Genomic DNA, 72,089 nt, shown 5'->3' on the forward strand with positions numbered 1-72,089 from the left:
TCAAATTTAAAATATCAATCCAAAAAACTAAACCAAATAAAAATTAATAAAATGGATTGGGGTAGGTCCACAAAATCCATTTGGAATAAATTCGAATTAAACCTGATAATATAACAGTAATATCATTTGGAATAAATTTATCAATACTTAACATATTATATATGCAACTGTTGAAGTCAAGAAACTATTTTATCAAGATTTTTAATCAAAATATGATGTATTTTTAACTGAAAAAATTAATTGTATTGAAAAGTAAATACTTTGATATCATTCATTCTAACTTGGTTGAAATGATATATCTTTAATTTTCTTTAGTCATATTAGGGTTTATCAAAAGTGCAACATGGTCTTTCTCATTAATTCAGAGGGTAAGATTTTTCTTCAAATTTATTGTTAAATTTTCCCTGGTCATATCAGGGTTATACCAAAAGTGATATCGTGTCTTCACTATTGGTTCGAAGGGTTGGATTTCGTTTAGCCGTATTATATAAGCCCTACGAAAAGTGTTAATGAGTTTCTCCCACTGGCTCAAAATCCGAGATTTTCCCTGGCACGGTCACACTCATATGCCCACGTGCCAGATAGGCCAACCGCCAATTGGGGAGTAAGGTTGCCTCCTAAACCACACACCCCCGCACTCATGTACTTACATACTTTGCTAGGTCAAGCGCCAACTGGGGAGTAAGGCTCCATCTTAAACAAGGAAGTAAGAAGCAAATTCCCCTTTGCTAGGTCTTTGGGTTAGAATTTCAAATAAGTCTGTGCTTTAATCTCTGATACCACTTGTTAAGGCATGTCAAAACTACTATTGAATCGCTTCCACTCAAAAAGTTAGCTTAAGAGATGGGATACTCAACAAGTCCTGAGTATACATAGTTCGCTAAGAAATCAACAAAAATTCATCAACTCTGCACTTGAAACTTTTTTTTGTGGCTGACTTTGATAATTTCGGACTTTATATAAAAACAAAATCAACAAAGTGCATCGTATATGTATAGATAAATTCTCTTAAATTCAGGTATAATATTTTCGCAAAACAAAACAGACAAAATAACAACTTTTGGAGGACCACATCAACCTTAATTATATTTCTCCTCCTTATTCATTTATTATAATGACTGGTTACTCATTAAGTTTAATCATTTCCAGCCTCTGCAACTATCAGGCTAGAGGCATCATTTATTCCATAATAATAACTCGAGCTTTAGCAATACAGGTTGTCTCCAGCATCCACATTGAACTCTCTGCAATAATCAAGATAATAGTTAACTCGAGCCTTGACAGCCGAAGGGTTTCCTCCATTACATTCGGCAGAGTTAAGGGCTTTAATGGTGGCACCAAACCCTTGCTGCAAGTAATACTGAATGTAGTTCACCCAGTACCAGCAGGCAGTTTTGAAGGAAATGAGAGGGTCGGTGGCAACGTATTCAGGATAGGTTAAGGCATCGAATCCGATGTCGTCTCCAGCCGGTCCGTAGTGGTAGTTCCATTGGAGCTGAATCGGCCCTCGCCCGTAGTAGAGCTTTCCGGGCACACAAGGGTACAATGTGTTCGACGAGTCGCAGTAGTCTTTTGATGCACCGTTTGCCTCTTCTATGTAACAAAAATCTACACAGAAAAAATGGTCTTTTAGTATTATCAGTGGGGGTAGACCCGAACCAAGCCCGCTTGGGTTTGAAAGTGGGTTTTGCTCAATTCAATTAAGTTCAAATTTGTTTAGTTTAAATTCAAACCGAATTCAAGTTAAGAGATTCAACTCATTCTGAAACCAAGCCAAACTCGAGCAAGCTGGATAGATAGCTCAATTCGTTTTGAATTTGGCTCGTGAATTAAAAGTTGACTTAGCTCAATTCAATTTGGTTTGAATTTGTTTAACTCAGATTCAAACCAAGGTTGAGTTAGAAAATTTAACTTGTTTTGAAATGAAACCGAACTCAAGTTAGATAGAGTTCAACACAATATGACTTGTGAGCTAAGTATATGACTCGATTCAGTTTGAATTTAATTTGTGACTCAACAATTATTAAAATAATCTTGTTTTATCTATTATTAGATAAGATAATGTCATTTTGTCAATAAATTATGAATTCAAAAACCATAAATCCAAGTTACAAATCCAATGATGGATTTGAATCATAAACTTGAGTTAAACTTAAACTATCATTAATTTTGGCTCAACCAACTTGAGCCAAAAAGTGTTTAGACTTGATTTGATTTGTATTCAACCCTATCCGTACATATTTATATTATTATAAACGTTTATTTTGGTTGAAAGTAGTTTAAAATTGTACTTTGAAAGGGTACTAGACAATGATAGTAAAGAGAAGAATATGTATATCTTACGTCCAGTTTCATAAGTGAAATGTGCGAAGGCAGCTGCAATCTCACGCAAAGAATCATTATACGACCCAACTCTACCGAACATATAATAAGAATCAGTAGCATTCAGAAACGCATCTCTCGTATAAAACTTCTTCCCAGGACACCCGGACCCTGCCTGACTAGTTATATAATCAAAAAACTCATCCGTCACAATGTCTTCTATAGAAAAATTGTTAGGGTGTTGTTTATCATAGCATGGACCTGCCCGGCACCCGGTGCCGCAATAATCCTCGCCAGAGCCGCAGTAACCGTACTGGCTACAGCACAGATCCGATGGACAATGACAGGTGTATGGCCTAGGTGGCGAAGGAGGCGAATACGAATGAGAAGACGGCGTCGTTTCGTTGTTGTAACAAGGCCCTTCTTGGCAGCCAGCGCCACAATAGGAAGAACCGGTGCCACAATAGCCAAATTCACTGCAACACTCGTGTGCTCCGCAGCCACAGTATTGGCTCAGTACACATGTTGGCACAACTCCAACAAGAATCACAACAAGAAAAATAATTTTTAGTAGCCTTTTTCTGATAGTATTCATACTAGAGGCAAACATATGGTGATGGTGAAAAGAAAATTGGAATATTTTGATGATATTTTGGCCCTGGAAAACACCCTAATATATACCTAGGTGGGATGTAACTTAATTAATTTAAACGTGCGAATAAAAAAATGAGTCAAAATCACTATGTAGCCCTATCTTTTTCAGACATTATCAGGACCACATGCAATGTTGGTCGTTAGTCAAAATTTATTCTTATAGACAGATTTCTCTAAGTAGCTAATAATGAAGTTTAAAATGTCTATTATATCCCTATTTCGAAAATTGAAATATATAAATAAATAAATAAATAAAATGATAGTTTGAAGTACGATTGAATAGTGGCGTTAGACACGTTTCGTATATACAAAATATAAGCATATGCCCCCAAAGCTAGTTGGGGTAAGAAAGGATGTAGAATAATTTAGTGAAAAAGTTTGGATTTGAGATTCAGTAACATTATATCAATTATTAGATTTGAAGTTTAACTTACTTGGTGTGATTAGAGTTTTTTGAATGGGCAATTTATTGTATTACTTAGTATAATTATTATGAGTCAATTACTGAAACTAAAATTTCATCTATTTAATATGGGTAGAATTGTTTAAAATGACGGTTTAATTCAAGTAAAGTTTTCTCATCTCTCAAATGAGATTTTTTTTTTTAAATTAGTTGCTGTACTTAAAAATCTAGTAACCTTAAAGTAACGTTTTTTTTTGTTATTAAAGGGGTGCTCTATAGGTTTAAGTAAGGTTGCCTTATCACTGAAGGGGTTGTCTATGATATAGGTTTACACACACACGTGTGTGTGTGTGTGTGTGTGTATATATATATGTATATATAAAATTTAGAATAAAATTTTAATTACTGTTGAAAATAAGATTTTTATAGATTCAAATACTTTACATGGCTAGCATCAATATAACGTAACAATATTGATTGAATAAAAAAGATATTTAGACAATATTTATAAACTAGAATATTCCATCGTGAATGAAAAATATACATGTTTGTTAGATTTCACATTTTCTTTAAATTTTTATTTAAAACAAAAAACTACATAATGAATGTGAAATAAAGATTTATATAAGGCTAATTGGGTACTAACGAAAAAAAAAAAGCAGGAAAATTGAATGATATTTTTCAAGTATTTTCTGGATGGAATGATTAATATGAGATGAGGGAGGTTTTGAATATTAGGAGGTGTTGAGAGAAATTCCATGGCAAGAGGACTGGGGTTCAGTGGTTGGTTGCAGTTGGAGGAAAATGATAGTTGAAGAGAGAAAACTTTGGCAGAAAAAGAAAGAATAAAACAATTAAAAAGTGTTTTATTTGTTTTCAAACGTTTGGTTGATAAGTTGAGAAAAATGGTATTTTGACTTGTCTCTTTTTTTATTGACAGGAAGATCTAAATTATCAAGGAAATATAATTAAGAACAAAGAAAAATCAATTTTGGGATGTGAAAATCACTTTTATATATAACTATTTTATTGGAAAAAAAAATCAAAGGTTATATGCCATTAAAAATTATGTTATATAATGTTATTGAATTGATATTCCGAAACCATATATATTCCTGAAAAGATAATTATAATTTCAAATTTAGTTCATTGTTAGATAATGAAATTATTAAATGTTAATATTAAAAATTACACCAATGATAAGTGTATCAATATTTTAAATGCAATTTAGTATAAGTGATTGAAAATAATAAAATTATGTTGAACACAACACTATTTTATAAGTGGTTTAGCTTGTTGTTTGAGAGTTTATATATACTATTATATTATTTATGTGTTTTAGAAATTCCAAGAACATATCAATATGAGTTAAAAAAAAAAGAACCCCTTTTTACATCCTTATACATTGAGCCTAAATTGTTAAGTATTTTCATTGATGACATTATCCCATTATTGTAAAAGATGATAATGGAGTGAAATATGATCTCATGAAAACAAAAAATGGTAATAATAGGTCGGAAAGACAATGAAAATGGCTAAAATTCATTATTTCCACTATTTTTAGATAAAAAGTGTTTTATCTATATTTTGAATTGATTCATTAATAGATAATGTGTCTAACGTCTTGTGTGTAAACAATATGTCTAGTTATAGATATCTCTTATATACCTAAATGCTTTCTTATTGTTTGTTTAACTAATTACTTACTCATACAAAGGATGCTCGTAATAACATATTCTGAATATTTAAATCGATGATTCGTGAGAAATCAAAATTAGGACTTTGATGATATATGAGTTTGAAATTGATTTGGATATTGCCTACACAGAATGTACAAACGGAGATATTAGGTTCGATGAAGTATTTCTTCATTGTGGTTTAAGGGTTATGACACATTGCTAGATGTTTGACATAGTTATTGAGTTTTCATATATACTTTCGGATTGTCTAAAAAGAAACTCATGACTACTCCACAGTTAACCTAAAGGGTCACACTAATAAATCAAACTTACAAAGAGGGAGAATTAATTATCCGGGGTTGGTAAACACCTTTTCAAGAATAATAAAAATTATATAAAATGTTATATGACAACAAAAATAATATCTTAACAGTTAAAATGTTGTGAGATGAAATTATGTGACTAAATAATAAATATATATATATTTAGTTAGTAAATATGGAAATAGGAAAAAAAGGGTGTTCGAATTATATTGGTATAATACAACAAATAATAAAAACTACGTTTGTAAAAAAATGCTTATAAAATTTTTATACGGGAAAAGTATAGATCATACATATATGAGTTTAATACGATATATCGTTAATAATACGTTTCTAAAAATATGACAATATCATAATAATTTTAGTACTTTTTACGAATCTCCTATTAAAAATCAATATAATAATTCAAATATAAAATATTTAATTAACTATAAACCTAATATAATATAATGCATAATCAAAATTTTTTGTACAATAAGCAATATATCAATCAATTGGAAAAAGCAAATAAATTAGTTAGTTTGGATTTCAGATTTTAGATTAAAGTGAATTTTTATAGAGGCCACAAGAGAAGAAAACACAAAATTACGGCTGAGAAATATGAAAAAAATTTTGTTGAGTTTTTTTTTTTTAAATGACAATGACATTTTCGTAAATAATTGAAAATAGAAGAGACGATTTTGTACTTTAAGTTTAGCCAAAAATTCAAAAATACAGTAAATATAAAATATGGCGTATAATTCACGTTTAATACAAGAAGGGCATAAAATATGTGTTTAATACGTTTTGGGTTTAAAAATTCTTTTGAACATGAATAATATGATAACGTAAATAATACGCGTATTTATTAACTAGGTATTTATGCATGACAAATTTTCAAATCAATATTTTGGTAGGCCAAAAGTAAAATTTTATAAAACTACAACTAAACACTATTATAAAAGAATGAAGTTAGTTTATTCAATAAAAAGTTAGTCCATTTTTAAAAGAAAAACTCTCTCACTAAAGTTGCAAACTCTCTCCCTTTTCTCTTCCATATTTGGCCAAGGTTAGGAAATGTTTGGTGGTGGACTTTCTTTGAAAGTCTTACAAATGGGAGACTCATTTTATTATCTTATACCTATATAAGAGATAAATCAAACGATGAAATGTTTATCATTTCTCTCTTTTATAAATGTGCACTTTGATTATTTCTCTGTTGACATTCGTGTTTGTTTCATGTCTACTCTTTTCATCCAATGTTTCAATTAATTGTTTTCTTATAAATGTAATTATGCTTGATAGTAATTATTATGACTCACATGGTTAAGAGTTATTGATAAATTTGTTGGTAGTCATGGGTTTGTAGTACCTAAAATATCTACACTTACGTTGATAAGACAAGAGGTTTGGTGGGTTAATTTGTATTGGGGACTGTGAGTTGAGTATTTTTGTCGTCCATGACTGGTGCTACAGTTGTGTTAGGCCGTGGAGGAGCGAGAAAGAGCAGAGAACAAGCTGTGACAATTCCAAAAACAAAGGACATGATACCGAAGGATATTTAGAGAACCGAAGAATTAGAGCTCTATTGCACATGATAATGGTGTATTATATTAGTATAATTTTTCATATAGTATATTCTGTATTATTTTATATTATATAATAAGGTTTTTTAAAAATAAAATAATAAAAAATTTTAATTAATACATCATCATTTTAAAAAATATTATAAACACTTTTTAAAATTTAAAATTTTTCACTTATATTTTAATTATATTATTATTTTTTTTAAAAAGATATATCGTAAGATATATATTGTATCATATATTATATCTATTGTATCATATTAAATCAATATACTTTATAATACATATAATTTTTTATCTATATTATATTATATCATATTATAAGATATATATCACATATTATAAGATATTTGTAGTTATGCTATTATACCCATAAGATAAAATAGATGCAATTGCAATTCTGTTTTAAGAAAAATCTTGGTAATAGGAAATTGAAAACAATCAGATCTTTGTAACGGGAAACTGAATACAACCGACAAACTAATTGGCTTTACATAGGGAAGGCACAAGAATGTAACTGGAATACCCTAGTTTAGGAAATTCCCTTATCTTAACAATATTTTGAGTTTATATTTGTATTACACGTTCCCATATGAATAAAAATCGAGTAATATTATATATATAAATAAATTATAAAAAATAATTCATAGAATCTGATGTGATATTTATCTGATTAAATAATATTGAAATATATAAAAAATAAATAACTATATCACTTAATCATAAATTATCATATTAATTTATATAGATAAATTTGTACAGTTAATTTTTATATATAATTTAATTCATAGAAATTATGTTCCTGCTTTAGTGTGCCTAGATGTACAAGTTGAAGTACAAACTAGATGGATCAATTCAAAAACACAAAGAGTGGCTGGTTGCATGAGGTTATATACAACAAGAATGTATCGGTTTCGAATAAACTTTCTTTCTTATATCTAGATTTGATATTATTCATATTGCTTAGTCAGTTCTTGCTCACTACAAATGACAAGATTCTCATTTTGATGTATAATCAACATTTTTAAATGTTTTTTTTAAAAGGAAAAATGTGTGTACAAAACCCTGAGAGGTCGTTTGGTTATAGTTTTTAAAGATTACCTTGGTAATCTATCTTTTATTTTCTTGTTTGGTTTGTCAGTACTAAAAGATTATAGTAATATTCTATTACCAATGCTGACGTGATAGGTAATATAAGTGGTAATCTGATTACCACATTCACTTTAGGTATTTAAAGATTACCAAGGTAATCTTAATTTTATTATAATTTATTAATTTTTTGAGACAAAAATAAATTTATTTTTAATTAATATGACAAATAATATAAAAAATATTTAAAAATAATTATATTCAAGGGCATTTAAGTAAAATAATTTATTAGTAATTTTTTATTACTTTTAACCAAACACAATAATTATTTATACATACCAAATTTTATCAAATATAGTAATAATTTATACCCAATAATCTTTTAAATAATCTATCTTCAATGTAATCTTTCTATTTTGATAATGAAATATTACTTAAATCAAACGCCTTCTTAGGGTTATAAAAGGGGAGAAATGAAGGTCTCGATTGACAAAGTTACTTTATAGTCTCAAGTAAGCCCCAAAGGCTTGGTATGAGAGGATTGATAGGCAGTTCAACAAAAGTAGTTTTTAAAGAGTGCAAGTGAGCCTACTTTATACGTCAAAACAAAAGGATTTTTTAAGTGGATTGATGATTTAATTTATACTCGAAATAGTATTTCTTTGATTTATGATTTCATGAAAATTGTGGTTTTTGAATTTGATATGCCTAACTGGGGATTGATGAGTTATTTTTTGGGTTAGAATTACAACCAAATGAAACTAGAATTTTTATTTCTCAATAAATGTATTTGAAGGATCTTGTCACAATTGATGCATAATCCAATAAGAACAGCTTTTTGGTGTAGAAAATCAGGTGCTGAGATATTTAGCTGGAAATTGTTCCTGTAGTCTTTGGTACTTTAACAATTTTCAATTGGATGGTTTTACGGATAATGATTAGATAAGTTCTCTTAATGATCGAAAGAACACTATGAGATATTTGTTCAAGTTTGGTGCACATCTATTGCTTTAACATTTTTCAAGGCTTAATGCGCGGTTGAAACTTTAACAGTAGGTAAAACAATTTGGTTCAAAAGAATTTTTAAAGATATGCGACAAGAACACAATGAGATTATAACTAGAGGTGTCAATTAGGTTAGGCTGGTCAGTGGCCTAGCCTAAGGTACGAAAAAATAACTTGATTCATAAGTTTTTTTGGGTTGGGCTTTGAGCCTAAACACAAGGCCTTCAAGGCTTGTGGATTGGCTTGAATTGGTACTGTTTGTATGATTAATACAAAAATAAAAAAATTAATTAATTAATAATTATAATATAAAATTTTATTTTTTATTAAATTAATAGACCAATCTGTGTAGAGCCTAATCCTATATATATTAAGCTGGACTATAGACCTTCTAAATTTTGTGGGTTGACCCATTACTATGCGAGTCTTAAGCTTGGTTCAGCCTATGGGCTTGGTTAGCCGTGCCAGAGCCAGTCCGGCCACCAACACCTCCTGCAACATTTTTTATTTTTCCTGATCTATCCACCATTGCAATGGCGAAAATTCATGTTCACCGCAACCAAACAAGACACCATGTTATTTATAAAGTTTAACATGTTTGTAGAATGCAATGAATTAATATGGTTGAATTAAGTTGAAGAATTTTAACCAAATCTAGCCAGTTTTGTCATCACAGAAGTGATGAAACGACCATTCCGAAGATAAAAACTGTCATTCCTTATACTAGGGCTTCAATATAGCAAATCGATTGTTTGTCCCAAGGACAAGTACGACATTCAACATCACCTCATAGGAGAGCATTAAGTACCACTCAATTCCTTCGGAAAATTTTGCCTTTTTTTTGAGAAAAATTAGTGTTATATATTTTGGCATTAAGGGAGACTATGTTGGTAATTAAAGTAAAAATCTATAACAAATAAATATTTAAAGATAATTTTTATACACAATTATTAATTTTCCTCTTTATTTATTATATATATGAACTGGTTTACGCAAGGGGTTTAACCCTTATGTTACCCCTTATGTTTAGTTCAATTTAAAGACATTTATATTGTAATTATATAATTAGTTATTATTTTATTTTTAATTTAAATTTATTAATTATATAATGATGTATAATTTGCATACTTAAAAGTGTATACACATTATTAAAAGCTAGCAATAGAGATCTTCTTTAGGATCTACGCGAAGTTTGTCACAATAATCAAGGTAATAATCAACACGAGCTTGAACATTATCAGGGTTTCCTCCATCACATTCTTTAGGATTAACAGCCCGAATGGTTGCACCAAATCCCTGCTCTAAGTAAGACTGTGCTCGATAGATCCAAAACCAGCATGCTGTTTTAAAGGAAATAAGAGGGTCTGTGGCAACCATGTCTGGATAGGTTAAGCCGTCGAATCCAACATCGTCTCCGGCAGGTCCGTAGTTGTAATTCCATGAAAGCTGAATTGGTCCTCGGCCATAGTAGAGCTTTCCTGGTTCACACGGGTACACGGTATTTGATTCATCGCAGTAATCCTTCGAAGATCCATTTAACTGTTCTATGTAACAAAAATCTGTATAAAATGAGAAGAAAACGTTTTGCTTGTTAGCTTTGAATTGTTAATAAGAGTCTAATAATATTCTATTATTACATTAATTTGCTTTGATTGTGTGATACAAAGAGGTTGGCACTCTATGACACTCACAATTGTCAGAAGCAATCAAATCATTTCCCCACAACATGCATATACATATAATTAAGTATTTGAATTAAATAGACAAATAAATTATACAAACTGAGATGGTAATATGAGATTGAGTGATGTAATTATTTAATTTTTATCACACTTTAATATCATCTAATTAGATTTTTATATAATTTGTTTATATATATAATATTACTCGTTTGAATTAAAGGTGAATTTGATTCAAATCGAACCCAAAAAAGCCAATCTAAGCTCATGTCAAATCTCAAGATCAAATTTGGCTCTCTTAATTGGTAAACAATATTATAAAAAAAAAAAAAAAAATTACAAGAGAAGAAAATGAACAATCATTGACAAAACAAACTTTGGTAAAACAATGCAACAAAGCAGTGGGGTTGAAGCAAAGCCAAATAATGATCTAAGCTCGAGCGGATCCATGCACCCCTAATTTAAACTCCCAAAATTCTTAGGCTAGATGTTCATAAAAATTGAATACCCATATGATAGGTTTTCTATATAAAAATATTTTATTGATTTTTTTTTCTTTCGATGTATACCGTTAAACCATGTATTAATATATTATCTAATGAAATCTTTAATTTAAAAAATAATAAAACTATGCTTACTATAATAGGATAAATTTGGATACTATCAATGATGTATTATTATCGAGTCATATTAAATTATCATGGATTGCTTGAATATTTATAATCAAAACTTTGGAAACTTTGTGAAACATGCGAAAAGAGAGACAGAGTGAAGGAGGAAAAGGGTTCTTACGTACGTCCAGTTTCTAGAGTGAAATGAGCAAAAGCTGCAGCAATTTGACGTTTAGAATCGTCTTCCGAACCAACTCTCCCAAACAAATAGAAAACATCAGTCGCATTTAAAAAAGCATCTCTTGAATAAAAATCCTTCCCAGGGCACCCCGATCCTGCCTGCTTAGCTATATAATTAAAAAATTTCTTTGTCACAATATCCTCTATGGAAACATTGTTAGGGCTTGGTGACGCATAACATGGACCTTCAATACACCCAATGCCACAATAATCCTCACCAGATCCACAGTAACCATATTGGCTGCAGCACAAGTCTTCTGGGCAACGACAAAGTGTTGGCGGTGGTGGCGGCGGTTGCGTTGGCGTAGAAGCATAAGTTGGCGTTGATCCATTATCATCATAACATGGTCCCCCCTGGCAGCCAACGCCACAGTAGGCATAGCCAGTGCCACAGTAGCCGAATTCACTGCAGCACAAGTGTGCTTCACAGCCACAGTATTGAGCCCTTACACACTTCAGGGCAACGCCTAGAAGGAAGACGAGGAGATTAATGGCTACTGTGCTCTTTCTGGTGATCATTGTGAAGTAAAAAAATGGTGAGGATTGAAAGAATGGTGTTGAAATTATGGTGAGGAAGTAATATATTCCATTGCATGGGCTCCAGCTTTGGCCAGGAAAGTAATTGGATTGTCTGTAAAGCTAGTTAATGGTTGATTTTTTGCTCTTGGCTGCAAATTTCATAAGGAAAAATGGATCCTGTGAGCAAAGAAAATCAATTTAAACGTTTACGGGCATTGATTGGTTTCATTATGAGTTGACTATAGGTAATCTTAGGCCAAAATACTTATTCTCACCAAAGGTTCGGTCTATTCCCGAACTCTCACCCTGTAATATTTTAAAAATCTAAATATCTATTTATCATTAAATTTTTATTAAAACTCTTTGTTAACTATTAAGGTAAAAGTGTTTTTTAACTAATAATATTAAAAAATTAAAATTTTATTTTATTTCTCTCTTTTTGTTTAAAAAACTAATAATTTTCTCATCCAAAAGTTTGAAAAATTATTTTCCCCCTTAGCGTTTAATTCCTTTCTTTTCCTTTCCTTCTTTGATGACTGTTCTCTGGCTAACCTCCTATCTATCAGCACTCCCTCTCACCTCCTGGACGAAGATGCAACCACAAATGCGACAAATCAAATTGGCTTCTGCAAAGATCTATTGCTCGACGGATGGTCGTACATTGTCCAGATTAGTCATGCCATAGATCTCGACCACTTCGATTTGTTTCCCGATGGGAAGACACTTAGGAGATGAATTAAAGTGGCTCTAATACCAAGTAAACATCACTACAGAAAAACAAACTTCATCATCAAAATTTAATTAATTATTTCAATATATAATACATATATTTCATTGAAAATTAAACAGTTATATTATTATAATATAGCTAGCAGAAATTTAATGTTGGTTGTGCTGACTTTCTGATACTTTGGGTTTCACCGATCAAAGTTTTCCATTTCTAGTGAATGAGAGGACCTGGAATGTATTAATCCTTGCGGTGTTGCAAGTTTTTCCTATTTCTAAACAGTAGAATTAGTATCCTATATAGAGACACTATTTCCTTTTAATGTAGTAATAATCTGTTTAATAACAGTGTTCAAGGGTTCTCCTTTTTGTTCCTACATTTTTAGAGATTGCGTTTACCTATTTGGACAATTTCTCCTCAAATGTGCCATTGACCTGCATTTAGAACAAGAGAAGCATATTCCAATATCCTTTTGATCTATTTTCTTGTAAGGGTCTAAATAAAAAGTCTGCCACAAAATTAGGTTAATTAGATATATATTTAATATATTCAGCAAACCAGATTTGTCATCTAATTAATCTAGTTTTGTCATCCTTTAAAAGAAGTTTCATAAACAAAGTTAAATACTTTGAATCTGCCCTTAAAGTAAACTTTTGACTGATAATGAATAATCGAAATCTATCAATACATTCATTAGCGGCTAAAACCTCCTTCACATGAGTAGGATAGTTAATTTCTACTGCTGAGAATTTTTCTAATGCATATCGAATAATTCGTTCAATATTATCAGTTCCTTTAACCTGAAGAACTCCTCTCCAGTAATAATCAGAAGCATCACTTTCTATTATCATAGAATCTACATCTTCTGGTAGAGTTAAATATTATAGGTTTTTAGACAAGTCTTTAGTCCGCATTATGTAGTTAGTATCTTCATTGGTCTATTCCAATGGTACCTTTGAACTTACTTTCTTTGTTAATCTGTTTATAACCCTAGCTAGATTCAAGACATATTTCCTCATTTGATTTGCTAGTATAAGAAATTGTTGTAACATGTGTCTTGATTCTAACACATTAGGGAAATCCAACAATTTCTTTGAAATGTGGTTTTGGAGTTGAATGCCTCATTCTCTGAATTCCACTCCTGAGAATTTGACCTTAGTTTGTAATCATTCTATTTTTCTTTTAGATAGAATCATTCCATTTTCAAGGAACCTTTTGGTTACTTGCTATAGATGCTTTATATGATCTTTCCTAGTTTTATAAGCACTAGTATATCATCTACATAAATGATACAAAAATTGGATAAGTCGAAGAAAACCTTATCCATTTTCCTTTGAAATATGGATGACGCTTGTTTTAACCCAAAAGGTAAAACTAGTCATTCATATAATCCATTTGGATGTATAAATGCCATCAAAGGTATACTTTCTTCAAACATTTTGATTTGCCAAAAGCTTGACTTTAAATCAAATTGAGAAAAGATTTTTTCAAAACTAGCTTTATTTAATAAAGCTAATTTGTTAGGTATTTTATAGGCGTCATCTATAGTTTTGTTGTTTAAAATCCTATAGTCGATCACCATAAAAGCAGGCAAAGGGTAAGGACTATTACTTCCTCTTATTAGCCCTTTTGCTAGTAATTCCGGTATTTGCTTCCTAAATTGCTCTTTTATATCAAGAGGGTACCATCAAGAGTCTGTTTTTGCCTTGTTATCTAGATTTATTTTAGTTTCATCTCTACAAATATACTATTCCTTTCCCACAGTTTTAATAGTAATTCATCAAAACAAGGAGAAAACTCTTCTTTAAATCTTTTAATTTCTTTAAGACTTGAATAGTATTCATGACCTTTGACTATTTCAAAGATTTCTTGTTTTCTAAGGTATGCTTTAGAGGATTTTTCTTCATCTTTCAATTTACCTTGAGAAAATCTTTGAAATATCCTTTTATAGGTCATTTTCCTATTTTCTTCTAGCTCAACTTCTGTTATCTACTATTTTTCTTGAGGTTTTATCAAAAACACAATGTGGTCAGTTTCTTGCCTTAGCTTTTTAGGTCTAAAACCATTTCTGACTTTAGCTATTTTAGGCTTTACTATAATAGAAATAGTATATCCTCCAAGAATAATATAGTCATTATCTTGGATAAATGTTCTCACTTCTGCTTGTCCTCGCAGAAATGAGTTTCTAATAATAAAGTCTACCTCTAGGTAGTCTAATCATAAGACTTCCTTTAGGACGAACTTTTTCTTGTTTAAAAGTACTGTTACATTCTGAACAAATTCTATAATCATACTTTGTTTTCCATAGCGACTGTATTCATGATAAGCTGTTTTAATTGTTTTCATAATTCTTGTGGAAAATGGTATCGTCGTGCTATGCATTTTATCACTCTTGTATCTACTAGAATATCTAAAGTATACGGTTCATATTCTAAAAATTTCGGTTCTGCAGTGATACAAGTACCTATTGTGCCTTGTATCAGTGCATTATAATGAACTTTATGATTCATTATCATTCACGTTGATGAACTATCTTCTTCTTCATATACTGGTATTTGTATAGATTTATATCTAACTATCTTCCTTGTAGAAAAGTTCCTCGAAATATGACTTTCAACATCCAAGTTGTCTAATCTTTCTTTCTCTAGTATATTGATCCTTGGTGCAATAGGTCCTACATCTTCTCCTCTTTTAGAAATTGAATTTCTTGGTGAATATACATTCCTTGAAACTAAGTTTCTTGGAGTTAGGGGAGTTATGTTGACCCTATCACCAATTTCCTTAATTTTTAAGTAGTGTAGTAGAAAGTTAACTTTGATAGGAAAAAATTTTTTGATAAAAAGAGGAACTTTGAAATTGGTGAATGCAGTAATAAAAACTTTATGTTAAATGGAGAAATTAAAATTAATGTAATCACCAATAAGAAGGCAAACTCCGAAAGAACTGGAGGAAAACCTAAAAAGGTTGAAACTGTTCAGAGGCAAGATAAAACTATTGCAAAATAGGAAAAGGAAAGGAATAAGCTATAGGAGATGATAAGTAGTATATATAGCTTTGAATTTCCTAAAAACCTTAAGCTAACAGAAGCTAGTAAAGTATTATGGGATGACCTAGAAGCTCAGTGTTGAATAACTATTGCAAAAGGTTTGGGCTAGTAGAGTTTAGTTAACAAATGCGAAAGTTAGCAAAAAGGCTAGTTTGGCTTGAAGCTGATAAGGTGTATTACAGAGAAGAAGAACTCGTGAAAAGATCTATTCTTCGAAGACAATTGCTTTTAAAGACTAGGATATCTAGGGAGATGGCAGATTTCAATATGTCTTATCTGAATCTAATCACCATGGAAACATTAATAGCTCATTGGCAAAAAGAAAAGGCCAAAGGACTATTTCCCACCCAAGGTATGCTGCAATCTCAAGTTTCCACCCTTTATTTTTGATAATATCAAACACCCACCCATGAACAGTTAAAATTAATGGTGGTCAGGATAAAATCGTTATTTTTTCTATAATATTAAAAATAAACTAAAATAGAATCTATTTTTGCCTCTCTAAACTTTAAAAACTAAAATTTTCCCCTAGTCTAAGTCTTAAAAAATGGCAGTTTCACCCTAGGGTTTTGTTTTGAAATCTCTGACAACATCTTCGGCTCCATTGTCGATGATCTCTCCCTCCTAAAACATCATCTCCTTTCGATGATTTCTTTCCTCCCATTTAGATGCCCGATAGGCATCAGAGAAACCGTGAAAGACGAAAAACTTCATCAGGCCCAGACGAAGATGACTGGGAAGACGAAGAATTTCATCTTCCACGACTTCTTTGGCGTCGATCAGACGTCCAAATGGGAGGAAAAAGATCGCCAGAAGGAAAAGATGCTTCGGGAGGGAGAGGCCATCGGCAATGGAGCCGAAGATGCCGCCAGAGATTTCAAAACGAAACCTTAGGGTGAAACTGCCATTGTTTAAAACTTAGGTTGAAGGAAACTTTTAGTTTTTAAAGTTTAGGGAGGCAAAAAGAGATAAAATTTTTAGGGGTTAGGGTTCCATTAATTTAACTATTCATTGGTGGGTATTTGGTGTTATCAAAGATAAAGGGTAGAAACTTGAGATTACAACATACCTGGGTGGGAAATAGTCCTTTGGCCAAAAGAAAAGGTAGATGATCTTCTGGCAGAACTATTTGTTTTTGCAGATAGAGCTATGAAATTACATGTTCCTTGGAAACTCTTTAAAAGAGGAAATTGTGAATAACTCTTAAAAAGAGGTTGGATAGATGCAATGGAAATGAATGCACAAAAAGTGATGATGGACCCTACATACCATACATAGTGAATGAAGCATTATGTGCTTTAGATAGCAAAATACACACCTCCACTTGTGTCATCACTTCATCTATTTAGGAGAACCATAGTATAGATTGATAGTTCAAGAGGATGTCTTGATAGGAAAATATGTACTATAACAAATAGCAAAGAACCTTGATAAAGAGGATTGGTATTGGACCAGAGTTCACATAGGCAAATTATTACAAGTCCAGTCCAAAATTGAAGAACTTCTATGGAGGGATACTACAATTCATAAGGACAAAGGAATTATAGTAACCCTACCAAAAATATACACAAAAGTTCAAGATACTTTGTTTAAAGGGAATCAAGCTTAACTCCAAAAGATAGCTAATATATTTAATATCCATAATATCTCTTGACAAAGCCTGATAGAGACAACAAAAGGAGACTTTTCGACTCATATTAACTCAGAAATTTGAGGCCCAAGTAGAAGCCAAGGCTAAAGCCCAGGCTAAAAGAAGAAAAAAGATTCGATCAACCTTTAAATGATAATATTGTCTATAGATAATATTGTCTAAAGCCCCAAAAAAGAAATAAGATTCGATCAACCTTCAAATGATCAACATGTAAGACGTGACGTGTATCCAATAAGCGGAATACAAATAAGAGGATGAGATATTGCCAACACTTGATGAATCAATGCCTAAGATGCTGTCGACACTCATATACTTTACTTCCATGAAATACATATTATAAAACACGTGGCAGACAGAGACCCCAATGTTTTTATAAAAAGTTTGTATATTTATCATTTTATGTCAGCTAACAGGCCAAGTGTAAAGTTGTATATTTATCATTTTGCGTCGACTGATAAGCCACATGTAAAGTTGTTTATTATTATGTCTACGGATTCAAAACTAAGTAGAATCTAGAATAGTATTATTCTCCTATCTATAAAAAGAGATAGTCAGTTGTAATATGAAAAAGATAAATAAAAGAGGTTTCCTTTCAAAACTTGCGAAATTTGTTCTTTCAAAATATTCTAGAGAATCAAAAGGCAGGATCTCTTATATCTCTTCTAGTTATATTATGATTTATGTATATTACAATAATATAATTGTTTACTTTTCAATGAAATATATGCATGATATATTGAAAATGATTAATTAAATTTTGATGATGAAGTTTGTTTGTTCGTAATGATGTGTACTTCGACAGATCTAGATGAATTGTGATGGATCTTTGACAAAGCCATTTTGATTCGTTGTGTTTGTGGTTGCGTCTTCGTGCGGGAGGCAGGAGGGAGCATCGATAGATGGGAGGTTGGCTGGAGAACAATTACTGGAAAAGGAAAAGAAATGAATGAAACCCTATAGGAAAACAATATAACTTTTCAAACTTTTTGGTGGAAAAAAAATTATTAGTTTTTTAAACTAAAGAGGGAAATGAGATAAAATTTTAGTTTTTCACTATTATTGATTAAATGACATTTTTATTCTTGTAGTTGGCTGTAACTTTTAACATAAGTTAGATGACGAGTGAATATTTAAGTTTTTGAAAGTTTATGGATTAAAGTTTGAGAATTAACTAAACCTTGGGTAGAAACAACTCTTTTGGCCTTAATTTTATTACAAACTTGCTTGTTGTATCATATTTTAGGTGAACATGTACTTAGACTAAACATCACTTAAATTTCAATCTACACCAAAAAAAAAAAAAAATGGTGAAGTGGTCTAATTGGAACTTGCTTAGTCACAAACTAAATTTTTTTATTATTAAAATTACATGCACCTAATTTTGAATATTCAATTAGTTGTCTAAATGATGTGTCATAAAGTGATTGAATAATTTTAAATTAAAGATAAAGTAACACTTACTTACATAATGATATATTATCTGGATATCTAATTAAATATAAAAAATAGGTATAGATAACATTGTTCTTTCTTTATTTTTTATTTTTAACTTGTTGTGCTCAATTTATTTTTTTTATTAACTAAGAGAAAAAAATGAAATAAAATTTTAATTTTTTTAATATTATTAATTAAATGATATTTTTACTTACGTAGTTAATAGCAAATTTTACAGAAATTAGATAACGGATGAATAGTTGAATTTTTAAAACTTTACAAATAGAATTTGAAAATAGATCAAATCTTAGACATGAATAAGTCTTTTGGCCTTAATTTTATTATGAAGTTGTTTGTTGTATCATATTTTACATGAACACTTAATTAGATTAAACATCACTTAAATTTCAACCTACAAATTTAAAAAAAAAAAGGGCAAATTTTATGAAGGATATGCCTGAAATTTTCGATTATTGGTTTCATATTTAGAGATAAGGAAATGGGGAAGCGGTCCACTGGATAGCCCCATCTTGGAAATTGGTACTTATTTCGTGAAAAACCAAATTTCATTATCAAGAAAATTCACACATATAATTTTAAATATTTAATTTGATGTTTAAATAATATATTATAATATAATTAAATAATTTTAAATTAAAAATAAAATAACATACAACTATATAATAACATATTATTTAAACATTTAATTAGACATTAAAAAATAAATTAAATAATACTACTTTTTTTTATTTTCTTTTATTAGTTTGTATTTTCTAAGAAGCATACATGCATTAGTCCATCAATCGATTCATTTAACTTATTCTATCAAGGTTTCAAGAAATGATTAAGTAATTTCTATTGATACATAATAATATCATTATTTGAAATTTCATAGGTAGAAATACTACATCAAAACAAGGGAAAAAAAATCATTTTTTTAAAGGGTAGCAAGATTTCTTTCTGCCATCAATGGAGCAGTGGTCCAGAGAATTTTCTCTAAATTGCCTTACTTTTCTAAGCTTGTTCTTATCAATTAAGAAATATGCATGCACATTATGTTTGTATTAGGATTCTTCACCATCACTGTTGACAGCTATCTACTACCTGTTTTTGATAAAACAACATCATTTCACTATAAAAGAACATTTTACATCTTTTTAATTTAAAATTAAAGAACGGGGTTTGAACATGTTCAACTTCTTCCTCTAAGTATAAAAACTAATCTAATTGTTTAGAATGATCAATCATGTGATTGTTTAAGAAAGTTTATATAGTCAAAATTGACTTTGACGAAAATTCCTCTATCCTCAACAATTTCTTATCTCTAATGGACCTCTTATTGGGATTTGAATCCAAATAAAATTCCAACCATCTGTTGGGGAAAAAGAATGAATGGATTTTATAGGATTTTCAAAATACTCTTTGATTTCTTTCGAAAGCAAATGCTTATTCATCTATCTTTCACATTTTGTGAATAGCTGAGATAGTGAGGAATATCCATAAAGGCATTTAGAGAATCGGTGATTCTATCTCTGTTTATTCTGTTTGAAGAAAGGAAGAAAAATTTGAATTCAGTATTATTCAGAAAAACCGATCTCCTCTCTATTACATTTTCTTTAGGGATAAGCTTCATCCAGAGAGGTTGAAATTCTTCACCATTAAACTTGAACTTAGAATCAAGCATGCCTGCAAAAGTAATGGTCCCAATAACTTTTCGCAGATAATTTCAGAATGGCTTTGCTCTCATCCTCGCAGCTCACAGAAATCCATGTGTCATAAAATCTTTCATCAGTGTCTGTTCTAGAAGAAAATATGTAAATAAACAATAATACTTCATATGGCAAGCAAAAGGTACATAAGGGATTCCTTTGAGCCATATCAAGTACATTTGACTTAACTACTAGGTTGGATTCAAGGTTTTTACCTATTTAGTGTGATAAATCTATTTAACTTAAGTAAAAATTTATTTTTATCATAAAAAAGGCTAAAAAACTTATTCTCACATAAAGTATAGTAAAATAGTAAAATTTCACCCTTTAACTTAAAAAAAACCTAAATACTCACTCACAAGTTAATTTTCATTAAAAATTTTAATTATGGTTAGGAGTTAAACTATTATTTATTAAAAAATTTAAAAATTAAAAGTTTTATCATATTTTCCTCTATAAGTTTAAAAATCTCACAATTTCTCTTCAAAATTAAGTTTTATAAAGTGACATATTTTCTCTACCTAAGGTTTCAAATTTCGTCGATCACTTTCTAGTGAACAACGGTTGATATCTCTCTTTCTCAGTGATGTCTCTCTCTCCAACTTATGACATCTGGATTCAATGAAATTCAGACGAAGTTCATCATCCAGATGATTCGGCTTCATTTGGATGACGACGCATCCAAATGAAGAGTCATCATCTAGACGATGACGACTCCTCATCTGGATGATCATTATTATCCAAACGAAGCCGATTCATTTGGATAGTGAATGTCCACTCTTCATTTGGATTTCATCAAATCTAGATGTCATCTGTAGGAGGGAAAACACCGGAGGAAAAGACATCATCAGGAAGGAGAGATATCAACCATTATTCTTTGAAAAATCACCTACAAAATTTGAAACCCTAGATAGGGAGAAAATGTTATTTTTTACAACTTAATTTTAAGAAGATATTGTTAGTTTTCCAAATCAATGAGGTAAAATGATATAAACTTTTATTTTTAATTATTATTGTTAAATGAAGATTTTATCCTTAACTTTAACTGAAAATTTTAACAGAAATTGGTTTATAGATGAGTATTTAGGTTTCTAAAAGTTAGAGAATAAAACTTTGGAATTTTCCTATGCCTTGGGTGAGAATAAGTCTTTTGGCCTAAAAAACACTTTCATGTAAAACTCGGCCTTTTCACCTTTTTGTTGTACTCAATTTATACCTAATTAGGTCAGTTCAACAAACAAGTGGTATTAATAGATATAAACAAACTGAAATATTATCATGTGATATATTAATTTTGAATTAGAAATAAGATAACCAATTATATCACTTAAAAATATAATCACATATCAGTATATTTATACATTTAATCACTGTAAGTGGTTTCTTTTTCTGGGTTTGTTTAGTCAGGTGGAAAGATGAAACTCCTATGGTTAATCAATATAATTTTCCCGAGGCATAACCGAATGAAATTTTTTTATTTTTTTAAGAACCAATGCGAATAAAATTCTTGGCAGGAATTTCAAGGATTTTCCAAGCAGATTCATAGTTTTCCTGAAAATGTGGTGTGAATCAAGGAAGATATTATGACTTCTGTGATAACTAACTCCACCCGGAATTCTAAGTCAGCATTATGGAAGAGCTGTGATTGGCTAGGGCTTGACAGTTTATTCAGTTAACTAGCAGGTTTTGTCTTTGTATTTTCATCTTATCTCAATCTTCGGTGTCTCTCAGAAATATCAAACCCGCATTAATCAGTCAAATACTTGAATATATAAGCTATCTGATCTACGGAATGCACATACTTGAACTGATCAACCTTATAAATGCGTCAAAACTGACAAAGATCAAACTGATCAAGCAGTTCCTGATTGTTGAGTGGAAGTTATCTGATGATGCATTTAACATCTTTTCAACATGACACGTCACCACCAAAGTGTAGATAACTCACGTCACCTACAAACATGTTGCTATACAACACGAATATGCAAGTTCCTACCATGAAGCAGCGGGTAGGGCAACTCTTTCAAGTGAGAAGAGATTTAGTTCGTTTGATCATGATCATACATCCACCGATAAGGTATCAAGTCGCCAAAATATGTAATTGGGCATAATCATCACCATACCAATCAGATGGGCCTTTGATATCATGTCATCTTCGTTGACGACTCTCTCCCATTTCAAACACAATCCTTTCAAGACAGGAGAGTCTCTCCCACCAATAGAGCTGAACTGATCTCTCTCATTTGACAACAACCATTTGACAGGAGTCTCTCCCACAAATATTTGACAACAACCAACAACCCCGTTTAATGAGCTTTATGTTACAATCCTGAATGTTTCTCATGTCTATTGTGACAACATTGGAACAACATATCGCTCTCACAATCCAGTTTTCTTATGTCATATGAAGCACATCAAGGTAAATTGGCACCAACTGTTGAGCAAGCAACTTAGTGTTATTCATGTTTATTGAATTGATTAACTTGCTAACTCACTCACCAAGGCCTTAACTCATTCACAACGCAAACATCAGTCTATCAAGATTGGTCTCATTAATCTTACGCCGATCTTGCGGAGGCATGATAAGCTCAATGGTTTACCACCATAAATTCTTCTAAGATCACTACTATATATTGCCTTCTTACTTCATTCCACTTATAGGTCGTATAATCTCTCAATTAGACTTTATTGATTTCTTTCTTGGCAAATATTGTATATAAATTCATAGTCTATTTATAAAGAAATTCTACCTTTTTTCCAACAATTTTGATTACCTTACACTGTGAATTAGAGGTCTTGTTAAAAAGATTATTGCTACAAGAAAATACATTGTCTACTCTCATGTATTTATTAGTCAAGTTATGTATTTGTTAGTCAAGTTAGTACTGACCTACTAGTTGTTATAGTGACACTTGAAAAAACTTTTACTGTGATGAATATTATCGGTGTTTTTAAAACTGAACAGGTTGTCAACCAGTTAGTTACCTCATTAATTTACAGTTTGATGAGTTTGACTAACTAGTTTCAATTTAAGCTATTGTAATTGAATGGATGATCATAAAGGTTGAATTAACATTTTACAATATTATACAATTATTTAATTAATTAATTTAAGTGTTATTTATCAAACAATTCTCAAATTTACCGCTATAAATGACCACTATGATTTCAAATTTGTTTATTTATACTGATAATTTATTACACAACATAATAGTACAAATAATTCAGATAAACTAAATTTAATTTATCATAAGTTCTTAACTCCAAATATGAATAGCACAAACCCATCAACATTTAGAATCAAATATGTGCAAAAATTCTCATAATAAAGTATTACTCACATTCGACTCTTGAGAGGTAAGAAGCATGCATTCACTTTTGGAGAGAAGTTTGATTCTAATTCTAAAGTTTTAAAACTTTTAAGTTTTTAATTTTAATATTAAATTAAATAGTACATAAACCATCAAGTTGGATGAAATCACCTTACTTGGGTTTAAACAATTTTCCTGGCCAATTGATTTTTATTGGGTTTGACCAACTAAAAGGTTGGTCAACAATTAAACAAAAACCAGATTGGATTAAAGATCGGTTTCCAATTACACCAGTTGAATTAATCGATCTGATCAAATTTTAATAACATTGAATATTATCAAAAGTTTGTTACATAACCAAAGAGGGGATCAAATATTAATGATTATTTAGTAACTTTAATGAGAGATATATTTGTAAGTATTTACAATGACACCATCATGCGATAATTTCAAAATAAGAAAAATAAAAGAGAATTATTGTAATATACTTGTGATACTCTACTGAATTTTGCAATATTATTATTTACTTAAAATATTTTTATTTTTTATTTAGTTATTTATTCAAAAATGATATATTCATACACAATTTTTTATTGTATCCCTCACAAAAATTTTGTACTCTATCACCTTTTTGTTTGGGTAACTTGTGACCCTATTCGTATTGATTGATCAGGTAAATTTGGGATACAATATATAGATCCAGAATTATTAACTAGACATTTTGTCACTTTTGTCTAATGTATAATGATCCATAATTCTAGATCATAAAAGAGTTGATAATCTAGCACTTGACAGGATAATATGACCCTTAGATTAACCATGGAATTCCATTAAAGATGATTAGGCAAATTCGAGTTACCTTATAGTTTTTTTCTCAAACAAATTTTTTACATTTTGAAATTTAAAATTAATAAATATAACTTTAGAGGACGACAACTCAGTTTTAAAACTTTGAAGTAGTTGGTTATATACTCTTTCTAGCTTAATTAATCGTTAGAAGTTATCCACTAATTTCGGTGATTACCCACTAACATTAATTATTCTTTCTTTTCATGTGATACGTGGAATGGGTTCCTTCTGCTTTATCACCTTTTAGTTAAGAGGATTACCTTATTTTAACTTTTGATTGTGCTTTGGTTCGATTAGCCTTTAAAAAATAATTTCCTTTAAAGATAAGCAATTCTTATGTAAAGATTACTTGCGTAGCATTTTGTTCTCATCTTCAACTTCATTCTCTTGTACTTATCCGCAGATTCGCTTCTTTTTGTTGTTGTCTCGCTAACCTTTTCCCTATGTTTTGATTTAGCAATTTGTTTAATTATAATGCTTAAATTGTTTCTTTATGGGGCAAGACCAGGCCGTATTGTGGCCCCCTCTCCTTGATTAAAATATACAACAAAAATAAATTAAACTATTGATTGAAACGGAATTTGGATCTGTTAAGCATGTAAGCCTGAATTAAAAAAGAACAGCGGAAGGATTTGGAGTTGAAAAATTCAAAGGAAGCGAGAGTTGATTACTGTTGAGGTGTTGTACAAGAGAAAGGAGTAGGGTTGCAATCCGGCTCTCCAAACCAATCCAATAGAAATGGGGTTTGGGATAATTAAAATTCTCACAATGAAAGACAGAGTGAAGATGAAGATAGATTATGTATCCCTTAATCCCTTAAATACTAAATTAAACTTGTAATTTTTGAATTATTATAAATATATCTTAACACCTAATAAGTATTCGGTCATTTTTTAACACGGAGATTTTTCCTTTACAAGATAAAGATTCGCCATCATCTTTATATCGTGAATATTGTAGAGAAAGGGAGAGGTCTCCTTTACAGGACATGGATGAAAATTAGGGCATCAACCTTTCACTCTCTGTTGTTGTTCCTAGAAAGGAATTAAATAATGGAATGCAATATAATTCAGTTGTGTGCAACAAGGTGTTAGTAACGAAGCTTGAGCAAAGGCACAAGTTGGTGTCTAAAACGGTGAGTTTTATTTACAAATAAAAACACCATTCCATTAACGAGGTCACAAGCGAGGGTTTTAATTAAATAATTGAAAGAGTTCTTCATTTCATATTAGGGTTTTCAAACCTTTTTCATTTGTAACAATAAATATTAATCGATACGAACAAATTATTGTGTTATTATGTAGTTAGGTAATCTAATTATTTATTTATCTCTAATTTAAAATTAGACATAACAATTTATTTATATTTGGTCATACTATAAATATTAATTTAGAAGTATTAATAAATTAATATGTTTAGAATCCCTTTTCTTGTAAAAAAAAAAAATTTATATTGATTTTCGTACAAAATTACTTGTGCAAAGTCAGAAATCTCCCAAATATTTATTTTAAAGGGGATGAAGAATTGGTTGAAGTAGAACGCCTTCTAGGCTCAACTGACTATTCCAAAGTATACTCAATAATCAATGAAAATGCATATATTCTTCCTTAATTTGTAAGACTTGCTTCTGAAATTAATGAATGATAAATTAAAGTCAAAAAAATAGGTTCATTTATTTATATATATTTTCAAATAGAAAATTGATTGCCCCGTTAATTTTGACTTTCCCTTCATGTCAATATTCTAATATTCAATAAATTAGAGGGTGCTAGCTCCTTTAGTCCTTCAAAGAAAAAACTAAAATAAAAATCTTAACTACAAAGTTGAGAATAAATGCTCAATTCAAAAGTTTGACATAATTAAAATTTTAAAATGAATTATTTTTACTATGTGATATCATTATGATATCGCGTTGACCTAGTGATTGAATAGTTCAATCAAGTTGGTCCGATGAATAAAATAAATTTGAATTAAAACCCATTAGATCTAGTTTTAGTTTTTAATTAAATTGATTAATTTAATCCAAGTTTTAAAACAAGAGCTGAAGGTTATTATGTGATATTGTCATAGTGTCAGCATGATAGTCGGATTGATCTGTGTAGTGATTGAATCTTGATTCAATATTATTGATATTATTCAACCTTAAGTTAATTCGGCCAATAAAAAAAAGGGGTTTTAGTGAAAATCCACCTTATCTAGCCCCGATTATCAATCGGGGTAGCTAGTTCATCATGAGTTTTAAAACAATAGTTGAAAGTTACTAACTCTAAATTCTCTTACATGTCACTTGTAGTACTATATTTTATCCATGAACAAATTTACTGTAAAATTATATATATTTTTTCTACAATAACATACGGCTTTTAAAAATAAAATTATAAAAAATTCTAGTTATCATATTATCAATTAAAAAAATATCATAAATATTATATAAAACTTTAAATTTTATCACAAAATACGTATTTATTATATCATTATTTATTTAAAAATATGTATTAATTTATACTAATAATATCTATCATATTATATTTATCCGATATGTTTTAAAATATATATAATTTTTACTTATATTATATTATATCCTCTGTATGTGTATATATATATATATATATATCATTATAGCATGTTTTATGTTTACATATAACTAACCAATGGACAAAAATTCAATCTCCAAGCCTTTCGACTTTTCCTTGAACTGACCAAAACTAGATACTTTTCATCATTCAGTCAAAGTCATCGCAAGTAACAGCTTCATCGGCCCGTCCTCTCGAACCTCACACGCTGTATCCCAATATTGACTTCCTTGTGAAACTCAGACGCCTTCTATAAATCCCTCTCAAACCCACCCCTTTATCTCACAAAACACACACCCTTTAATCTATCTCCAAAATGTTCAAACATCTTCTTCTCGCCATTTTTATAGTGGGAGTAGTTCTCCTCCCGAGACCCCTACTGGCTCAAAACTGTGGCTGTGCTGCCGACCAGTGCTGCAGCCGTTGGGGTTATTGTGGCACCGGCGATGACTACTGCGGCACGGGGTGCCAGGAGGGTCCCTGCTACGCGCCGAACAATGTTTCGGTGGAGAGTATAGTGACGGATGAGTTCTTTAATGGGATTCTCGATCAGGCTGATGCGAGTTGTGTTGGGAAAAGCTTCTACTCTCGATCGAGTTTTCTTGAAGCTCTTGGTTCGTTCTCTACGTTTGGGAGGACCGGCACTGATGAGGATTCGAAACGTGAAATTGCAGCCTTCTTTGCTCATGTTACTCATGAAACTGGACGTAAGAATCAATCTCTCTCTCTTCTGCTTTTTATTTTTATTTTCAATTATTTACCTTTTTTTAGTAATCTATTATATTAATATAAGTTAATAGGATATGCGTAAAATTAACGATCTCCAGATTGATGTCTCACCGCCATCATCGCACATTTATTACAATTCTTCTTCTAACGCGTCACCTTTTTCTTCCCTAATCATTTTTTTTTTCCTTTTTGAGCACTATTTTTTTATTTTTCTTCCACGGTTTTTATTTTACAATAACTAAGGTTACACCTAAAGTGGGTTGTTTCAATTTCAAAAATCAGTTTGACTCAACTACTTTTTTAAATCAAATTAAGTTTGAGTTATAAAAAGTTTAACTCAGTCTAGTCTATAAGTTATGTAAATGACTAAATTTAATTTGAGTTTAGATTACGACTTGATTCGAGTTATATTAAAAAAAAAATTGTTTTGTCTATTATTAAGTAAACAATGTCATTTTGTCAATAAATTTTAAATTTGAGTTACAAATTCGAATCATAATCGTGAACTGAATTTTAAATTTTAAACTTAGAGATTTAGTTGAATTTGAGCTACTCTTAACAAGTTGAACTTGAGACATAAGGGTGTCCAAACTTAGCTCAATTCGTATTCCACTTCTACCAACGAATTTTCTTCTTCGCCAATGATACTGTTCATCAATTTAGTAGGCCTAACGCAATCTTGTGATAGTTCTTTCAATTTTAAATTGAATTTTACTGGACTTATTCAGATTCAGTTCAATTCGAATTCACCTTTAAGTCAAGTTTAAACCAATGTTTTGGATGCACTCTTGTTTTACATTCACCAGCAAATCAGACTAACAATTTACCATCTTTGCTATAGATTTTTGCTATATTGAAGAGATAGATGGTGCCACCAAGGACTATTGTGACGAAGAAAACACACAGTATCCTTGCAACCCCAACAAAGGCTACTACGGTCGTGGACCGATCCAACTATCCTGGAATTACAATTATGGACCAGCTGGAGTCGCCCTTGGCTTCGACGGCTTAAACGCTCCAGAAACTGTTGCCAACGATCCTATCATATCATTCAAGAGTGCCTTGTGGTATTGGACCAACTCTGTTCAACCTGTAATGAACCAAGGGTTCGGTGCAACCATTCGAGCCATCAATGGTGATCTCGAATGTGATGGTGGAAACCCTAGCTCAGTTCAGACTCGGATTAACTATTACACTGATTATTGCAACCAACTTGGTGTTTCTCCTGGTGATAATCTTACTTGCTAAGATTTAAATTTAGCAACACAAAGTTTTATTTTTTTTGTAAACTTGATTTGTTGTGGTTTTTGTCTTTTGTACTTCATAGCTTGCTTGAATCTTGATTATGATTCATGCAAGGGCTCAATAAGATAAAATAAAGATTCATATTTATCTTATGATTGAGTGACACAATGCATATTTCAGGTTTACACTCAATGATACGATAATTTAAATGTGCTATCACATTTGAATTAGATAATATATTTTGAGTAATACTATATGTAAAGATTTTTGAGTTATATAATCAAATATATAAATAATATATCATCAATTTATTATATGTTTGAGTATTATTTTATTTTTAATTTAAAAATATCCAATTATATAATGACACATCATTTCTATATCCAATTATGCTCTTAAAAGTGTGTGTATATAGTTTTATTAATATATTATAGAGTAAAAGACTAATTCCCATCCAAAGTTTCCTAAACATGACATATTCCTATATTTTAAATTTTAAAAAATCAAATTTTCATCTGTTATCTGTTTTTATTAGTAAATTTTATTAAATAAAAGGGCAAAAAAATTATTTTGCATATATTTTTTCTATTTTCTCTTTTCTCTTTATTCTCTTTTAAAGTTTAGAGGGTGAATTATAATTATAATTTTTTTTCTCTTTTCTCATTATTCTCACCGCCATCATCGCACTAGAGTTCACATTTATTACAACTCTTCTTCTAATGTGTTACTTTTTCCTTCTCTAATATTTTTTTTTCTCTTTTTGAGCACTGTTCTTTTATTTTTCTTCCACGGTTTTTCTTTTTTAACGACTAAGGTTACACCTAACTTGGGTTGTTTCAATTTCGAAAATCAGTTTGACTTGGCTAGTTTTTAAAATCAAGTTAAACTTAAATTACAATGAGTTTAACTCAATCTGATCCATAAATTATATAGATGACTAGATTTAATTTAAGTTTGGATTGTGACTTGATTCGAGTCATATCAAAAAAATATCGTTTTATCTATTATTAAGTAAAACGATATCGTTTTGTCAATAAATCATAAATTTGAGTTACAAATTTAAATCATAATCTCGAACTGAATTTCAAACTTTAAACTTAGAGATGTAGTTGAACTTGAATTATTCGTAACAAGTTGAATTTAAGACAAAAAGATGTCCAGACTTGGCTCAATTTGTATTCCATTTCTACCAACGAATTTTCTTCTTAGTGTTCATCAATTTAATAGGCCTAACTCAATCTTGTGATAGTTCTTTCAGTTTTAAATTGAACTTTACTAGACTTGTTTAAATTCAGTTCAGTTCGAATTCACCTTTAAATCAAGTTTAAACCAATGTTTTTGGATGCGCTCTTGTTTTACACTCACCAACAAATCAGACTAACAATTTACCATCATTTCTATAGATTTTTAATATACTGAAGAGTTAGATGGTGCCACCCAGGACTATTATGATGAAACAAAACACACAGTATCCCTGCAACCCCAGCAAAGGCTACTACGGTCGTGGAGCAATCCAACTATTGTGGAATTACAATTATGGACCGACTGGAGTCACCCTCGGCTTTGACGACTTAGACGCTCCTGAAACTATTGCCAATGTTCCTATGGTATCACTTAAGACTACCCTATGGTACTGAACCAACTTTGTTCAACCTGTTATGAATCAAGAGTTCAGTGCAACCATTCGAGCCATCAATGGTGATCTCGAATGCGATGGTGGAAACCCTAGCACGGTTCAAACTTGGATTAACTATTACACTGATTATTGTAACCAACTTGGTGTTTCTCCTTGCGATAATCTTGCTAAGATTAACTATTGAATTTCATTAAATAGAAGGGTAAGAAGGTTATTTTATATCTATTTTTCTATTTTCTTTATTCTTTTTATTTTTCTTTCCCCAATAATTTTTTATTTTCCCTTTTTAAAAGTTTAGGGGGTGAATATAATTTCTTAAAATATTAGAGATGTTAAAAATTTTTTATGGAGTTTTGAAATTTGAAAAGAGTTTAGGGATTTTTTTGGAGTAATGCTACATACATAACTTTATGCACAAACTATGATATGTCACAATAAGATTAAATAATTTTAAATTAGAGATAAAATAATATATAATTACACAATGACATATAATTATTTATATACAAAATTATACATATAGTTTTATCGATTTTTGAAATTTATAAATTTTTAATATATCCTTCCAGAGTTTCAAAATTAAACCTTACAAAACAAACTAAAATACAATATTTTAAACTTTTTAAAATTACTGAAAGTTTTAATATTTTTTAAAAATCTAAATAATAAAATTTTAAAATAGTAAAAATATATTAATAATTTAATATTTAAATTAAGTGTTAATGATAGCGGTATAATTAAAAAAAAAAAACAATCATTTATAAAATTATAAAAAAGATACACTAACAAATTTGAATGATATGTTAGAATTAAAATTTTTAATACTCAAATAATAAAATTTTTGTTATGTTATTAAACATGTGATGAGAAATAGTCATTACCCTATATTATATAATAATATATGTCCAATAAAACCCAGCCACAACTGGCCCAAGAAACTGGAAGTTTGAATCCAGATACAGGCCAGTTTTCACATTTAAGCCCAATCATAAGGCTCTTGTAAGCAAAAGAAAAGCCCAGCAGCTGTTTTCCTTTATCTTTCACCTAAAAAAAATTATAATTAATATCGGACGGGATTATTTCCCACTTGTTGGCCATTGAAAAATGTTATTTGAACTTTTCCACCTCAAAATGGAGCTTCTCCTATTTATATATTTATATCTTACTTTTCACATTCAGTCAAAGTCATCGCTAGTAACAGCTTCATCGGCCCGTCCTCTCGAACCTCACACGCTGTATCCCAATATTGACTTCCTTGTGAAACTCAGACGCCTTCTATAAAACCCTCTCAGACCCACCCCTTTATCTCACAAAACACACACCCTTTAATCTATCTCCAAAATGTTCAAACGTCTTCTTCTCGCCATTTTTATAGTGGGAGTGGTTCTCCTCCCGAGACCCCTACTGGCTCAAAACTGTGGCTGTGCTGCCGACCTGTGCTGCAGCCGGTGGGGTTTTTGCGGCACCGGCAATGACTACTGCGGCACGGGGTGCCAGGGGGGTCCCTGCTACCCGCCGAACAATGTTTCGGTGGAAAGTATAGTGACGGATGAGTTCTTTAATGGGATTCTTGATCAGGCTGATGCGAGTTGTGTTGGGAAAAGCTTCTACTCTCGATCGAGTTTTCTTGAAGCTCTTGGTTCATTCTCTACGTTTGGGAGGACCGGCACTGATGAGGATTCGAAACGTGAAATTGCAGCCTTCTTTGCTCATGTTACTCATGAAACAGGACGTAAGAATCAATCTCTTTCTCTTCTGCTTTTTATTTTTATTTTCAATTGTTTACTTCTTTTTTAGTAATAGCGATCTCAAGATTGATGTCTCACCTCCGTCATCGCACTAGAGTTCACATTTATTACAATTCTTCTTCTAATGCGTTACTTTTTTCTTCTCTAATCATTTTTTTTCCCTTTTTGAGCACTATTCTTTTATTTTTCTTCCACGGTCTTTCTTTTACAACGACTAAGGTTACACCTAAATGGGGTTGTTTCAGTTTCGAAAATCAATTTGATTCGGTTAGATTTTAAAATCAAGTTAAGCTTGAGTTATAAAGAGTTTAACTTAGTCTAGTCCATAAGTTATATAGATAATTCAATTTAATTTGAGTTTGAATTACGACTTGATTCGAGTTATATTAAAATAACGTCGTATTGTTTGTTATTAAATAAAACGATATCGTTTTATCAATAAGTCATGAATTTGAACTAAGAATTCGAATCATAATCTCAAACTGAATTTCAAACTTTAAATTTAGGGATGTTGTTGAACTTGAGCTACCCTTAACAAGTTGAACTTGAGACAGAAGGGTGTCCAGACTTGGCTCAGTTCGTATTCCACTTCTACCAACAAATTTTCTTCTTTGCCAATGATACTATTATCAATTTAGTAGGCCTAACTCAATCTTATGATAGTTCTTTCAGTTTTAAATTGAATTTTACTAAACTTATTCAAATTCAGTTCAGCTCAAATTCACCTTTAGTTAAGTTTAAACCAATGTTTTGCTTGCATTCTTGTTTTGCACTCACCAGCAAGTCAGACTAACAATTTACCATCTTTGCTATAGATTTTTGCCACATTGAAGAGATAGATGGTGCCACCAAGGACTATTGTAATGAAACAAACACACAGTATCCCTGCAATCCCAACAAAGGCTACTACGGTCGTGGACCGATCCAACTATCGTGGAATTACAATTATGGACCGGCTGGAGTCTCCCTTGGCTTTGATGGCTTAAACGCCCCTGAAACTGTTGCCAATGATCCTATCATATCATTCAAGACTGCCTTGTGGTACTGGACTAACTCTGTTCAACTTGTAATGAACCAAGGGTTCGGTGCAACCATTCGAGCCATCAATGGTGATCTCGAATGTGATGGTGGAAACCCTAGCACGGTTCAGACTCGGATTAACTATTACACTGACTATTGCAACCAACTTGGTGTTTCTCCTGGTGATAATCTTACTTGCTAAGATTTAAATTTAGCGACACAAAGTTTTTTTTTTTGTAAACTTGATTTGTTGTGGTTTTTGTCTTTTGTACTTCATAGCTTGCTTGAATCTTGATTATGATTCATGCAAGGGCTCAATAAAATAAAATAAAATAAAGATTCATATTTATTTTATGATTGAGTGACACAATGCATATTTCAGGTCTACACTCAATGATAGGATAATTTAAATGTGCTATCACATTTGAATTAGATAATATATTTTGAGCAATACTATGTGTAAAGATTTTTGAGTTATATAATTAAATATATAAATAATATATTATCAATTTATTATATAATTGAATATTATTTTATTTTTAAATTAAAAACATCTAATTACATAATGACACATCATCTCTATACTTAATTATGCTCTTAAAAATGTGTATATATAATTTTATTGATATATTATAGATTAAAAGACTATTTTCCATCCAAAGTTTGCTAAACATGACATATTCCCGTATTTTAAATTTCAAAAAATCAAATTTTTATTCGTTATCTATTTTTATTAATGAAGTTATTAAAATGATGGGGCAAAAAAATTATTTTGCATATATTTTTTTTATTTTCTCTTTTCTCTCAATTCTTTTTAAAAGTTTAGAGGGTGAATCATAATTATAATTTTTTTATTTTTCTCTTCTCTCTTTATTCTCACCGCCAGCAACGCACTAGAGTTCACATTTAGTACAACTCTTCTAATGCGCTACTTTTTTCTTCTCTAATCATTTTTTTTTTTCTTTTTGAGCACTATTCCTTTATTTTTCTTCCACGGTTTTTCTTTCACAACGACTAAGGTTACACCAAATTGGGTTGTTTCAATTTTGAAAATCAGTTTGGCTTGGCTAGTTTTTAAAATCAAATTAAGCTTAAGTTATAAAGAGTTTAACTCAATTTGATGCATAAGTTTTATAGATGACTAAATTTAATTTGAGTTTAGATGGTGACTTGATTCGAGTTATGTCAAAAAAAAACATTGTGTTTCTATTATTAAGTAAAACTATATCGTTTTGTCAATAAATTATAAATTTGAGTTATAAACTCAAATTATAATCTCGAACTAAATTTTAAATTTTAAACTTAGAGATGTAGTTGAACTTGAGTTACTCTTAACAAATTGAACTTGAGACAAAAAGGTGTCCAGACTTGACTCAATTCGTATTCCATTTCTACCAACGAATTTCTTCTTCGCCAATGATATTGTTCATCAATTTAATAGGCCTAACTCAATCTTGTGATAGTTCTTTTAGTTTTAAATTGAACTTTACTAGACTTATTTATATTCAGTTCAACTCGAATTCACCTTTAAGTCAAGTTTAAACCAATGTTTCGGATGCACTCTTGTTTTACACTCATCAACAAATCAGACTAACAATTTACCATCTTTTCTATAGATTTTTGCCATATTGAAGAGATAGATGGTGCCACCAACGACTATTATAATGAAACAAACACACAATATCCTTGCAACCCCAACAAAGGCTACTACGGTCGTGGACCAATCTAACTATTGTGGAATTACAATTATGGAACGGTTGGAGTCGCCCTTAGCTTTGACGACTTAAACGCTCTTAAAATTGTTGCTAGTGATCTTATCGTATCATTCAAGACTGTCCTATGATATTAGACCAACTTTGTTCAACCTATAATGAATCAAGGATTCGGTGCCACCCTTCGAGCCATCAATGGTGATCTCGAATGCGATGGTGGAAACCCTAGCACAGTTCAAACTTGGATTAACTATTACACTGATTATTGCAACCAACTTGGTGTTTCCCTTAGTGATAATCTTACTTGCTAAGATTTAAATTTGGCGACACAAAGTTTTATTTTATTTTTTGTAAATTTGATTTGTTGTGGTTTTCTGTCTTTTGTACTTCTCAGCTTGCTTGAATCTTGATTATGATTCATGCGAGGGCTCAATAAAATAAAATAAAGATTCATATTTATTATGCATATTTCAGGTTTACACTCAATGATAGAATAATTTGAATGTGCCATCAAATTTGAATTGGATAATATACTTTGAGTAATATTATGTGTAAACACTTTTGAGTTACATAATTAAAGTATATAGATAATATATTATCAATTCATTATATGATTGAGTGTCACGTTATTTTTAATTTAAAATCATTTAATTACATAACGACACATCATATTTATACTCAATTGTGCTATTAAAAATATGCGTACATAATTTTATTAATATATTATAGACCAAAAGACTATTTCCCATCTAAAGTTTGCTGAAAATGACATATTCCTGTATTTTAAATTTCAAAAAATCAAATTTTCACCCGTTATTAGTTTTTATTAAGGAATTTCATTAAATAAAAGGGTAAGAAGGTTATTTTGTATATATTTTTCTATTTTCTTTATTCTTTTTATTCTTTTTATTTTTCTTTCCCCCATAATTTTTTATTTTCCCTTTTTAAAAGTTTAGGGGGTAAATATAATTTCTTAAAATATTAGAGATATTAAAAAGTTTTTATGGAGTTTTGAAATTTTGAAAAGAGTTTGGGGGTTTTTCTGAAGAGTAATGCTACGTACATAACTTTATGCACAAACTATGATATATTACAATGTGATCACATGATGATATATCATTATTTATATATAAAATTGTGTATATAGTTTTATTGATTTTTGAAATTTATAAATTTTTAATAAATCCTTCCAGAGTTTCAAAATTACACCTTACAAAACAAACTAAAATACAACATTTTAAACATTTTAAAATTACTTAAAGTTTTAATATTTTTTAAAAATCTAAATAATAAAATTTTAAAATAGTAAAAATATATTAATAATTTAATAGTTAAATTAAGTGTTAATGATAGTGATATAATTTTAAAAAAATCATTTATAAAATTATAAAAAAGATTACACTAACAAATTTGAATGATATGTTAGAATTAAAATTTTTAATACTCAAATAATAAAATTTTTGTTATTTTATTAAACTTGTGATGAAAAATTGTCATTACCCTATACTATATGATAATATATGTCCAATAAAACCCAGCCACAACTGGCCCAAGAAACTGGAAGCTTGAATCCAGATACAGGCTAGTTTTCACATTTAAGCCCAATCATAAGGCTCTTGTAAGCAAAAGAAAAGCCCAGCTGCTGTTTTCCTTTATCCTTCACCTAAAAAAAATTATAATTAATATTGGAGGGGATTATTTCCCACTTGTTGGCCATTGAAAAATGTTATTCGAACTTTTCCACCTCAAAATGGAGCTTCTCCTATTTATATACTTATGTCTAACTTCTTTTTATAGTTTAGACACTAAACAAGTGACATATACAAAGTGTTCACACTTGCTTTTCGGAGTCACGCTTATGTCTTTTGCTCGACTAATCTTAATCGCTTCATTCGGTAAATGTATTAAAAAGTCGAGCTATATAGCCATCAAGTTAACTCCACATAGGATTTAGAATGTTGAGTTGTGTCACGTAAATTTAGAATAACAAATACTAAATCATATAATAACATATCATTTGAATATTCAAACGACAAACAGAGTGTAAGAAATAGTTTATGATGATCAATAACTCAAGTTAATTGTTGAAACAAAAAATCTTATTAACATCTCCATTTACAAGTGTATTGTATCATTTTCATAGGAAGTTAATTTAATGAATGAACAAATAAAGATCTTCTGTAGTTTGATTTCTGCATGCCTTCTAATGTCCTGGACCTCTGGTGTTGGGTCCCGAAGCTAATCTTTCAAGCCAATACGACATCGTTTTCCTTGCCTTCTCATAAGCTAATGAAGAATAAGAATAACTACTCTCCAAATGATTTTCGCCACCCAAATCTTCATGCAAAACTCTGCCGGCCTCAACCCCAAAGTGGCTCAACACAGCCACAGAGATGACAAGAACAATCAAAAGGGTGGTTAATTTACTCGAATTCATTGCTGAAAAAGCTCTCTACGTTGCCGGAAAACTCTAAGCTGCCGCTGGAAACTGCAAGCTTTTGAGGCTCTGGTGGTGTATTTATAGTGGCAATGGAGAGTTTAGTTGGACTTATTAGCGGTGCTTTGTTGAAGAAAGTTGGGAGATGCGAAGCTTCTTGCAGGGCTTTTAATGCCGACGGAGAGAATCCTTTTCGACACCGTGGTTTTATCGAGTAACTATAAAGGATGTTCATTTGGAATAATAGCATTTTGGTCCTTTTCTTGGCTGGCTCCCATTCATTCACTAGAAAATCATATTGAAATGACTGAAGTGTCATCTCAATTTTATACCAAACTTTTTTATTTTTGTATTAAAGGTACTAATTTTTTATTTTGTCACACAAAAATATATTTAACCTCTAACATCGTCAAAATTTAATTATGTTTATTTTTGTATATATTTATAAATAATAACCAAGATCATTCTTGGTTGACATGGACAATTTTATGATTAATCAGACAATTTCAACCCATAAAAATTTCAAATTAATCATTTTTCCTAAATTTTTTCAACAAAATTGCATAGAGCACACGAAACCTAATCAAATTTAAATTCATCCACACTTAAATTACCAAGTTCCCATAATCAAAGACTGAATTAAAAAAATACATACTAATAAAAACAAAACAACAAATTAATTCTAGCTGGGTTTTGCATATTTTTGGTAGATTTTGTTTGTTTTTTGGTGTGATATTGTGAAAATAAATTTGGGACAAAGTATTAATTAAGGTTCGTGTGGGTCACAAATGTCTACATCTAAACATACATTATCTAATACAATGCACAAAATGTCCATGTCAAAGCTTTTAATGCAAAACCTCGTATTATTCTTATCCAGATTAGTTGAAAGTCAGATAATAACATAGTAACATTTATACAATATAATAAAAGTTTAACCACTTTAATAAAAAAATATGAAAATTAGAGATCTTCAATAAGAAAAATAGTTATTTAAAAAAAAAAAAGGTCCGGTTCCTCCATATATTATTTATACATAAAAGAAAAATATTTATTGGAATGATAAAGATACCCATCTAACAGTATGCACATATTTGTCTATTCAGTTAATACAACAAATTATAGTACTAGTGCATCATATATTTTTTATAAAGGGGGTATCCTATAATTTCATCAAGTCAAAGGTTTAAAATGTTAGTTTTCACACTGAGTGTCCTTAATAGAAAGCCAAAGCAACGCGGACAAAATGTAATTCCGGTCGGTAACGTGTTAGCAGTCATGAAGCGGTCAACTCTTCAAAAACGAACGGGTGTTTATTTGTTAAAGGTTTATTTATTTCTAAGTTTGAAAATGTCAACACGTGTAAGGTTTCAAAAAGTGATTTACTTGAATACCCTTGATCATGTGATGTTTTCTAATTTTTTTTGGCTTAAGAGAAGGGTGATTCTGGGATTTTAGTTGTTATATGGGTGCTTCAAAGCGGATAATAATCATAATATAGACTGAATTTATAAGAAATATAAATGCACACACGAATTATTTATATAAATATAAATTTTAATATTATTTAATTATTCTAATGTAAAGATAAATAGTAATAATTTTATGAAATATAATATTTAATAAAACATGATATTCGTTGTTTAATATATTATGTTATATTATATTATTAATGGCTGATATTATGATTATTTATTGTAAATACATAAATTAATAAATATTTATACGTATTATTATATGATTAAATATTATTTTATCTTTAATTCAAAATTATTCAATTACGTGATAATATATATAAAAATATATCTATTTATATATTTAAAATAAATATATGTAATTTTATTAGTTATTAATTACTTCAAATATTACATCAGACCTTCACTCCATCGCCATGTCATTCATCATCATCCTCTCGAGATGCTTCTAATTTCTTAATATAAATTTCTTAAGATGAGTGATTCTAATGTGATTTCAGTTAAAATAATAATAATATAATCCTAATTTAATTATATTGAACTAATATAATTTTGATTAGAATCATATTATTTCGATACAATGTTGGGTGAATTTAAATGGGTTTAATATGATTAAAAGTTGCTGGCAAGGAATGTACTTTGTTAATAGTTTTGGAATTTTAAAATTAATTTATTTATATGCTTAGATAATTTTTTAAATTAGTAAAAAAAATGTAATTTGTTACATTTTACAAATTTAAATAACTTAAGTGTTTTTTTGGTTACAATATTGAATCAAACTTAAAGTTTAATTTGAGCTAAAACTCAAGTGAGTCAAACTTGAGTTCAACTTTATTCAAATTGAGTTAAACTCAAATTCGATTTGATTTAAATGTAACCCTAAATCTAGTTTGTTAGCTAAAACATAGTTTATCCAAAATTCAAACTAGATTTGTCATTATTTTTCAATTAAATCGATCTAGGTTTTAAAACATACTTGCTTACTATAATTAACATGCTTATCAGCTTATAAGAAGTCTTACATTTCTCATAAACAATTTTAAATTTTACGTGTAAATTTTTTCTTTTATTTTTTGTTTAGAAATATTCTATAAAGATGAATGCATGAAAAATAATCTCATGTAGTTACACTACTCTAATTTTTATTTTTAAGAGTTACTTGCCAATTTCTTTTTTTATTATCTTTTTGAATTTATGTTTCTTCTTAAACAAAGAGTATTTGGTTTACAGTAATATTTTATGTATAAATAATAGATATTTATGAAGATAAATAATATATTATTATACGATTGAATAACTTTAAATTAAAAAGAAATAATTAAACCATCTGATGACAAAATTAGATGACAATTTATTTATACTCTCTAACACTTAAGGTTGTTACATGTAATAGTGTCTCTTTCTTTAATTAATTAGTTCTAACTTTAATTTTTTTATCCTATTCAAATGAGACGTTTTGTATATATATAACGTTTATGTGTGGATTTTGAGTCGAGATAAGTTTAAATAAAAGTTGGCTTGAATCTAGATAGTCCAGTTCGAGCCTTAAAAAAAAACTGTTTTTCTTCATCTTATATACGGTAAATGCTTAGCTTTCATAATTCTGATCGATTCAGTGCCCAGGGCCTCTGGGGCTCGGTCCCGATTCGAGCCGTTGAAGCCAGCAATCCAATCTGGACTTGGCATTCTCATAAAGTGATGAATAACTCTCCAGATGATTTTGACTTGCAAAGTCTTCCAGCAAAACCCTAGTCGCCTCAACTCTAATACCATGACTCAACAACAAGGGCACTGAGATGACCAGAACAAGGAAAAGGGTGCATAATTTTCTCGAAATCATCTTCGCAGAAAGGAAGGAAAAGCTAAAGTTTCAGGAGGCAATTTCAGAAGGGAAAATGAGTTTGCATGAATTTAGTTGAAGGTTTCTTGGTGGGTTTCATGGCTTGTAACGTGTTGACGAAGTATGTTTGAATAAGTCATGCTGCTGGTGGCTGGAGAAATAATATTTTGTGATAATAAATTTGGGCAAAAATATAAATTGAGGTTTTTTTGGATTGCAAATGTTCTCATCTAAACTTATACTATCCACGACAACGCACAAAATGTCCACGTCAAAGCTTTTAATGTAAAAGGTCACATTATTCTTATACAACGTTGTTGGAAACCAAGTAATAACATATTACCTCCAACAAAATATAGTGAAAGTTTAACATTTTTAATAAGAAAATATGAAAATGAGAGGTTTTTGATTATCAAAAAGCCAGTCTCTTCAATAAAAAAAAAAAAATCAAAATTGTTGATACTTTCATGTATTAGAATGACAAAAACACCCATTTAACAGTATGCACATATTGTGTGTATTCAATTACTACAACAAATTGTACTAGTAGTATTCTTATATTATTTGTTTATAAAGGGGTTATTTCATAATTTCGTCAAGTCAATTAACAGTCAAGTTATCTCAAAGGTTTCAAATGTTATTAGTATTCAAAATGAGTGTCCTTAATTAAAAAAGTAAGCAACGGGGACAAAAATGTAATTCTGATCGGTAACGTGTTCAGTGTTGACTTGGCAGTCGTGAAGCAGTCAACTCATCAAAAACGAACGAGTGTTAAATTTGTTAAAGGTTTATTTATGTCTAAGTTTGAGAATGTCAACACGTGTCAGGTTTCAAGGTACGATCTACTTGAATACCCTTGATCATGTGAGGTTTCTTAACTTTTTTAGGCTTAAGAGAAGGGTGATTCTGGGATTTTCGTTGTTACAAAGGTGCTTCTAAGTGGATAATAATCATAATATAGACTGAATTTATAAGAAATATTATTATTATTATACAAATTATTTATAAAAACATATATTTTAATATAATTTAGTTCGTTACTGATATAAATTTATTAATATGATTTCGATAAGAATGGTATTATTTCGATACAATTGTGGTTGGAATTGAATGGGTTTAATATGAGTAAAAGTTATCAACAATAAAAATTAAAGATGATTTTTCATATTTTTAAATAATAGTGTTATATGTATAATTATTTTACATAATTTTATACATAAATAATGATGTATCATTATATGATTATATAATTGAAAATTAAAAATAAAATAATATTAAATCACATAATAATATATCATTATTTATACACAAAATTATATAAATAATTTTATTAATTTTTAATAGTTAAATAATAAAAATTTGTTATTTGACGGCCAAAAGCCAAAGTCTTTTGGCCTTCATTAATTTCATCAACGTAAATGTTGCATGGCCATTAAGAACAAATAAGCTCTATTATTAAAAAAAAAGGGCAAAATTTTCCCCTTCGTGCATATCTATCTTGACTTGAAATTGTAAGAAGAAGAAAAATCAATAAACAAATGAAGATTATTTTCGTGTAAAATTTCTATTTATCTAATCCTCTAAACAAGCACATATCTGTGTGTCTGCAACTTCATCGACGTCTAATGGCCTGGGCCTCTGGGGCTGGGACCAGACGATAGCCGCTGAAGCCAGCATCCCATGCTGAACTTTGCCTTTTCGTAGACAGAATTCCGAGTCACCAGGTGATTTGCACTGGCAAAATCCTCCTGCAAAACTCTCGCCGCCTCGACACCAACATGGCTCAGTAAGGCCACAGACACCACAAAAACGATCAAAAGGGTGCTCAAGTTTCTTGAATTCATCTTTAAAAAGGCTGTAAAATTGCAGAAAATGAAAGAATTTTGGTGAGTTTTGGGGGAGATTGTGTCTTGTGTTTACGTTTAATGCAGACATGAATGAGGTTTGGACTATTTATAGGCGAAAAGAGGTTGACTTGGTGGGAGTATGGATGTAAGGTTCGGACTTATATTGGCTCATTAAGACGAAAACGAGTATTTTCGTGGGCTTCTGTGTTGACTGAAGATCTTTGAATTGGTCAATTACAGGGAAGGCAGGGCATCGTTGCTTGGCTAGTCAAGGTGAAACAGCTACAAGTCGAGAGGGCTCAGCTCGAACTTATGGCTTGATTTAAATGAGTCTTATGAGTCTATTCAAATGAGGTGATTTTTAATTAAAGTTTCATTTTTATAGTTTGGTTGAAATTTATTTATTTGTTTATTTGATAACACTTTTAATCCTAAGGGTGGATATGCACAAAGGTGAATTTGAACATCTCTAATTTAAGTTCGATTCGAATATATAACAAATGGGTTTGTTCAAATTTATCGAGTCAAAGTGAAAAGTGATTTGATTTTGGCTCAAATGAAAAATAGTTCAATTTGAGTTTATAGTTTGAATCCATTGTCCAACTTCACAGTTCATTGACAAAACAATATTATTTTTATAATTGTTTGATATAACTTGAATCAAACCATAGATCAAGTTTAAACCAAATTGAATTGTTCATTGATTAATTAGCTAAATCAAAATAAACTATGTCTAGCTTGAGTCTGGCTTAATTTAAAAAATGAGCCAATTCTTTTTACTTGAATCTGATTTGAGTTTGACTTAAATAAATTCGAGTCAAGATGAATTAAACTAACTTGACTTTCAAGCCTGAGTTAGCTCAATTTGGGTCTAACTCTTTATCCCAGCAATAAGAATATTTATCTCTCAAAAAATATCATTCACCTTGTCGATAACGTTACAATGGTATTGCATACCAATTAAAATAAGCTTAAATTCGAATTAGACTTTATGACTTTGATTCAAACTTAAATTTGCTTTAAATTTGACTCAAATTAAATCCACTCGGAAAGTCTTATTACTTGTACTATTTTTGGTCTTATTTAATCATCTACTTCTCAATAAACATCATTAACATGTGTGATTAATAATTTAATATCAAAATTTCTGTTTAAATTTCTTAATTAAGAATAGTATTATGTGTATAATTTTTATATATAAATAATTATATATCATTATATGATTGAACAGTTAAAAACTAAAAATAAAATAATATGTAATTATATAATAATATATATTTATTTTTTAAATAAAATTATATATAAAAGTTTTATTGTTATATTATGGACTGTTAAAGGAGGACCGTCTATTTAAGCTTCTTAATCTTTGGAATTTTCAACCAAATTTTGCAGCAAATCCATTACGACTCTAATGTAGGGCGTGTGCGGTTGTAATTTACTTTCAACACTATTTTTCCAAGAATACCTAAATTTCATAATTACAATAAATTAATGCTTGATTGAATTATGAATAATAAAATAATTTTCTTGAAAGTTTATTTAAGAGCAAAGAAACCCCATTCCAACATAATATGAAGTTCAAAATTGACTTTAAAAAAATAGTTATAATAATAATAGCGGTCTTACTGGACTCAGTTTTAATTTTAGAAGTGGTGACATTGGCACTATGAATAAGTTTTGGTTCCATCTTTTCAAGGAACCGAAATTGACTAAGGAATTAATTTCGGAGCCAAATGATAGATACTGGGTTGGATTTATATATTTTTCTAAACTTTATAATAAAATGTCGTTATTTTGATAAGAATAGTGCAGTAGTATAGCAGGATTGATTTGAATTATTATTATTATTATAATTTGATTTTGACCATTATTATTTTTTTCTTGTGGAAATAATTATTGATGAAGTCCATTTAATAAATGAAAATTCCATGAATTGACCAAAGTAAGACTGCATTTTCCGCATGCAACTCCACGTGTTTTGGACTGTTGAAAATACTGCGGTCATCTGGGAAATTTCATGAATGCTTCCCTAAAACATTATGACTTTTTTTTTTAATTAGAAATAAAAAAAGGTCTCAAAATTATCAAAAAATAAAAAAATTAGATGCATCATGCAAATATATTATTAAAAAAAAACTAAATGCTAATCTAATAATACAAAGTGCAAATTTTTTATGTTAAAATGTTTAAATAATGTGTTTAAACTTTCGATCCATCGATTAAGTGATATATTTAAACTTTTAAATCCTAACAAATGTAAATTTTTTATTTTATTACTCTCCAAGGTGATATAATACTTGAGACTCCAATATGAGTTATTGCAAAAAAAAAAAATAATAATTAATAACTATTTGTTAAATCGTAAACCAATGTGTTTGAACCAATTCGACTATTATTCGCTTAAATTTAAGATCCTTACTAAATGCATATAATTTTTTATATAAACTATCTCTCAGTTCTTGATATATCAAACCAATCCGTTCGATTTGATTTTCAAAACCATCCCCTTAATTTTCATTTGAATGGCCTTAAAGGGAGATGAGAAACAATTACAAGAAGACAAGTACGTGAAAAAGCTAGATTATTTTTTGCTAGAGTTGGACTATATCTAGCTATGCAACTGCCTGAATTTAAAACGAAATAATTAATTGAATAAAAAACAAAACCATTGAACTATTATAAACCTAAGTAGGACCTGGATTAAAGCCAAATTGAGCCTGAACAGAACCCGACTCGTTTTTGGCTCATTTCTAATGAGCCTAAGCTCGGGCTTAGGTTTGGGCTTGTTGAACTAGTTAAACATATATTCGTGTTCGGTTTGTTTGATAATTTTAGTATTTAGACTCGTGTTTTGGCTCGGGCTCATATTTCAAGCTCAAAAGCTCAACTTCAGGTTGTATTTTAAGAAATAAACAGTGTCATTTATTTCAAGTTAAAACTTTTTTTATTTGAGTGAGCGGTTAGGGAGCCAAGCTCAGCTCGCTCAACCCATGTTTGGTTTTAGATTCGTGTTTGTTTTTTGTTTAAAATCTAGACTTGCGCTTGTATTCGGGTTCATTTAAGGGAAACTCGACTTAGGTTTATTCAAACAAAACTTATTTCGAATATGAATAAACTCATTTTGAATTCAACTCTAAAAATAAGTATCTATTATTCTATTTGAATGGTTCCGCAAACAAGATTAAAATTCAAATTTCTGTGAGGTTTCAAAAAGACCCACTTGATTTTGTCTCCGGTTTTTAGGACATTCGTCGAATGTGATACTTAATTTTCAAGACCAATTCTAAGAAAGAAAAATAAAATTATATTCTCTGAACATCGACATCAAATTATTATATGTCTCGGCATAATAAATGTTAGGTGAATGCATGATCGAAATGTTAATTAATCTCATACTGACCCTTGACCCAATTAAAAAGATAGTTCACGGATTGATTCGTCTGACCATTTAATTAGACGAATGATGTTATAATAAAATTATATATATATATATATATATATATATATATATATATATATATATATATATATATAGTTAATATATAATTTAGATATATAAATAATATATTATTATATAATTAAATAATTTTAAATTAAAGATAAAATAATATTCAATTATATGATAATAACTATCTTTATATCTAAATTATATATAAAAAATATATATATATAATATTGTTCATGATATTAATATAACAAAATTATAATTTTTTATGAGTTTTATATATGTTGATTCGGTCTGGATTTTAAAACACTAGATGCTCTTGCTTACTAATTAATGAACCCTAGTCCACACCGAAATTTGTATTAAACTATCATGCTTATGAGAAGTCTTACATCTCTCATAAACAATTTTCTTTTAAAACACTAGATGCTCTTGCTTACGTATATTCTATATAGATGAATGCATGAAAAATAATCTCATGTAGTTAATCTACTCTAAATTTTATGTATAATATTATGTATATTCACTTTGAGTATATAAATAGATATAGACTTATATATGTTATCATATGACTGTATGTTATTTTATCTTTAATTCAAATTTATTCAATTATATTATAACACATATCAAATATGTATTTGTTTGTATATTTAAAATGGGTATACATAGTTTTATTAAAAATTTATTATTAAGACTTACTCGCCAATTTTTCTTTTTTTTTGTTTTTGAAATTATGTTTTTTCTTAAATGAAAAATATTTGTTTTATAATAATATTTTAGATACAAATGATGGATATTAAAGAAGATAAACAAGATATTATTACTTAATTTAATGATTTTAAATTAAAAATTAACAATTATAGATCACCCATGTGCAAGATGACATGCTAATTTATTTATACTTTTTATTATTTAATCTTTTTACATGTAATGCTAGTCATTTCTTTAATCATACAAACTTATACAGAGGTTAGTTCCAGCTCAACTCAAATTTAGATAATTCAACTCAATCACAATTCATTTAAATTAATGATGAAGTCGTTGGGGAAACAACAAAAAATGTTAGAACAAAAAAATTGTCACCAAAGATGAAGAAATAACAAATTCTTCGGGAAAAAAAAAAAGTTGACGAAGAGAATGAATCTATTGATAACTTTTTGGTGTCTCATTAAATTTAAGTTAGCTTGATTTGAATATGAACTGAGACTATTCTAGCTTTGAGTTCACATCATTTGGATCAAATATTGAATTGAAACCAAAATAGTTTGGTTTGGAAACGCTCTAATATACAACAAAATAATCTTATTTATTAACTTTGCAAATTACAATGTGTCGTACTATAACCAAAAAAAATACACTGAATATCGATTTCTAAGAATAAAATAACCTCCCCACGAAAAAAAAGAAAACCTGTTTTTCTTCATCTTCTATTATATAGTATATGCTTAGCTTTCATAAGTCTGATCGATTCAGTGTCCAGGGCCTCTGGGGCTCGGTCCCGATTCGAGCCTTTGAAGCCAGCAATCCAATCTGGACTTAGCATTCTCATAAAGTGACGAATAACTTCGCAGATGATTTTCACTTGCAAAGTCTTCCAGCAAAACCCTAGTCGCCTCAACTCTAATACCATGACTCAGCAAGGCCACTGAGATGACCAGAACGATCAAAAGGGTGCATAATTTTCTCGAATTCATATTCGTAAAAAGGAAGGAAAAACTGAAGTTTCAGGAGGCAATTTCAGAGTGTTTGTGGTAGTTCAAGTGCACGAGAGGTGTATTTATAGGGAAAATGAGTTTGAGTGGATGTAGTTGAAGGTTTCTGGGTGGGTTCCATGGATTGTGTCGTGTTGACGAAGTATATTTGAGTAAGTCATGCCGCTGGTGGCTGGAGAAACAATAATAGGGAGTAAATTCATTTGCCACCGAGATTTGACCCAAAGCACTTTTTAACCCCTTGATGGCTTAAAAAACATTTTTCCACTTAAAATCAAACTTTGTTAGAAAAAAACTAATGCTATAAGGACAAAATAATAAATTCACCATCTAACATATTTGAAAAAAAAATTACACTTGAACATTTTAAATGTGATAGTTCAACTTTTTTATAGGTCTGGAAATGGACAATTTAATCCCTAAAATCTTAGCCTCCACAATTCAATCTAATCTTACTATTGTCACCGATTGAGTTGCATTGTGGAAAGAATCCAAAGACGATGAGGCTTTGACCAAGCCATATTTTGGAGGGAGTTTGTGAGAAAGGGTTTTTATGAGTTTTGAATATTTGATACAACTAACGTAGGGAGAGGGTGATATATGAAGAAAAGGAGAATGCTAACATCTAGATCAAACATATGAAGACGTCAATAGAAAGGTGAGATGTGACAAAGAGGTATGACAATTACTGAAGAGAGATCAAACCACATCATGGAGGGAGATAACGTGAGTTGCACCAATGGGTTTCAAGTATAAGTGATGAAGGAGTAACCAACGAAGAGAAAGCAATAGGCCAAAGATCATGAGATCAACACTAGAAGTGGGTATGGAAGTCGAATCAATGCCAGAGATGAATCGTTGGAAGTGAGAATGACGACTAGGGTTTGATAGATGTCCAAAGAGAAGAGAGTGAGTATGAAAGAAAATAAGAGGAAGAGAGTCCTTAATATAAATTTGAAATCTAAAGATATTTTTTTATTTTTTATTAATTTGGAGCAATATATTACTACTTAAAAGTAAAATAGTTGGGGATAATAGTCAAGTTTTCTTCTGTTAAAAGAGTTTAATTTTGAGTGAAAAAGTTTGATTTATATCATCAAAGGAAGGAAAAGCATTTTTGGATAGGAAAATGTAATTTACTCAATAATATGAGTGGGAAAGAAAATTATAAATTAATATTGAAACTTTGATTTATAAGTTTGAATAAGTAGAGGACACCAATATAAATTTAATTTGTATATATTTTTTTTCCAATTTTTTAAAGAATTAATGGTGTATTTTTTTAATCACTTAAATGATGTTTTTCTATAATAGTTTGAAGAAAAAAAGTATGTTATTTGTTGATAAAAAATGTTAAAAATTGAAATGTTCATATTGTAGCGTGGGAATTGTTCGATTAGCCTTTTTAGGATTTACTAACTTGATGATTCGATTCCATTTTCAAGGAGTTGTTAGACTCCACCAACTAAAGTTCCTCATCGTAAAAAAAATATTTAAAAAGATTTATTTATTGATTAAAAAGAACATTTCTTCAATAATAAACACTTAATACAAATGATAATATTATAGAATTAAACTACGTAAAACTCACAAATATATCCATGTGTTCAATTAATCTAAACTCAACTATTAACATTGATAAATACACATAAAAATTATAAAATACTACAATGGATAGATTAGGGGATTTCACAAGCCTTATTGAGCCATGATTGATACGAAATCAATTTCAAATAAAATCGATTGTCAATCTGATCAAAAAAACCCGTCTTTCTTTTTCAAATACTCTCAAATAACAATATTTTGTATGAGTAATTTTATCGTATATACACCAGAGAAAATTGTTTATCCTCCTCCTATGATAATTTATTGAGTCTTCTAGTTGCAAATTTAAGATTCACAACTTCTTGGATAGTCTTGAAGTTAAAAACAAAATTCTTCAACTTTCTCTTACATCAATTATAAAAAAATTGTGTATAAGTCTTGCTTGTAGTATAAGCTTTTGAAAGATTTAAGTTGAAATATATAAATTATAATTTATATTTTCTAAGTAAGTTTTTCTTGCACTTCAAGAATTTGAAATATTTAATTTAATTTTTTATATAAGTCAATGGTATTGTAAAATTTTCTATATGATTTGACATAATAGATTTTCAATCCAACAAGTAAACACATGAATTTAATATAATTAAATCTGTCAAACCAGGTGAAATAATTAACCCCAATTTCAAATGGGTTAGCTCTAATTAATACGATTACTTTATAATTAATTATATTTATTATTGATTTAAATATAAAAATTATTGCCATTTGTACATTTTTTTATTATATTAATAATCAATATTATCATATATATATTTAAATAAATTAACATATTATTATTTAATTAAATAATTTTAAATAAAAAATAAAAAATAATTAAAATAATTAATTACGTGTAACAACTAGTTCCACGTATAGTGCTACTTTTTATCCTATTACTTAGAAGTCCAATGTTTCATTGGAAAATTTTTAATTGACTTTTGACTTTGGATAAAATTTTTAAGAAAATATGGAAATCTTGTAAGAAAAGAAATTGTCATGAGGATGGCCCCTTGCCCTGAACTATTGACCATAGTAAGGCCAAAATACTTATTCCCACCCAAATAATAGTATAATCCCAACTTATACATACTAATTTTAAAAAAATCCAAAGTTTTACTTATGAGTTTATTTTTGTTAAAATTTTCAGTTAGAGTTAAGGGTAAAATTGTTATCTTAATAATATTATTAAAAATAATAATTTATTATATTTTTCTTCAAATTTTAAAAATTAACAAATTCACTCTTGAAAAATATTTTTTAATTTTGAAAAAAATCACATTTTCACCACTAAACCTAAAGTTTTTTTTCTTCACTTTATAGCCACCAATGATCTTCTTTTTCCACCTTAAATAGTTGATGTCATTGTCTTTGCACCTCCTTAACAAAACACCATCATTTTCAGGCTTGAAAACTCATTGTTCGGACAAGTTTTGTCTAACTTTGATGAATCGTCTGAACGTGTTAGCATTTGTTATTTACAAGAAGAGATTTCTAGTCCGAGAGACACCGAGTTGTCCCTTTCTTCCACTAAGTATCAACAACACTAAGAAATCACGCTCAATGGAGAAATCATAGAGCTTTGCAATGCTGAGAACTGTAATATTGATCCAAGAATGAAAAAAATCATAAAAGACATATTATTAGAAAATAAGAAACGGGCATAGTCTACTAGCTTCAATACTAACATCAATCTTGCACTTGATGAACCAACATTGCTTCAACTCAACTAATCATCTAGCTGAGTCCATATCTGCTCGGCTCAAATCCACCCTTATTTGAATGTACACTTGCAAACTAATCTCTATACCACCATCAATTGATAAATACTTGATAATTCATCCTAAAATATTAAGTATCACTTTTAAAAATTAAAAAAATTATTTCATGTACAAAAAAAACAGGCATTCTCAGTATCTAAAAAATACAACTGATTTCAGCTGGGCCTCTAGCTATACAATGTTGAATCTTTTTGGCCTTTTAGCTTCACAAATTTAACTTGCAGGCATTACAAAACTTGTCGAGTTTTCTGCTCAAAATATGAATTCCAGAAGTTTGCAATGCTGAAGTTCATTACTATAGTTTGAACTTTAGAATTCCCTAGCCTTCCGCCTCAATTCATTCAGCTCGTTCTCAATCTCAGAGTCCTGGAAAGGAAAAGAAGTCGTGCTTGCTGCAGCCACCCTTCCAGGAGGAAGCTCTCCTTTCTGTTCATAAATGAAAGAGGAGAGAAGTCTCAGATTGTCAAAATGGAAGGTAGAATTTTACAGTTTAAAATTGAAGCGATTTCCAGGTTTCCCCAGCAAAAAACTACCGCTGAGGCTACCCCAGAAAGAATAAATGGAAGCATAAGGCTTTCTGTCCATAGACGGTATCCTTTCTTTACATTAAAAAGCAATTGTGAAATTTGGTATCAAGGGAAAAAACACCATTGCTTCAAATGATCTTTGATCAGCAAGAAGGTGTGGCATAATTAAAATTACCAGAACAAAAAATTGTTTAGAATGTTTGATGTGTAAGGTATACCTTAGAGCTACCAGATAGTTCCTTTTTAAGGTTCGCAAGATCATCATCAACTGATGAGCTCTCGAGCAGTACAAACTGCAATGAATATGTCAGGCATCATTTATATAGGGGATGTGAAACTAACATTCCAAAAGGAAAGGAAAAAGAAAAAAATTTTACCTTCCCTTCAAGATCATCTGTAGTTAACTGATTAAGAGCATCAGCTTGGGACTCCATTGCCAAGACTATCAAGAGGACATTGGAAAGCAATGGGGTTAGGGTTTTGTCTAAAACATTTAGATCCCATCTCCTGCTATTAATGATGTAAGTACATTTAATGTCAAATGCTAAGCAAGGGGAATAACCATACCAGGCATTATAAATTCAATCTTATTTATTAAATTGTCAACAAAAATGCAAAAAACACATCAATTCTTAGCGACAGAAAAAACATGGACGATTGAGAAGGTAAGCAAATGAAGATGAAACACACACAAACACTCATTATCTTCAACAACAGTATGCTTGGCAATGCTTGAAAAAGCAGGAACTGAACAGAAAGGCATTTTGGGATGGTAGAAATGCAAATGTGCAAAGGGAAAAGAATAAAAAATATGCGGCTATGTTGGTGAAGAAAGCCAAGTGCAATTGAATCAACAGAATATATCCATCATTGAGCATTCTACAACAGAGTTACATAGAATAAACACAGACTGAAGCAATTAGAACTTTAATTTGAGAAATGAGGAATACTGTACAGTAACTAGGAAACATGGACTATTATCATTTAGGGACTATTTGTTTCTGAAACTGATACATAAATACCCCAAGTTCTAAAAATCACAGAAAAAGGATTGTATAACAGCCTGAGTCATTAAAAAAATTGTACAAAGAGTAAAGTACCCTTTAACTTGAGAAAACTATAAATAAAACAGGTTATGATCCTTTAATTTATTATATTGGATTTTATCTAATAAGCTGAAGTTGCATTTATGCTCTTAATTTGTGTTATCTTTAATATCCAAGGTCTATTATTTGATTTTTTTTTTTTTTTTTTGAGATTTTTAGAACTGGGGGTCTTTTTGTACAAGTCCTTAAAACAAATGTCTCGTAACTGAAATACCCCAAGGAAATGTTAACTACATTTTTTAACATGAAAACAATGTCCACCCCTGCAGTTGTAGCTGTTGTCAATTCTCTTATTTAGTAAAGATGTAAAATGTAATATATGCGCAAAATATTATATAATAGACTACAAAGACATATAATTACAATAGATGGTTGATTTTTGCAGGGCCATCTCGAACATGACATTTTTAGTGTATTCTTCTCTCCTCTATGTACGACAGATTCATAAGGTTTCTATCATTAGCTAATGATAATCATGCTAACTCTAAAGTCATCAACTTATGAGATGCTGACGGCTAATTTGGTCTAAAGAAATCCATATTAGGTCTAGAGCACAAGAGATTATTCCTAAAACCAAAGACAGTACTTCCACTTCCCTACTCTTAAGATTTGAGTGTTGATGACAAGTAAAATCAAAGTCATTTCTTTCTTTAATACCCAGAAATCAGCCAATCAAATGCGAAATAGTAAGCTAAGCCCATTTCTTTATGATAGTGTTAAAAACAAGTATGAAATATGTAGTCAGAGGAAAGAAGCCAAGTTTTCAATTTGGAGAAGGGTTAAATTCTATTGCTTTTAAACGACATAAACTACAAATACAATCAAACAGCTTTTATTATATTAATGCTGCCCAAATTTTCAATTTGGCCTTGTAATCAAATGCAGCCAAGTTGCCTAATTAGTAGCCAAGTTTCACCTGTTTATCTGACCTTAATCATTAACTACATGCATCTGTTCAGGGGAAAAAAGCAACAGTATTCCAAGTGATATTGAACTTTGGTAACTTAAAAGTGCTTCATGTGGCAGTTATGAATGTTTAATAACACTACAATAGAAGTTTTATAGACACAATTTAATCCTAAACAAATATAATCAAGTCTTTGAAGCAATTTCATTTTCTTTTACATCACATTTCATTTACTTTATAACATGAAAACATGTTATGAGATACATATAATGTAAAGGAATTCAGCAAATGGAATGAAGCAAGCACAAAGCTGTAAACCTATTCAATTCAGGGGTGTAAAGAAAACAATTGCAAGTCCATGGCATATACAAGCACATTCTGCCCATCTTACCCAGTGAAAATTTGCCTATGCCATAAGACAAATGTTAGTTTAACATGTCTTGCATGGCACACATTACACTTGCATGATACATTATTTACTTTAAATGGTGAAAACCCTCCACAACCAAAATTGCTATTTGACTGGACTCCTATACCGTCAGCAATTTAAGTAACTTTGACCACATTTGATGGCAAATACTCAGGTGGCATTATCATAGAAAGGGGATGATTACACTTGTAATGTACATGGTCTCATATAACTTATCAGTACGAATAAAACAAACATTATGAAGAGACTGTTTTGGAGTTTTATCAGTCAATGACATTTTTGTTCCTAAGTTTTGATGAAAGTCTTAATTAGGTCTAAATAAATCAGAAAAAAAACTACTTAAGTCCCTGCCAAACCAAGGATGTTACATTCCATAAAATGTTGAAATGACATTTTTAACTTACAATTTTTTTATCTGTAATTGTTAGAATTCAATAATAAACTAAAATTAAGAAAATAATAATATAAAAATTAAAAATAGTATAAACATAAAAAAACCAGCAAACCCTTTGCTCATTTTTGCTACGCTTTAAGTTATATGTATAGAAGGACAAAAAAGCTCTTACATCATTTTATGGAATATAATAGTCTTGGTTTGACAGGGACTAAAATGGCTTTTTTCTAATTTTACTGGACCTTGAAACCTCATGGATGAATGTGTCATTTACTCAGATTTTTAACATTAAAAAAAAAAAATGTTCCTCTAGCTGATCATTCCCATGTTCAGAATTTCAAATGTGCCTCAAATCAAATTTATTTAAATTCACTGCAAAACTTAAACTTGCTAAAAAAATGCACACTTAACAAAATTCAAAAGGTGATTAAGGTTCACATTCGGCGCACTTATTATTATCAATATAGCGTATTGGCTTCAGTAGGTCATCATTGCAAAAATGGAGAAATAGTTTTGTCATTATATAGCATTTTCAGATATCTAATTTTCTCACCTTTTTCTTCCATTTTCTCAAAAGCTGAAAGAGCACTGCTTGTATTGACATTCCCCAACATCTCATTCACTTTGGTTGCAGTCCTAACCAAGACCAAAATATCAATTATGGGGGGCAATAAGAAAGTAAATAGAGAAAGAACATGTTGATATAATTGGGTGCTAGAAACAAACTTTGCAGACTGAGCACGTGCTTTCAGAGTATCTTTCTTTGACTTTGCCTCCTGTATCTTGCTCTCCAAAAGCTACACAAAATGGAATGTGGATTGCAACTATAAAAACTCATCAATATGTATGCAACTATCTTATCAAAAAAGCTAACGTGAAATATTATAAAATAATTTGCAAAAGGTCCGCCAGCAAATAACCACAAAAACAGGTTATTTCTGGATACCAGACAAAATTCTATAAGTTCAGGACCACCAAAGATCTCTTTGATTGCCAATTTGGTCAGTTTTATAGTCTTTACCCTAGGCAAAAACAGAAAATGGCTAACTTTTCTGCAAAAGTTTATTGACTTTTCAAAGAGACTGCGTCTCTTTCAAGTTTGAACCATTAAATCCAACTTAAGACTGTTGTAAAAACTATAGTATTCAACAGAGAGAACTTCTCCTAGTCACATCTTTTATAGGAAAAATCAAATCTTGTGAAATTAATATCAATACATTTTTCAATTAAATAAATTGCTCTTCAAAATGCCATTGCAGAATCATATCAAAAAACAAAGGGAAACAGCAAAATATAGTTATAAGAGAAACAGTTATGCTTTTCAACATACCCGTGTATTTGAGACAAGATTCTCAACAACACCCTTTTGCTGATCAAGTTGAGCTTTTAAAGCACTAGCATTATCCTGCAAAAAAGTTGAAAAAAATAATTTACAACTGTTGCATTAATTCAACCAGTTTCCAAAAGCATTCCCAGCCCCCAAACTAGTTTCACTTCTGCAAATGCACCTCTAACATGAAAAAGGTCAACAGCATATAACAATTAACTGAACATGTACTTCAACTGCCGATGAGTAAACAGTTTATTCTACCATTCAGAGGCATTATCCATCTGGGCTTAATCATGCATATCTAGCTAGTCAGCATAAAAGATGATCCTAATGTGTTTTTATTAAATTATTTCTCAGCTTGCTATTAAAGCAGACAAATACATCTAAAAAGGCAACAAATTATTGAATTAAGGCTTGAACTGTAAATTTGTTGAAGTATAGTGCTGTAAGGTTTTCCAAACCAACTCAAAATACAACTCCATAACATGCTTTACAGAGAGGGAAATCCATACCTACTTTTCTGATATCTTTACCATACTGATAAATAAACTAATAGAATTCACTTGAAGTTCCTTTATTTTTTTAACAGTTAGCATGGGTAAACACATTCCTAGAATAAATCTTTTAGAAGGATGATGACTTACAGCATAAGCTTTACGTCTCTTGAGAGCTTCACGAGCGAGATCCTCATCACCTTTCTGAAGAGCAAGCTGTGCCCTACGGTACCTAAATAAAACTCAATGCAGAAAGAATCATTGATCCAGCACTAAACTAGGGAATTAAGTACCAATTCAATTGGCATAAAAATATCACCAGTCTTCAGAAGCTTGTTGTGCAGCTTTGTACTTATTTTCCAACTGCTTTTGGGATGCTAAAACCTTCATGAGAAGAATGAAAAAAGGAAGATCATTCTTAGATGTGCAAAAAAAGCAAGGCAAAAGAAAGGAAGATAGAGGAAAATCAACTTCTGGAAATGAAGTGACAAAAGCAAGAAGTTAAAGGTAATGATAATAAGATGAATCAAAAGCAAATACAACCACAAATGGCTTACTTGTGCTGTGGCCTGGCGCATCTTTACCAAGTCATCATTCATTTCAATAACTGTTTGCTCTAAAACTTTCTCTGGATCTTCAAACGAACTTATTAGTGCATTTGCATACGACTGCACATATAAAAGAAGCAAGATCATAAAAATAGTGTATGCCAGCCAAAGAAGTAATTAGTTAGCTATAATGCTCATTTCAGCACCATGATACTATTCTGTAAATGCCAATGAACAATTCTCAAATCCTACCTTGACAACTCTAGCAAACCGGTCAAAAAGATTCATACGAGTGCCTAGTGCTCCTCCACCTTGTCTATAACAATGTGATTGGCTGGGATGAACAATTCTTAACCTTGTAACTCTTAAAGCACCCACTGCAAGGACAATGAAAATTAAGAAAATGAGTAATAGCCTTAAAATGGAGTTTAAGTGCCTAATGCATATCTCCCTCACACCCACAGAGGCAACAACAGATTGCATAAAGAGAGAGAAACAGAACTGTATACTATGTATCCCTCTCCAATTACAGTACTTTTCACCAATAGTAGTGATCCTTCTGCATAGATTTGCATCAATACACTCATCGAAATGTTACCTTGAACTTTTCATCCTTCAGTTGTAAATTCAGTTTATGATTCAGTTAATGCAATTCTGAAGACATGAAAATGACATTATCCATGAGGCCATATTCACCTAATGAACTTTTAATGTCCGGGACTCTTTTTCTTTTTTTTACCATGTTTCTACTTGATTACCTCAACAAATGATATACAATTAATTTAGCTTGCCCAAGAAGACACCCAATTCCAATACTTACAAATTTCTTAGATATTATATACACATGCCAAGCTAAAAAAACCTGAGGCTTATTCAGTTTTACGCGTAATCAGCTTCACACATTATCAACTCAGCAAATTCAACACGACAATTCCAGGTAAATGCTTTTCTCTCTACTCTCTATCCATCATTCTCCAAAATAAATCAATGCTGTTATCGCATCTCAGAAATTCAGTAACTTGCTAATAAACAAAAAGTTTTTTTTTTTTTTCAAGTTTTAATAGTGAGCACACAGTGAAGCTACAAGTTAACATTAAATTTGAAGTCTTTTTTGGAAGATTAATTCCCAGATGGAAAACATCCAAAACACATGGCTAATTCTTCTGAAAAGGTGACAATTCAGCTACATGAATAAGCTCTAAGATCAATCAAAAGTTTTAAATTTACACGAAATTGAATATAAAAGTTCTAAACAACCAGAAAACCAATAAATTAAAAAAAGACCCCAACCCATTAAGGTACTATATCAACCTCAAAAGCAAAGCATCTTCAACATTTTCTTTCATTTTTCTCATATTTCTCAGGAGCCAAACAGATTCTCAATTATGGAGCGAAAAAAGAAAACAAAAAATCTAAGAGATACCCGATTCAATAGAAAGTGAGAATAAGCAAAAATGGTAGTTTTTTCATACCTCCGCCATTAAAAAACGATGTCGTCAGGGGCTTCTTCACCATGCTGAGTCTGTTACTACAGCTTGAAGACGATGACGAAGAAGAAGCATTCGGTAATGGCAAGGTCAATCCCGTAATTAACTGCGATTTCGTGCCCATTTTTTAAGGTCAATAAGCGCAACTCAATTTGTTGGCAGAAAACAAATTGGCTTTGAAAAATATTTTCGGATAGAAGGAGAAAGAGCGATCACAATCACTCCTCAGAAAATGCCTTTTGAGTGCACTTCTGTTTTCACTGGTTTTCCACAACAAAAATCGGATTGAACCTGATCGGACCGGTCTAAGTGGGCAGATTTGAACCGAAAAGCCTAAATATTCGGGCTCCGTTTGGGCCCAATTGGATTTCATCTATAAGCCCATTTACAAATTTTAAATGGAAAGATGAAATAGAGATTGTAATTCCGATTGGATTTGATCAAACAGTTTAAGATTGAATCGAAGTTATAATATCTAATATAAATTTGAAACCAAGTTCGGTGGACAAGAGTCATCAAAGGGTCGTTGGTTGAGAGAATAGTATTTGCCGGTGGGATAAAAAGTAATCTAATGAACAATTAAATCAATCTTTAGTCTAGCTGGAGTTTAGTTTAGGACTGATTTATTCTATTTATAAGGATTAGATTCAATTTAAGTTCATATCAAATGAGTTTGAGTTTCAACTTATCGAGTTTAAAAATAGTCAGTTGGATTGGTGACATCAAATAACATAATTAAAATTTTAATATAAATTTTAGTCCGTGACATAATTATAGCATCAACATGATTGTTAAACCAATCTGACTTATTAATTAGATCACGGTTTAATTTGATTGTTAAAAATAGGTTTTAATCGTAACCAAACTAAATTTGACACTAATTAATTCCAATCGAGGTTTTAAAACATTAATCCTTATATGAATTAGATTTTCTCATAATGTCAAGTATTTTTTTTATTTTCCTAAGGAAATTCGGAATGCTACTCATCATATGGTTCCATAATTACAACCTGGGTTTGGCCAAAGGATATATTTTCACCCAAATTTCATTGTATTCTTAAATTGGTACTTATTAACTATTAAACACTCAAATATCTATCTATGAACTGTTAGAACTAACAGAGCTAGTTAAGTTTCATTGGTAAAATAGTTATTTAACTAGTAATCTATTAAAAATAATGAAACATTATCTATTACTCTCATAGATTTAGAAAACAAACAATTTTTCTCTTTGGTTAAACTTTGAAATGTGATATTTTTCCTCTAAGGTTTCTTTATTTTTCTCCTTCCCTTTTCTAGCATTGTCGCTGGTCAATTTCTCTCTCCCTCCCCTTTTCTTGGTTTCAGAAACCAAATGAAGATCGTCTTTGTCTAGTGATAGAGACAATTGTCATCTAGTGGCAAAGACTTCATGCAATTTTCAATGTCGGAAAAGGAAAGGGAGAGAGAAGCCGACCAATGAAGACATCGAAAAAGGGAGAGACAAAAAGAAAGAAACCCTAGGAAGAAAATATAACATTTTAAAGTTTAATCATAGGAGAAATGATTAGTTTTTTAAATTTAGGGAAAAAATATATAATATTAACTAGTTTCATAAATTTTAACTATCTATGAATGGACATTTGAGTTTCCAATAGTTAATAGGTACTAATTTGAAAATGCAATAAACTTTGGGTGGAGATAAGTCCTTCGACTTTTGTGTTTTAGTTGAATAAATATATCTAGTTTAATAAAATTATGTACATAACTTTTGTAAACAAACAACGACCTGTTATAATATGATTAAATATTGTTTTATTTTTAATTTTTATCTATCAAATCACATAGTGACACACTATTCTTTGTATATAAAATTATGTACATAATATTATTCAGAATTAATAAAGTTAAATTTAATTAAGGTTTCAACTTCAACAGATTTTCCTAACACAAGTTGAACTTGGCTTCAGTCAAAACTATATATTGATTTTCTTTTGCAACCCGAAACGGAAATATAAACAACAGCCCTCTTTGGTGCCAGCAGTCTGAGCTCAAAAGTCCCTATGGATCTTCGAGGTAATCAATAATTTTATTATCATCTTTCAGGTTAATAATACTGCAGCCCGGAACTTTTTTTTTTTTTTTTTTTTCTGTCAGCAGTTATCAGATCGTCATGGGCAAAAATCCTGGAGAAAGCAAAGAAGAAGAAGAAGATTATAAATCAAGATAATCTGAAAAGAAAAGCATGCAGAATAAGATGGGCTCTATCTTCGTCCTTAAACTGTAAGGTATGCTTAGAATTCAAATTTAAAAGCGATTTTCTTAAGAACAACAGCGACTGTGCTCACCGTTATTGGTCAGAATGCATTGCCACGTACATCGAGACCTGCTTGAAAGACAATGTAGCTCGAGTTAAATGCCCTTCCTTGACCTGCAACAAATTCCTGGATCCCCTCTTGTATAAGAAACTTGTAACACTTTTAGGCAAATCTTACGTCAGTAAAACGGATGTTAGATTTGTGTGCACATCCAATATGGGGATGTTAAGTTTAGATTGACTAAATAACCTATGAATTCTTACTGTTAAAACGTGTTCAGCCAAGTTATTGGATAAAAGATCTTACAAAAATCGTCAGCGAAATTATGATTACCAATTGGTGTGGCCTTCTTTGCGAAGCGAGTCTGCTAGGGTTTGAAAGATGTTATTGGCCCAGAAGAGAATGCTCGAGCTTGATCTTCGATGAGCGTGGAGAGAAGAAGGCTGGTGATTTGTTGAATGCCCAGATTGCAGGAACTTGTTTTGCCTTCGGGAGGAGGTAGAAAGAGTGAACGACGAGTCGTTTATGAAACTTGCAGAGAAGATGAGGTGGATCGAGTGCCCTAATTGTCGCTACATTGTTCAGCGTGATGGCAGCTGCCACACTATCCGATGCAGTTTTGACATCTCTCATCGCATGGAAAATTTGGATTCCTTTTTCCTTTTGGGATGCACTTATAAATAAGATTCAACTCTGGTTGAACATGAGTCTGAGTTCGAATTAAGAATTCAACCACTTATTGATTTTGAACAGGATTTTTGTAGATTCGATTCTTTCACATTAGCAATGGTTGACGAAGAGGTGGGGGGTAGTTGACCTTGATATTGCTTTTTCCTTGACACTCTAAGATTTATGTCTTAGCAATCGTAAATGGAGTTTCTTTTACATTTTTTGAAGCTTGTTTTACCGACTCCTGTGCAGGTGTGGAGTACGTTTTTGCTCCTACTGTGGAGGGAGGTCCGACTACAATGGTCTAGATTGTTTCTGTTACGACTACAATAGTGAAGCACTTGACTCAAGTTGAGGAACGATGAGTGGTGGCGTTTTTGTGAGCCACTCACTCATGTTTAATTGCATTTTCGTCCCCTTTAGATGAGAATTAAGTTCCTTGTAGTTTGGAATAGATTTGAAATGAACTTATTTGAATTTAAGTTTAAGTTTAATTTGAATAAACCTAAAATAAGTTTAGTTTAAAAGAGTTCAAGTTTTAAAGATATTCAGTTCATCGAATTCATAAACTTAAAAATTCTATACAAAATGGTATCATTTTAATTAAAATACATTAAAACGACATTATTTTAGTATCGAATCGAGATTAAAGCTTGAACCAAATTAGAACTCTAGCCAAACCCCAACACCTTTGAAGTGAACTTGAGCTTGATTATATGTAAATCGATTCGAGCTCAAACTTAAACAAACTTAAACTCAAGACCTTATTTATCATATGTGTACATATACCATCAAATTAAGTTTATTTTAATGTTAAATAAGTTAAATTATATAATTAAAATAAATTATATAATATTTTTTAAATATTATTTTGGAATAATTAACTAATTTAATCATTAGTTAATTAATTCGATCACTAATTGAACCAAATTATTCCCTTTATTAGATTGATATTTGATCTAATTTAAAAACATTGCACTAAATCACTAGATCAAATGTCATTGAAACCAATCCCTAGTCTAATTTTGCACTCTTTGTGACGATATTACCCTTCAAGTAATAGTCGAAATGATTGATAATCAATAAATAGATGGCAGTCGATGGATTATCAATATAAGTAATAATTTGTATATTAAAAATAATATATTATAATATAATTAAATATTATTTTATTTTTAATTTAAAATAATTTATTATATAATCATATATCATCATAAGTACATAAGTACATAATGATACTTGATTATTGTATAAAAATAATACTCTGTATATATATTTTTGATACATAACTTATATATATAAAAGTGATATATTATCATATAATTAAATAATATTTTATTTTTAATTTAAAATTATATAATAATATAATATAATACTATTTATATATTCAATTTGTATATATAATTTTATTGTGTTATAAAAGCGGTTGGATGTCAAAATAAGTTGAGGTTTATTTTGTGAACCTCTTTTTAATGTGGGCTATTGAAAATTCTAACCACAAGATTAGGCTATTTAATATTATATATTCAAAAAGGGCAAAAAAATTGCCTCGAACCGTAAATTTCAAACTGTGTGGCTGGAACTCGCTATCTACTAAAACCTGTTTTCTACCCCTTAACTTTTCTTCTATCAGTCAAAGCTGATTTGCACAGGCTTTCATCTCTCAAGTCCAGACACTCGCAAGAGTTGATCTGCTTCGCTAATTTTCTTCACCTTCCGACTCGGTGAGTTCAAGCTTCGATTAATTCAGTGATTTCTTATGGTGGGTCTTGATCAAATATTTCATTTGGTGGTTAAGTTTTACTTTTTTTTTTTATTTGCAAGCTTTACATGATTGTTTCTGGTTCTTTTTTGGCTTTGTTTTGTTAGGGATTTGATGATTTGAATGTTTCACTAATGAAGATCACTTTTTTTGCTGTATTTTTACCTTGTAATGGTTTCTGAATCTGGGTTTTTTTATTAGTTTTAATATTGGGAAAAGGCATGTAAAATGGAAGTTTTATGAGAATGAATGACTTTGTTTTAAGCCAATTTTCTTGTGATGAAATGGGAAAAAAGGTTAAATTTTGTTGAATGATCATTATTGTGATGTAAAATGAAGTTTGATGAACTTGGATTCCCCTGTCATTGGCCCATCTATTTTAATTTTGAAATATTTAAATGATTTTTAACTTATTTTGGATATTCTATCTTACCCTTCTTGATGTACTCTTTTTTTTTTTTCCAAAATTCCTAAATAGTATGACCAACCATTCCAAAAATGTTGTAGGAATGGACAGTTAAATACACAAAACCATTTTTATCATAAATTTTATTTTAATAATTTCTACCTAAACTAGTCATATTAAACAAATCATTCAAGTATTTATCAAAACATACCAAACAAAAAGCCGCTGCAATCTTGTAGATGATGGCAACACCGTCAGATCGAAAAGCCACCATAATCGATGGTAAAGCCGTTGCGCAGACAATTCGTTCTGAAATTGCCGCTGAAGTTCGCCTGCTTTCAGAGAAATACGGCAAGGTAAGGTCTCACATTTAAGCTACTGTGTAGAGAACGGCACTTAGAAGAGTTGAGTTCAGTTAATATGAAGCTTGATGTGGTCAGGTTCCGGGACTTGCGGTGGTGATTGTAGGATGCAGGAAGGATTCTCAAAGCTATGTGAGTATGAAGAGGAAGGCATGTGCTGAGGTTGGAATTAAATCGTTTGACATTGACCTCCCCGAGCAAGTTTCTGAAGCTGAGCTCATTTCAAAGGTTCATGAGCTTAATGCGATGCCTGATGTTCATGGTGAGCTGTTGCTAAAGAGATAATTTTTAATGATTTTGTTTTGGTACAATCTTTTTTTTTGAAAAAAAAATGTGAATTCATGATTGATCAAATTTAGCTCTATTGCATAATATGTCTATAAAGATCTCCAATTAAAGTCCAATGAAAGCAAAATCTGGTCTGGTTCTATTGTTTTTATTGGCGTAGGTAGATTCTGAGGCTGCAGAAGAAGACTGTTTTGTTTGTGTAGACCTTGTTAGAAGTTTCAAATGTTTTTTATTGAGGCCTGGCTTATGTCAGTTTAAATGACTCAGTTTTGGCGTAAAAAAATTTGCACTGACAATGAGTATGAGTTTGTGTACTAACGATGATGTGGCACCAATTGATTGAGTGATTTTGAATCAGAGATAAAGTAACACCCACTTACATGGTGGCATATCATCTTGTTAGTATGCAAATTAGTACTTATTATTAGTTCATTTAGTCTTACTCATTTTGTTTATTGATAGTTGTACTGGTTCTGTTTACGATGAAGCATATAAATGAAAAGAAAAAATTTTAAACTATGTCATTTATTCCGGATTTGGTTTTCTTAGTAAATAGGCCTCTTCTGTTGTGGAAGCATTGAAGAGAAAGATATTTAAACCATGTGGATGGTTTAAAATGTTCTTTATTCTGGCATGGCTTCTCTTAGTGTTGAGTCCTCTTGTTTCTGTTTTTAAACGACATGTTTTGGTACATTGACAGGTATATTGGTTCAGCTTCCATTGCCAAAGCATATAAATGAAGAGAAAGTTTTAGGTGAAATCAGTCTTGAGAAGGATGTAGATGGGTTTCATCCTTTGAATATTGGCAAGCTTGCTATGAAAGGCAGAGAACCACTTTTCCTTCCTTGCACCCCAAAGGCAATATACTTTGCCTTAAGCAGCTATCTTTTGCATATAAAATTTCCCTGAAATATAATGAGCTGTTCTTGTTTGTTAGTTTATAACGTTAACTTAAGTGAGAGTTCTTTTATTGTTTTTGCTTACATTTTCTGAGAGATATCCTTCTTTGCAGGGATGTCTTGAACTTCTATCGCGAAGTGGCATAAGTATAAAAGGGAAAAGAGCTGTTGTTGTGGGTCGAAGTAACATAGTTGGACTGCCAGTTTCACTGCTACTGCTGAAAGCAGATGCTACTGTTACCACGGTGCATTCGCATACTAAGGATCCAGAAAAAATCATTCGCGAAGCAGACATTATCATTGCTGCAGCAGGACAAGCAATGATGGTAATACCAGATAGTTCTTAGATTTGTTTTGCAGTTCAAATAAGATTATCATCTGGTAATCTTAATATTGTTACATATTTTTAGTCCCCTTTTTCCCCTCTTAAACTATCGAGCACTTCAGTTGATAAAGTTCAATTATGCATAAGGTGTTGCATCCTAATAATGCATTAGAAATGCAATTTTCAGCGTTGACAGCTCTCCATTTTTGAGTATCTCTATTACAATATCATTTGAATAATCTGAGCATCGTAAAAAGTATTCTCTTTAGTCCTAAGTTAAGTGGTCTATATCCTTGAGATCAGAGATTGTAGTTTAGATTAATCTAGCTTATCTTGCAGAAATTTTAAAAATAGAGAAAATACTATGTCTAGTTGTTGACTCAAGTTGTGTGTTTATCATATTGGACTTCCACCTTATTTGTTTCATTTCTTTCTTTCAGTACTTAATACTTTCTTTCTACCTAAGGTGGCTTCCTCATGAATTCACGTTTTTTTGATTAAAAGTGTTTATAGATCTGGTGTATATTTAATAGTTGCCTCAATAAGCGGCTCTATTACTTCACGTAAAACACACCTGAAACTGAATGAACATAGTTCTTTTTCTCTTCTGGTTCCTTGTTGATTTGGAACTATGTATGTAACTTCCAAGAGGAGAACTTGGTGTTATTTTTTTAATTTGAAATCGATTTTCATTACTTGCAGATAAAGGGCAGTTGGATCAAACCTGGTGCAGCAGTTATTGATGTTGGGACAAATGCTATTGATGACCCAACTAAGAAGGCAGGTTATAGGTTAGTAGGAGATGTTGATTACCAGGAAGCTTGTAAAGTAGCGGGATGGATAACTCCTGTTCCAGGTGGAGTGGGTCCAATGACAGTTGCAATGCTACTCAAAAATACCCTTGATGGTGCAAAGCGTGTGATTGAGCAATAAAGCTATATTTTGTTTTTGACTTCACAATAATGATGTTCCTCATTCTGTTTTGTTTTTTTCATTGGAAAACACAATTAAACAATTTCAGCAGATAATATAATTTCATTTTTCTTTATACTTATTGGTGTAATCTAACTCTTTATTTGTCATTCTACTTATTAGTATATTGTCTAGCATTTCAGAGATGAAGAAGTGAAACTACTTGAAGTCATGCGTTTCCTTTGGCAGACCAGGTGAGGTTATCTCTTGAAGGTCTCTGTATCTAATGCCAATTGATTTATGGTGTTCTTTTGCTTAAGCTCCATTGTCTAACCAGTTAGAGCTTTTCTTCCAACAATACGTGCACTGCTCTGCTTGGTATATCGGTGTCGAAAACTTTAAGTAGAAAAACTTTCCTGTTAGTTGTTTTGTGAATACTTTGATATTACCTTAACATCAGGAACAAAGATCAAATGCCAAATGATATCATGTAGTGTCTAGTTAATGCTTGACATTGAAAATCTCTCTTCCTCATGTGAACTGGATTATTTGACAGTATGAATCACAATCATAAGCTAAGTAGAGCATTTGGCAATGGAGTTTGTATTCTTAGAAGCACTGCAAATAAGCATCTGATGCATCCTTTATTAACTCAATAGTTTTGATTCATGTAACATAACACTGCTCAACAAGTTAGCATGGCTGATCTGTGTTACTGATTTCACTTGATGCATTTCAACCTTGATATTTCAAAATAGTGTTATCATTTATCACTCTCTCTATCCTAAAAGTGAACAATAATTGTCAAGATTAGGGCCAATAGAGCCAAGCATCACTGGATTCGAGCTCAGCTCAATTGGGTTTGTGCAAGGCTTGAGCTAGAAATAAGAACTGACTTGAGCTCTGTTATATTTATTCATTTCACCATATTCAAAGTTAGAGAATAAAACTTGGGTGGAAAAGTCTTTTGGCCAATAGAAAATGCAATAGTTATCTATCAGTCTTATAAAAGAATAAATAAATGTATCCATGGTTATTGGTATTTTATAATATATGATATATATTATATAATATAGTACGATATACATAGAATATGATATATACCCTATGGTATATTGAATTAGTACAATTCAATATACATATTATACAATACGATTTATTGGTATGAATTAATACACCTCTTAAGTGAAATGATGATATGACAACGGTATATCTAAGAAATTTTAAACTTTCAGGGGGTTTTTTAAATATTTTTTAGGGTGATAATATGATAATTAAAATTTTATATTATATTATAATATTTTGTTATTTTAATTTGAAAAAGACATATCCTACGATAAAATATGACAGATGAATATAATACAAAAGATAAAATTTTTAATACATAATATGATACATGATTTGACTACCATAAATGTAACATAGTTAAATAAACCCTATTTAATTTTCTGAAATAAGAACAACTCTTTTTAAAGTTTTACAATCTGTGACTCCTTTATGTCATTTAGAGAGTTGATTTAAAATTCAAATTGGCCAGTTCAGTCCAACTGTAGATCATTCCATTGTGCTGACGTCAGTATGGTTAAAACTAAGAGTAATACTACATGTATAAACAATATACACAATTTTATGTATAACCAATAACATATCACATGTGATTAAATAGTTTAAAATTAAATATAAATTAATATCCAATCGTATGATGATATGTTATTATGTGATTAGATAGTTTGATTTTCATGGGAAAACAAACCCAATGTCTCTCAAATATTCAAGAGAGAACAATTATGATTAAAACAAAACTTCAACTAATTTAAACTAATTAGCTTCATTAATTAAGAAGAGACATCCTTCTTCATTAGGTAAACCTTTAAGGCTCTTAATAAAATAGAAGAGTGATCATAGAATCACGTGATGAAAACACAAGTGAGAGTTGCACCCTCAGACTACTACTAGCCATGGAAGACTCAAGGCAGGAAGAACAAGAAGAAGAAGTTAATGCAACAATAGAAGGATTATTCATTTGTGAGATTTGCGTCGAACCCTCTTCAGAAAACAAAAAATTCAAGAAAAATAATAGCCATTGTTGTGTTCGCCATTTCTTGAACATCAAATATGTTGAACTGCAAACTGCGTCGTCAAATATGTTGCAACCAAGGTCAAGGAGAATGCAGCGAAGATAAAATGCCCGGGACTGAACTGTAAACAAGTTTTAGATCCTATTTCTTGCAGAGAAATTGTCCCACAAAGTGTTTTTGCAAAGTGGTGTGATGTTCTCTGTGATAATTATGTTTTAGGGCTTGAGAGGAGTTACTGCCCTAATAGGAATTGCAGGGAGTTGGTGGTGAATGAGTGCGGCGGGCAGGCGAAGAAAAGTAAGTGTCCAAATTGTAAGGAGTTGTTTTGCTTGTAAGGTGGCATAGAATGCAGGGTATGGATGTGAAGAAAGTAGAAATATTAGATTAAATCCACCAGAAAAATGCTTATATTAGAAAGTACTAATTGTTGTAATTAAGTTGAATTGTGATAGAAAATTTTTTCAGTAAAAATGCTTGAAGATAGTGTATATAAACACTAAAATTATATGCATCTAGTTTTGAGTATCTTTAGAAATGTATTATCATGTGATTAACTAATTTTGAATTAATAATAAAGTAATACCTAATTATATGTTATCTGAGTACCTAATTGAATAATTAGAATTGGATACAAATGGCACTGCTCTTATATAAATACTGATGAAGAACACACTAAGCTTATGAGCCGAAAATTAGGCTGAATTTGAGACCATTAATACATAACTGAATTGCAAACTCAGCAATCAATAAGAAGGAGATTTTTAAGTGTATTTCTATTTGTTAAATATATTATTTATTTATTTTGATTTTGGATTGCAGAATCAACACTCATCCTTGCTACAAATGTGGAAAAGAGCTTGTAGCTGCATCATCAGACAGATGTAAGTGCAGTAAATATAATGTTTTCCATAGAGTAGGCGAGGGTTATATAGCTGTCATGTCTGTATTGATAATTTTATTATTGTTATATTTTGGTATTAAGGGATTACTTTACGACTAATACTACATATATGAACATTGAATATTAATAAGTATAAATAAATTAATATATTATTATGTAATTAAATTGTTTAATTATTTAATTTATTTATAATTCAAAACCCTGTGATATCATTTTAATTTGTTTTATTTATTAGTATCCATCCATTCGTATATGGAGTATTATTGTTACTTGATTGTATATATTTTCTCCCACCTACTTGAGAAATAACATCACTTAAGAAATAATCACTTTTTAAATTAGCATTGAAGTGGCATAATATAAATACACCCTAAAGGATAAACAAATTGTTTTCTCTCACCAACTTAAGAAATAATCATTTAGGCTCTTGTATTCAATTGAAAAAAATATTAAAACCCTGACTCTAACTCGGATCAATTCCAAATCTGTAATTGTAGCGAATACAATTTAAGTTGTAATTGCATTATGATATAATTAAGTTGAAATCATATTATATTGATGTAATTTTGACTAGAATCGCTCTATTATGATACAATTTAATCAAAATTACGTCATATCGGTGTGATTCATACTGTTTCAATACAATTTTGACTAATATTATACCATGTTACGATTTCAGTCATTGTCAGCATTGACAATTGTTTTAAGTTATTATTATTATTTTTTTATAAAACAACGGTGAAAATGCATTTAATGACATTTGCAAGTAGTCCTGGTCACGGCTCATGAATCGATAGTTTCGGTTTGAAACCGCTGGTTCATAGTTTGAAAAAATAAGGACCCTGAACTGAAATCATAATAGGACAGTTTGTAACCGGTTCGGAACTGACAGTTTTAGTTTATAACCCCAGTTCAGAACCGATGGTTCCGGTTCATAACCCCGATTTGAAATCGATATTGAACTATCAATTCTAATACATAAAAAATAATAAATAAAATTAATTATAGGAATAAATTCTATAATCAATTATGAATTGTATAATAAAAATTGAAATTGAAATTAATAAAAAATAAAGAAAGAATTTAATTAAATTTGAGAGAATTTGATTGAAAGAGTATTAAAAATTGAAAGGGTGAGAATAAGAGAGTTTGAAAGATTTAGTGTAGGAGACTTAAGAGATTCAATAGATATATATTGGAAAAATTTTAAAAAGGGGGGGCGGGGGCGGAGGAACGTGGGGTGAAAGAAATATAGAATTTTTATAGGAGAGTTTTTGAAAAAAGTAGGGGACCAACCGTCCCCTGCAAAAGATTTGAGGGAACGGTCAGGGAACTGTTGGCTTTTTTTTTTAATTTAAAAAATTAAAAATAAAATAAAATTACCGGTTCATAAAATGTAAACCGTCAGTTCATAAACCGGAATGAACCGGCAGTTTTACGGTTTAAAATTATATAAACCGAAACCGAACTATCAAAATTCGGTTTCGATTCCGATTCCGATTTTATTCGGGTCGTGGCCAGGTCTATCTGCAAGGCAAAATAAATATTTATCTTCGGTAAATATTAAAAATCATGAATGATATTTTTATCTTTTCAGTTTGATTATCTTAAATATTAACTATTTTCCGTAATAAAAAATTAAAAAAAAAGATCATTTTTCAACTTTAAGTGTGAAAATTCAACCTTGGCAAGTTGGCATACATAATTACTTGGAAAATAGTTCTTTCTCCCTTGATCTTAAATATCAATATTTGAGTCTTACCTGATAAATTAAGGCTTTGAATTCAATAATTACTCCACATTGTACTAGATTCTGTATTTAAACACTATAAATACAACATCGTTTCCTGTTTCTACTCTGAAACTTCCGTATTATTTTTTCTAGTTTCGAATCTAGAAAGAGAATTTTCCCACTAAAGCAAATAGTAAACCACAATTATAGAAGGAAAAGTACTTAATTTTTCCTAAAAACTTTAGGATATGTATCGACCAAGTATTATATTAACTATTTAACATTGTTGCGATTGCCAACTCCCTAACCCTAAGAATCAACATGGGAAACTCCCTGGCAAAACCAGGCGAAAGCCTTGAAGTTGAAGATCCTACCCTAGAATCACCAGAAGAAGACGACAATGCAAGCTTTACTTGCGAGATTTGCATCGAACCCTTCTTCACAAAAAACAAATTTACCCACTGCAAGAACCCTTCTGCTCACAATTTTTGTAAAGAATGCATAGCCAAATACATTCAGCTCAAGATTGAACTTCGCAAGGCAAAGATTCAATGCCCTGGATTGAACTGCCAACAAGTTTTAGAGCCTCTCGCGTGCAGAGAAATAATCTCAGAAAGCGTTTTTTCAAAGTGGTGTGA

At 30.4% G+C, this 72,089-nt stretch overlaps 7 protein-coding genes across 8 annotated transcripts in view; 5 read left to right on the forward strand and 2 right to left on the reverse strand.

Moving 5' to 3' along the window:
* Positions 1-993: 993 nt before the first annotated feature.
* On the reverse strand, positions 994-12,114 carry LOC123220865. Its single transcript, XM_044643452.1, has 5 exons — positions 11,516-12,114; positions 10,201-10,599; positions 6,826-6,878; positions 2,344-2,980; positions 994-1,608 (listed from the first exon to the last, which is right to left on the reverse strand). Exons 1-5 carry the CDS (start codon positions 12,087-12,089, stop codon positions 1,205-1,207), a joined length of 2,067 nt encoding a protein of 688 aa, XP_044499387.1. The 5' UTR covers positions 12,090-12,114; the 3' UTR covers positions 994-1,204.
* Positions 12,115-27,662: 15,548 nt separating this feature from the next.
* On the forward strand, positions 27,663-29,515 carry LOC123220220 (endochitinase EP3-like). Its single transcript, XM_044642297.1, has 2 exons — positions 27,663-28,096; positions 28,960-29,515. Exons 1-2 carry the CDS (start codon positions 27,706-27,708, stop codon positions 29,364-29,366), a joined length of 798 nt encoding a protein of 265 aa, XP_044498232.1. The 5' UTR covers positions 27,663-27,705; the 3' UTR covers positions 29,367-29,515.
* A 2,778-nt stretch (positions 29,516-32,293) lies between these two features.
* LOC123220221 (endochitinase EP3-like) lies at positions 32,294-34,116 on the forward strand. Its single transcript, XM_044642298.1, has 2 exons — positions 32,294-32,731; positions 33,563-34,116. Exons 1-2 carry the CDS (start codon positions 32,341-32,343, stop codon positions 33,967-33,969), a joined length of 798 nt encoding a protein of 265 aa, XP_044498233.1. The 5' UTR covers positions 32,294-32,340; the 3' UTR covers positions 33,970-34,116.
* A 17,537-nt stretch (positions 34,117-51,653) lies between these two features.
* Positions 51,654-59,071, reverse strand: LOC123221806 (membrane-associated 30 kDa protein, chloroplastic-like). Its single transcript, XM_044644721.1, has 11 exons — positions 58,806-59,071; positions 57,586-57,710; positions 57,343-57,453; positions 57,105-57,169; positions 56,936-57,017; positions 56,292-56,366; positions 55,688-55,758; positions 55,515-55,597; positions 52,502-52,566; positions 52,343-52,417; positions 51,654-52,023 (listed from the first exon to the last, which is right to left on the reverse strand). Exons 1-11 carry the CDS (start codon positions 58,942-58,944, stop codon positions 51,907-51,909), a joined length of 1,008 nt encoding a protein of 335 aa, XP_044500656.1. The 5' UTR covers positions 58,945-59,071; the 3' UTR covers positions 51,654-51,906.
* A 4,288-nt stretch (positions 59,072-63,359) lies between these two features.
* LOC123220047 (bifunctional protein FolD 2) lies at positions 63,360-66,878 on the forward strand. Of its 2 annotated transcripts, none has more exons than XM_044642041.1 (6): positions 63,360-63,510; positions 64,148-64,310; positions 64,395-64,578; positions 65,305-65,462; positions 65,617-65,829; positions 66,531-66,878. In XM_044642041.1, the coding sequence occupies exons 2-6, from the start codon at positions 64,194-64,196 to the stop codon at positions 66,759-66,761; spliced, it is 903 nt and encodes a 300-aa protein (XP_044497976.1). In that variant the 5' UTR covers positions 63,360-63,510; positions 64,148-64,193; the 3' UTR covers positions 66,762-66,878. The 2 variants fall into 2 exon arrangements, with proteins under 2 accessions (XP_044497976.1, XP_044497977.1); XM_044642042.1 differs by having other exon boundaries at positions 63,384-63,510; positions 64,194-64,310.
* Positions 66,879-68,698: 1,820 nt separating this feature from the next.
* LOC123220866 lies at positions 68,699-69,681 on the forward strand. The gene is made up of 3 exons (XM_044643453.1): positions 68,699-68,898; positions 68,973-69,115; positions 69,638-69,681. The coding sequence occupies exons 1-3, from the start codon at positions 68,699-68,701 to the stop codon at positions 69,679-69,681; spliced, it is 387 nt and encodes a 128-aa protein (XP_044499388.1).
* Positions 69,682-71,772: 2,091 nt separating this feature from the next.
* LOC123220867 (probable E3 ubiquitin-protein ligase RNF217) overlaps positions 71,773-72,089 on the forward strand; it is a 1,329-nt gene continuing 1,012 nt past the window's right edge. Inside the window, exon 1 of the mRNA XM_044643455.1 lies at positions 71,773-72,089. This exon is cut by the window's right edge and continues 290 nt beyond it. Within this exon, the coding sequence (XP_044499390.1) occupies positions 71,773-72,089 (317 nt within the window).

The sequence above is a fragment of the Mangifera indica genome, chromosome 7, assembly GCF_011075055.1.
Source record: "Mangifera indica cultivar Alphonso chromosome 7, CATAS_Mindica_2.1, whole genome shotgun sequence".
In the NCBI taxonomy this organism is placed as follows: Eukaryota; Viridiplantae; Streptophyta; class Magnoliopsida; order Sapindales; family Anacardiaceae; genus Mangifera; species Mangifera indica.

What these genes read in the sequence shown, in the direction of transcription:
- LOC123220220 (XM_044642297.1), top strand. Translation starts at nt 27,706, where the DNA reads ATGTTCAAACATCTTCTTCTCGCCATTTTTATAGTGGGAGTAGTTCTC. An exon ending in TGTTACTCATGAAACTGGAC is followed by an intron (nt 28,097 to 28,959) that starts GTAAGAATCAAT and finishes TCTTTGCTATAG; the next exon opens with ATTTTTGCTATATTGAAGAG.
- LOC123220866 (XM_044643453.1), top strand. Translation starts at nt 68,699, where the DNA reads ATGGAAGACTCAAGGCAGGAAGAACAAGAAGAAGAAGTTAATGCAACA. An exon ending in TCAAATATGTTGCAACCAAG is followed by an intron (nt 68,899 to 68,972) that starts GTCAAGGAGAAT and finishes TATTTCTTGCAG; the next exon opens with AGAAATTGTCCCACAAAGTG. An exon ending in CGGCGGGCAGGCGAAGAAAA is followed by an intron (nt 69,116 to 69,637) that starts GTAAGTGTCCAA and finishes TTTGGATTGCAG; the next exon opens with AATCAACACTCATCCTTGCT.
- LOC123220047 (XM_044642041.1), top strand. Translation starts at nt 64,194, where the DNA reads ATGATGGCAACACCGTCAGATCGAAAAGCCACCATAATCGATGGTAAA. An exon ending in TTTCAGAGAAATACGGCAAG is followed by an intron (nt 64,311 to 64,394) that starts GTAAGGTCTCAC and finishes TGATGTGGTCAG; the next exon opens with GTTCCGGGACTTGCGGTGGT. An exon ending in TCCTTCCTTGCACCCCAAAG is followed by an intron (nt 65,463 to 65,616) that starts GCAATATACTTT and finishes CCTTCTTTGCAG; the next exon opens with GGATGTCTTGAACTTCTATC.
- LOC123220221 (XM_044642298.1), top strand. Translation starts at nt 32,341, where the DNA reads ATGTTCAAACGTCTTCTTCTCGCCATTTTTATAGTGGGAGTGGTTCTC. An exon ending in TGTTACTCATGAAACAGGAC is followed by an intron (nt 32,732 to 33,562) that starts GTAAGAATCAAT and finishes TCTTTGCTATAG; the next exon opens with ATTTTTGCCACATTGAAGAG.
- LOC123221806 (XM_044644721.1), bottom strand. Translation starts at nt 58,944, where the DNA reads ATGGGCACGAAATCGCAGTTAATTACGGGATTGACCTTGCCATTACCG. An exon ending in CAACAAGCTTCTGAAGACTG is followed by an intron (nt 57,018 to 57,104) that starts GTGATATTTTTA and finishes AGTTTTATTTAG; the next exon opens with GTACCGTAGGGCACAGCTTG. An exon ending in TGAGAAAATGGAAGAAAAAG is followed by an intron (nt 52,567 to 55,514) that starts GTGAGAAAATTA and finishes TCCTCTTGATAG; the next exon opens with TCTTGGCAATGGAGTCCCAA.
- LOC123220865 (XM_044643452.1), bottom strand. Translation starts at nt 12,089, where the DNA reads ATGATCACCAGAAAGAGCACAGTAGCCATTAATCTCCTCGTCTTCCTT. An exon ending in TCCTAAAGAAGATCTCTATT is followed by an intron (nt 6,879 to 10,200) that starts GCTAGCTTTTAA and finishes GAATTGTCACAG; the next exon opens with CTTGTTCTCTGCTCTTTCTC. An exon ending in CTAACACAACTGTAGCACCA is followed by an intron (nt 2,981 to 6,825) that starts GTCATGGACGAC and finishes GGTGTTTTCCAG; the next exon opens with GGCCAAAATATCATCAAAAT.